This window comes from Aptenodytes patagonicus, chromosome 2 (genome assembly GCF_965638725.1).
Source record: "Aptenodytes patagonicus chromosome 2, bAptPat1.pri.cur, whole genome shotgun sequence".
In the NCBI taxonomy this organism is placed as follows: Eukaryota; Metazoa; Chordata; class Aves; order Sphenisciformes; family Spheniscidae; genus Aptenodytes; species Aptenodytes patagonicus.
In genome coordinates, this window is record NC_134950.1 from 29,710,347 (window position 1) to 29,782,435 (window position 72,089).

The window sequence follows — 72,089 nt, forward strand, 5'->3', positions numbered from 1 at the left end:
CTATGTCCAGATTAAAGGGAAAAAGACTCAGTCTACACAGTCATTTCCCAATAACAGCCCAGGCAATTCCATTGTGAGTTGGATACTTTCTAAACATACTAGTTTCTGAATGTATAATATACAGGAAAATGCAACTCCAGAATAGTTATGGTTGCTTTTGCTTCTTTGAAATGTTAGATGCGCATAGTATATCAGGTCTACCTGAAAAGCTTGGCTGATGTCCAAGGAGAGGCATCAGACTCATCTAGTCAACAGACTCAGAGTCAGGACCAGGATTTCATCAGTGGTTGTTTAAACTAATACATTTTTACTTCACACTGAAGTGGCCAAGGACCATGTACACATACTCCTTGTAAAACTTGTCCCTTTTTTAAAATCTTCACTGTACTGCTGGACATCTTACCAATCGCAGCTGTGTAAGTGTTGGCTAGACTCAGGGGTACCTTTCTGAAGTCATATGCCTTTCTCTCAGCAAGTTTCAAGTGCTAATAATGTGGGCAAAGCAAATATGAGTCTCAGGCCTGAGATGACATAGTAGCATATCCATTTTATAATGTGATATCCAAAAAAGACAGTGGTGGTATTTTAGACCTTTAGAAGACTACAGCAAAGTAATGAATGAGGTGTTGTATCTTCTACAGTACACAGCACTGAGTCCAATTTTGAAAAATACCATCCAATTAATATTATGTTATGTTATAAGCATGGACATCATTCAAAACCAAGCAACAGAGTGCTTCACAGTCTTGAGAGTCAGCATTACATTAAGCCTGTTTACAGGCTTAATTTATTTAGCTTTTCAAAGAGAAATTACAAGGTAGACTTGATCACATTTTGTAAGTAAACACAGGGGGAGAGGATTTCTGATGGTAGGTTTTTTGATCTGGAAGACAAAAGGATAATGAACTACAATAGCAAATGAAGCAAGAACCAGGCAAATTAAAACCAGTTAGCAAATGATAATTTTAAAAAGAAACCTAGCTAGGATGTGGCAGGTGGTTAGGAAACTAACCACTGAAACAGCCCACTAATGGGGGAGATGATAATCTATAACTTTAAATCTTTAAGATTAGGTATTTTTTAAGAGATATGTTCTCACTCAGTCACAAAGTTCCAAATTTGATGCACAAGTTTTCAAGTAAAGTACCATACCTTGTGTTACAAAGACCAGCTAGATGATCATAAGTCCTCTGCTGTCATAAAAAATATCTTTTCTAGTGCTGATAATAAACCTGTAAGTTTTGTTTTATTAAAAAAAAGAAATAACTTTGAGTTCAAGACACTGTGAGAATATAGATTCTATATGAAACTATGACAGAAGACTAGCTATAATTTATAGTTGAACAGTAATTTATCTTTTCTGCTCCCCACCCTCCCTTGAATGAAACATTTCACAGGTTCTACTGGAAAGAAGATTCCAGATGGAGCCAACAAGGAAAAAAAAACAAAACAGCTTTATGATAAGAAATCAGCTGGTTAAAGACATTTCTGCACAACTCTTTTATGCAGAGCCAAGAGGAAAAAATCCAGCTCCAAAATATTAAGCTTCTCCTGTCACTTACAATGTCCTATTTAGTTAACTTTTTGCTATTTGGCTATATTCAGTGTAAGGTACTAGTCCATCAGAGAGACTAGTCAAGATTTTGGACAGTTAAAGTTTTATAGTCAGTATGGTGAATCATGCCTTCTATATCATCAAATAACTCTGGCTGCTCAGTTGGCATTTTGAGAGAGGTAAAAAGCAGTTTTGAGACATAAGGACATTTCTGTCTTTGCACAGATGGCACGATCCGAGCATCCTTGTTATATCAGCCTTTCCTGCAATTACAGTACCCTGACCTCAGCACTGTGAACTAGAGAACCACTATTTTATGTTTAAGTCCCAGGATGAAAGCAGTGCCAAAATTTTACATCATTTTCATATTCTGCCCCAAACGATATGCAAAATCACAAGCTGTTTTGTCCCCAAGAAGTTTTAATTTCATAAGTCAGCTGATTTCTGGTCTCATATACCTATTTAACTTCATGTATTAAAAAAAAGATGTTACAAAATAATTTTTAACAACTGTGAGAATATGAGAGAATTACTCTCCTCCAGCACAGTCCAAAACACAGTATTAAATGCTGTGCTATATTTTACAGCTTTTTTAAAATAATTCCTCATTTCATTCCTCTTAATCAAATTCTAAAGGTCTTTTCCAAAAAGACCAGGGGAAACAAATATCCATTTCCAAATCAGAAGATAAATAGTCACAGGCAGTGATTCATCTTCAGTGAGCCTACATGTGAAAGTACTTATTAAGAAGGAAATGAGAATCAAGGCAAAGTATACCATTTGATACACTTTACTAGGATACTTCTATGGAATTACCTTTCTCTGACAATTTAATGTCAAAAAGAACATAATCATGTAAAGCATACTGTGATGGTAGCAGCATCTGTGCTACATGTGTTTCAACAGCATGATTAGAGGGAAAAAAAGACAGCTCAACTTTTAATGAGTAACATTTCAGGACTATTTTCTAAATTACTGTGACAATCTATGAAAAATATAGTGTGGATACAATTTATTTTTTTTCCTCAGATTACATGTCTATTACCTTTCCTTGGTCCAAAATATTGATATGCTAGACGGAAGGGATGCCATCCAGATGGACCTTGACAGGCTTGAGGAGTGGGCCCATATGAACCTCATGAAGTTCAACAAGGCCAAGTGCAAGGTCCTGAACGGAGGTTAGGGTAATCCCCAATATCAGTACAGACTGGGAGATGAATGGATTGAAATTAGCCCTGCAGAGAAGGACTTGGGGGTACTGGTGGATGAAAAATTGGATATGACCCAGCAATGGGTGCTTGTAGCCCAGAAAGCAAATCGTAACCTGGGCTGCATAAAAAGAAGCGTGGCCAGCAGGTCAAGGGAGGTGATTCTGCCCCTCTACTCCGCTCTGGTGAGACACCACCTGGAGTACTGCATCCATCTCTGGGGTCCCCAGAACAAGAAAGACATGGACCTGTTGGAGCGACTCCAGAGCAGGGACACAAAAATGATCAGGGGGATGGAACACCTCTCCTATGAAGAAAGTCTGAAAGAGTTGGGGTGTTCAGCCTGGAGAAGAGAGGGCTCTGGGAAGACCTTATTGTGGCCTTTCAATATATAAAGGGAGCTTATAAGAAACATGGAGAGAGACTTTTTGCCAGGGCCTGTAGTGACAGGACAAGGGGCAACAGGTTCAAGCTGAAAGAGGGTAGGTTTAGATTGGACATACGGAAGACATTTTTTACGGTGAGGGTAGTGAGACACTGGAACAGGTTGCCCAGTGAAGTTATGGACGCCACATCATTGGAAGTGTTCAAAGTCCGGTTGGATAGGGCTTTGAGCAACCTGATCTAGTGAAAGATGTCCCTGCTTATTGCAGGGGGGTTGGACTAGATGATCTTTAAAGGTCCCTTCCAACCCAAACCATTCTATGATTCTATGATTCTATGATTCTACGATTTTATTTTCGTAGTGTTAAAGCAAGTCAGTGAAGTCAATCTAATGCCTTTTGCCATACGTAAATGCTTAGATTTTGGGGAAAGTACTTTTTCTTTTTTTTTTATACAAGCTGTTTGTTGCTATTTTCTAAGTATGATGTTGCGAAAGAAATTCTGTTTTTGTACAAACAGTATTTAGCATCAAGACCCTACTAAGGTGGCAGGTTCAGTGTTATCAGCTCTTGCAGGGCAAAGCCTTAGGAAACACAGATATTGCACACATGAATGGATAACCATCTATCTAACAGCAGATCACTGAAAAAATACATTTCAGACTACTGCTATACGAGTTAGGCTATCCTCCCTCCTCTGTTCTGTGTACCAGAATTTGCATCGATTGACCTTCATTTATTGTTTTACTGTGGTTCCTAGAGGCAAAATACCCAGATCCTGCTGTGCTATTATACAGGCAAAGAAAACCTTTAATTTTCATTTTCTACTTCAACCTCCAAATTTTATGTCAAAAAAAGAAGGAATGGGAAAAGAGAAAGGCATGGGTTGTAGGGATGAGAAAAAGAAAGAAAGACCTTATTAAAATAGTGTTTATTAAAATATTGAGAGGGCGTACTGGTAAAAGTCATTTAATGCAGCAGAAGAAAGGAAGCTAACAGCTAAGTGGAAAGGGGTCGAGAAAAAATCAAGATGATTCTGACAGAAGCATTTTGAAGGGGAACCATTTGTATGATTTTAAGAGCAGAAAAAGTAAGCTGCAGTGTATGAGGTATGAAATGAGAGAGGACCTGAAGATCCTTAGATTCTGGAAGAAGCTGAAAGTTTATATAACTAGAAATAGTAAATGTAGACATAATCTGGATGTACAGGTCATGAAGGAAAGCAAAGATGAAGTCAAAGATGTCCAGACTCCATGCCCCTGGTGTTATAATCTAAGGTAACAAGACAAGGGGAAAGAGAGATTAGGAATTTAGCTTTAGTCCTGCTGATCTTAAACCAAACTGATAATTCCATCCATAACTTTTCAAAGTTACATACAAGCACTTTAGCAGAAATAAATAGCACTGGCTTAGAAAACCCAGGGTACTTAGCAACATACATTAGGTAGCACAGAATCCCACAAAGAAGGCATTTTTGGCTCTTCACTGACCCTTTCAATCAGAAATTATATGAGTAATGCCAGTGTTTTAACCATCACAGCACTGGTTTGTCTAGAAATATGAAAATAAGTTAGTTTTATCTTGTCTGGAATACAAAATACTATTCTTAAATGCAAAAGCAACAGGCAGCATGTGGCAGACATTATAGAAAACAATGGTGTAGCACATTTCCCAAAATAAAACCACATGTAATAGCCATGTGTGAATTAAATCAGAATTACAGTTTTACATAAAGGGAATTATTCTCCCCTCTTTTTTCCCATTGTTTTGTATTATAGTACTTTGCAAAACATTGCAATGAATTTTTACAGAGTAATTTTGGCATTACAATTATTCTAACCTTTATTAAACGTTGCAAAAGAAATGTCAAAAAAGATGTCATGATCAGTTCATATAAATATTAGTTTAGTAAGGAAATTGCACAGAATCAAAGGACAGGCAATGGGATACAGAAATAAAGAGACAAAAGGCCCTGAAAGATAGATGTGGGCATACCTAAACTAAAAAAAAAAAACAAAAAAAAAATCCCTGAAAAGACCTCCAACAGATTTATACATAATTCCACATAATCAGTTATAAAAAAAAAAGTATTTCAATTCTTTTTGATCTTTTGTCTAGGAAACTAGGTACTGTGTCAAGGCAAAATAGCCTTTGTTGTTCTACTAATAGTTCAATACATCCATCTCCCAGTGGAAATGAGGGTCTTTTTACAAAAGAGAAATATTGCAAAGATGGATGGGCTCCTCTTATCTAAATAGGTGCCACACATTGTTCCAGGAAATTATGAATGGTTGTATTTCTTCATACACGGAAAGACAGTATGTGTTTTATAGGTGACTTCTTTTAGAGTAAAAGGAGAAAAAACAGAAACCACTAAAGCAGAAAAACCTGTAATTCATTGAACCCTCTCTCTCTGTAATTGCCTCCATTTTCAGTAAGCTCACAGCAAGACCACTTCCCACTGCTAAGCAGGAAGATTCCTTGCACTTAAAAGGGTGGTGGTTTATTTCCAAAGTCAAGAAAAGCAAACAGGCACCAAACATCTCCATGTAGTTACATGCTCCACACAAGCACACACATCTAAGGGAAGCAGAAAATTAAGTCAGTCTTTTCCACTCCTGCTACTTACATGGAAAATAGCAGAGTGTTGGAAAAGTGTAAGCAGTAGGCACAGATACAGAGGAACAATAGGAGTAACAGAGTGGATTTCAGCCCAGAGCAGTTTAGCACAGTTACCAAAAGCTTGTCCAAAGAACACAATGGTTCATTTGGTGAGATCGCTGCCTACAGACCACAAGTATTTTGGTTCAAACTTCAGTTGTGGTCATGCACAGAGTGCTCTGACAGAGTTCAAGGAAGCATTTATAAACTGAAAGTTAAGCATATGTTCATCTGTCTTCCCGGAGTAGACCAGAGTGTTCGGTGCCTCGCACGCTTGAGCCCAGGATGAAATCAGGCACCAAACAGAAGCCTGCACCGAGTGTGCCCTCACTCCTGTGACAATTCCCACCTGCATAATGAATGAAATAAAGAACATTCCTCAAAGCAGACGCCAGAATGCCTCTACTATATAGCCAAAATATCATGGCAAAGTCCTTACTGAACACATTTTCTAAAACACCAGCACTATGTCATATGGTTACCTGTTCAGTTTACACAAGTTTTTCAGTCACTAAAGTCTAAAAATATTTAAATTAGAATACGCTTACTCAGTTTCACTAGCCCTGCTTAGAACAGCTCTGCACACCACACAATTAAGGCTGCAAAGGTAATGAAGAACATTTTGAAAAATGAACACTATGAAAACCAGCATATAGTACAGACAGCGATTATTTTGTCCACTTTTGCCTCTTCCAGTTTAACAGATAATTGTGCATTATTCAAATTTTCATCCCCAAACTCATCATCTCCCTCTTTATAAAGTCTTATGTTGGTGTCCCAATCTCATACATGTGACAGTTCTATTTAGGCTGATGATTCCTGTCTCATTACAAAATTTTCTCCATTCAAAACAAATGCTTAGCAGTCTGTTACAAAAGTGTTCCAAGTGACTTAGTATAGTTTTTTCAAAGCTAGGCAGCTGAAATATCAGGTAATGATTTGAAACCTACATAATACTTCCATAGTATGTCTTTGACTGACATTTTTAGCTTCACTGAAAGGAGCCAACATAGCCATGTTATACAAAGGCCTGATTCTTTAGCTAGTAAGGTATTGTATTCTCTATATTTATGGAGGGGACAAAGATACAATGGAGGAAACATACCAGAGAGACAGTAGGTCACTGTCAGTATCGGATTGATATTGGATAAATATATATGATTCAGCTGTTATGAATTTTTTCTTCCCTGTTACACTGTCCTTATGTCCTATAACTTGATCTATGGAAAGGCAGAGAAAATGTCTGTCCATAGCTTTGCTGTTAATGTGCTGTGTGACTTTGGGCTAATTTCTTTCTATTCCTTTTCTGTATTAAGACCCTCTTGATTTTGGTCTTTCTTGACCATCTACATCTAAACAGGACCTGCTACTCATAACGGATTTAGACTTTCTCATCACAGTAGGACCATCTTGCTGTTACTGTCTCCACAACTGAAAAAAATAATTATTTAAATAATTCTGCAATGCAATTCATTGGAGTGGTTTAAGAACCTATTACACAGTTTCGTGTACTTTCTATGACAATGGTAACAAAAAAAGCTCAACAGCTGCAAGTTTAGTCACCTATTATTGAAGTATATACTTGACTGAGCCATGGGTAAGCCAGAGAGGACAAGCCACCAGTAGCTTGCTTTCAGTAGGAGCCCTTAATAGTGAATATAGGTGAAAGAGTGTATGAGAGGAATTGCTTTTGGTCAGGCAAGTGGACAGCATAGCTACCTTCTCTGGCTGCACCATATATGGATGTTTCACTGAAACATGATTGGAGCAGGGCATTTTCCTGGACTTATTTTGTGAAAAAAGAAAAAGGTGTTGATACTGTTAGCTGAGAAGCTTCTGAAGACCCTCACATTAAAAAAGGTTTGGATTGAAGGTAGCCTATCTGGCAGAGAGGCCACATTTGCTTTATTTTTATGCTTGCAATTTGTTATATAGATATTTTATGCTCTCTTTGTAAGCCTGACTATGCTGGTTGCTGCTCTCTAGGGATCAGGGGAACTTCCTGGTTGCAACTGAATGTGCATGTACAGCTGAAAGATAGTTCTGAAATACAGTTTGGGAGACAAAGCAAAAAGTCTGCGGGGGCCAGCAGCCAAGCCTCTGAGATGATGGAAAGGCAGAACAACCTACAGAGTTTGAACAGATTGCCTGGTTTGCAGAAAGGTGCTGGACTTGACTGACAGAAAGACTTGACTTGAAAGAAGCCTATTTTGCAAAAACGCTCACGGAAGATTTAAGTCTAATGGTCAGAAGACCTAAACTTTCTCTTATTCAGGAGGGATTTTTTGCAGTAAAGCCTAGAATGGCTGACTGCAAAACCTTTTAATCTTCTCATGTTAAGGAAAAAGCTGTGGAAAGATTCACCTCAAGGTTCTGACTTTCACTGAAGTCAACATTAACTGCAGAAAATGTTGATGATTGTAGGTCCTTGGCTCTTGTGCTTGCCTCTAGGCAGGAATTAAAGGAGCATTTATCGAGAGGGAGGTTCATAATTGTTTTAAGGGTTTTTTTCCATTTAGATTGGTACATTGTTTCTTCACATCTCTTAAAGTTTCGTGAAGAAAGAGAATATGCATATAACCATTGACTAGCTCTTCAGGAGAATAGCTCAAGCTTTTAAATTTATATACAATAGGTGATTTAAAAAAATCTTGACCTGCATAATCTCATAGTTTTCTTTTCTGAATAAACAAAATCAATATTACTATTGTAAGCAAAAGGTTGTTACTGTTGCAGTGAAATTATTCTACAATGCATGATGACCATTGCCTACGTAGAAAAAGACCTGGCAAAACGGTTGTACAGTATATGCTGTACTATTAAAAAATATTTTTTTTTTTATTCACATGATGAAGACATGAAACTAGGTGCCTTTTCTTTACACTGACTTTTCAAAGGAGATAGTTTCTTTTAGTCTAAGTGAACCAGGATACCATGGTTCTGCAAAGCCTATATACCTGACAAAAATCTGTTCCCTTCCTTAGTAAGTAAATAACAAAGAAATATTTTTAAATAACAATTACTCATTGGCAAGTAGCTGAATACTTGCAGTGTAGCATGTTATTGTTAAGGAGTTTTACTGAATGTTTTTAGATATATACAATATTTACTTAAAGGAGGTTTAAACAATAAATTTTGTGGGGAAAATTTTTGATGTATTTTTCCTGGCCAGTCCAAAATGTCACATCATCCAACCTTTAAACATTGCCTGGGAACACTTCTGAGGTAGCATTAACAGCCACAGCTAAGTCTCAGGCCATTGTTACAGAGTTAGTATTCTCCTTTACAAAAAAGATATTCAAATCTAGGAACAAATTTCCGACCTAATATGAACCTCCTTCATTGATTCAAATACTGTGGTCAAATATCAAGATCAATGCAGGGTAAAGAGGACAGTCAATGAGAAATGCAAAGACTGAAGGTTCTTCATCTGTTAAAAAAGGTCAGTGCAGCAGGCTTGCAGCTAATGAGCCACAAGCAATTCAGCTGTGATGCCAGTGCCAGGCTGTACCGCATGGCTCTCAGAGGGGATCTGCTGTTTTGGTAGGCAGTCCAAATCCTCAGCTACAGCGGAAATGAGATAGCAAAAGGTGCTCTTTGGAGAGATCTCTTTGGAGACCAGCTGCATACCCACATCATTCCAGCACCCCTGAGAAACTTTTGTCATCACTTGCAGATGAAAGAATTACTAAGGATCCCTGTTTCTTAACTCTCCAAGGTATTTCATAGATGCTTCGTAAGTGTTTCCATGTGTGGCTTGTAGGGTCAGGAAAGTTGACTACTTCTGAGGTGGGAGAGAATATCTTTTGTACAGGAGAAAGTTGGAATTGTCCCTAAGAACTGAGATACCAGAAGCAGTAAGGAATTGTCATTACAACAGAAGAGCTTTTTGAAAAATATTTTTAAAAACCCAAAACTGATATGAGTAATTGCTAAGGTACCGAGGAAGAGATACTTGAAACTGATCTATGAAGAGATGAATTCCCTCAATGGCTGGGTGTGTGGGTGTGTGGAGTGTGTGGGTGTAGTCTCTCCTATTATTAGAAACTTTATAACTTCATTTTTTTGCAATAAAATATTTAGCAAAGAAAGGTTATAAGCAGCTTTACATTTTTTTAAAAAGTGTGTTTGTACACTAGAGAAGAACGATTTTGCAATAAAGAAATATATTACTTTTTCTTCAGGTGGGCCACAGTCATTATATATTAAGACATGCCACTTGGACTTAAAAAGCATATTTAAATACTTCAATTCAATTCTGCTAGAAAAAGAATTCCCAAGGTAAATGTTTTTCTTCTGATAAAGGCTACACACTTGTTGAGCTGATGTGTAACTAAATCTAGATCTGGCATACTCTAAAATGGTTTTTTATACTTTTGTTCAGAATATGTCATGGAATTTTGAGCTGAGCACCTCTATTATTCTGGATTTAATATGTGTCCTGTTAATCTGATAAAGTATCTGTGAAAAAAAAGTCTGGTGTCATAAACCCAGGTGACTCTAAGTGATCCACTCAGCATTCAAGTTTCTGCCCGACAAAAAACATGATGTTTAAAATCAGTGAATGGAAGAGTAGATTATAGGATGCAATGAATTATATGAGAAGATTTTTTCAGAATTACTGTTATGTCATATAACAGAGGGAACTGTGTGAACCTGACCTCAAGCTGTCCCAATTTTTCTGTGAAAGTGCTGGCAACCCGCAATGCACTGTTCATCTACCCCATAGGCTTTGCACCAGATGGTTATGCAAAGGGTACTAGTTTTACTAATCAACATTGCAGCAAGCATTTTGTCAGTACAGCTTGTCACTAGATGGCTGCAAGGACCCCATGAAGCTATCTGAGCATACATGTGCTTTAAGAAAACAGAAATGTGGCAGCTGAGTGCTAATACAAATGGTAGCAGTAGTGATTTCAGTATAAATGTGGACTTTGTGCTACAGGGAAAATGTATTTTCCATTGCCAAATGGAGAACCAAAAACTGATTGTAAATACTTACACATTTTTTGCAACAGCTAAGCAGAAATGAAGATGAGAACATTTTCATGCAACTGAGACAAGATATCCTTACAAAACAGTCAATATAAAAAATAGTAAATCAGAATTAAAGCACAGTCACACCTGGATGCACTTGGGTTAGCAGAACAGAATTTTGCCAAGCTCTCTCTTTGAAGTTAGGGAAGATTTTATTGTGTTGTGTTAATACTGACTCAGCTTTCCCCACCTGATGTAACTGTCTCATGTGTGCAGCAAAACATTTGTCCCCATTATAATGTCAAAAAGAGAGTAAGCTTAAAGGAGATTCAAGTACAGGCAGACGAGGGAAAAAGAGGTGTTTGCATGGTCTGGTTTTGGGCCTCAGAGGATTCAGGTAAGAATTTTGTCTGTCTTCCACTGTTCAACTCTTTCCTCTCCTCTGGTAGAGCTGCAGCTTGCCCTCTCTCTTTCCATCCAGTGTGAAAAGTGCTGTGGTAGAAGAACCACCCTTCCACCACATGACGATGGCAACAGTGGGTGTTATGCTTGTGCAGTTCTTAAAATTTTTCTTCACTAAAGCAATATATATATATATACACATACATACATATATACAGATAATTTTGCAATTTTTGCTTTCAAAATAATGTTTAATTAGCGAAGCAGAGGAAATAAGGTCCATAAATCTCTGTCAACCTAGAGTCCTCACCATCCTCTTCCTTGAATTGAACAACAATACTGTTGTTCAGTATTCAGCAGTTCAAGTCAGTGGAGACATCAGCTTCACAGTGAGAATACTATTAATGACTTGTTTAACAATCATAAAGGGAAGCAATCTCCCTACAGCCAGTCTAGTAGATGTTGGTTTGAAAAGGACATTATATCTATCTGTATTCTATATTAATTTACATATATTAAGTGTACACCCAATACTAGTAGAAATAGTGAGCAAATTTCATCCAAAATTTAGTATGTAATTCATGCTCACCTATCTTCAAGAAATGGAAATTAAACATCTACATTAAATGTCCCTTGTGTATAACAGGAGGACAATAGGGACAATTTAGAAAGATTAACTTTTGTTTAGGGGGGCCTTACGCTACAGGCCTTGCGCTCCCTAACAAGGGGAGAGGGAGAAAGGAGTCTTGCAGGAGGTGGTTCAGAACACCTTAAAGCACTCTCGCTGACTTGTCTTTGATTGGAGGCATAGTAACCTCACAAGGCAAAGGTTACTCTTTGGAGGATACTTTTAAAAGCTTCTTTGGTGGCAAAAACAAACAAACAAACAAACAGCAATAAAAAGGCAAAGGTCTTCGAATTGATACAGATTCCTCTCTTAAAAAGGTACTAATAGTCAGCTACGTGCTTAGGAAAGAAATGTATATAGATGATGTATGTATTCCCTCTATAGCTTTACAGATTTTTGGACTTAGTTGAAAAACCCAATAGTCTAAATGATGGTGAGCTGGAAAGTCTGTATTACTTTTTTAATGACACCAATTAATAATTCATCTGAATGAGTTTCTTCCTAAAACTACAGCTGCCCTAAATTACAACTCATAATCACTAATGTCTCCTGGTGACAAAACTTAGCATTTGCTGTCAAGTTAAAGAAATGAAAACTGCCAACAAACAAACCCTGAACTATCAGAGATATTGTGCCCACACCTGTGGAGGATGTTATATCCAGGTTGGAGCTATTCCTATTTTCCAAGCAACTCATCAATCTCTTTCTCCCTGACAAAACATCTAACCTGTGTTTTTTTAACAATAGGTTCTAAAATAAGCAATTAGACGATACAATGTTATCCTCAGGTTGATGCATTATGTACTAAGACACAATTGACCTTCAAGGCATGAGAAATACCAGAAAACAGCAACTGCTCTTAAGCTGTTAAAATGCTGGAATGAACTCAGATGCCAGAAAGGATGCTTTCAACCAGCTATCTTGTCTCCATAAGTAGATGACTGTGTTCCTTCCCTCCTACACTCTGTGAACTGAAAGTAGGTATTTTACATTATAACTAAAGCTAAACTGGACTTCAGGGCCACCGTAAGATTCATTTTTGCTGCTGGCAGTCTTTGAGGTGAGAACTGGACTTCTGACTTTCAATTGAAAGGTTTTTAGATTGTATGCATAATGAAAGATACGAGGTAGAATGAATGGTTTGTTTTTTTACCATTGCTGTTACCTATTTTTAACTGTTACGTGGACACTTGCTAGACAGAGATACTGGTCTCTGTGAGGAATAACAACTGGTGGAAGGAGTCTGGTTAGACACACGCGTTACAGTAGTCCTCTTAACAACAGAATATCAGTTTTGGGGAATATAATTTTAGGTTATGTTCCAGGCAATATGTGTTACCTACCATTAAATGGTATACAGAGCTGCTGGCTTTAGTATCCAGCCACTCCCTTCCTCTTCCCTTCTCTGAGAGTGGAGTGCAGACGGCAGTTCGTTTCACACCTCCAACTGCTCAAGTGATGCACGGGTAGAAGTTAAGTTTGTCACTCCAAGCCTGCATCTGTCTGTAGGGTGTTTCTCACCAGTGTTGTAGCTTAGGACATCTTCTCTCTCTTCTTCCTCTGATGATGTATTATATGTTGAAAAGAAAGCATTAAAATGTGTGTCTGCTGAGTAATGGCAGATGCTTTTTTCCCCCCTTCCTCTTAGATTATTCAATCTCCCTTCATATTTTAGTGTGTGGAGAGAGGAATGTAGGCTTGTCATGAACGTAACGCCTATATCAAAGGATTGTTTTCCTCTTCAAATTACTTTCTTTTCCTTGTATTTCATATAGACAAATATGTGATTTATTGAACTCATTAGGAAAACAGCTTCCTTCTAGGTCCTCTAGAATACTACCTAGATTTCAATGTATTTGAGAACTTGGATTTTCTGGTATTTATATAAATGACCTATTGTACATTCATACCTCTGTGCATATGTAATTTACAGAAATCTCTGGGGACCCCTTTGTAGAAATTAGGCATTAGGTCTAAGTATTGACATAGTCATTATAAAATGGCACTCCTACTGCATCTTATTACTGTGGACATACCTTGGATGTTATACTGTGCTCATCCAAAGGAAATAAAATATAATCTGTCTCAGAGAATCTATTCCATATAATTTCAGTTATTTATAATGAAGTTTAAACCAGATAATTGTATTGTATCAGGAAGGAATTAAGTTATCTTATGTGGAGTTATCATCAGGCAAACTTTCTGATCTGACATCATAAATCAGACTGTATTTCATTTGTGTGGATTGCCATATCCCTTAGAAAATACATATTATCCTCAAAGAGGTTAAACAAAAAGCTGAAAACTTCTGTGATCCTAATTAATCATTCTCAACATGCCTCGTGTATCTATATATTGGACAAGCAGAGATATTTTGCAAAACAGGGAATGACCTACAAAGAATAGCTAAGAGCAAGCTTCTTCACAAGTTTGTTTCTATAGCCTGTTGTTCTGGTCAGATGACACTATTCAAAACTATACTGCAAGCCAAGAATCACACTGAGATCCTACACTTGTTTTACGTGCTTGTTTTTATTATCTGACAAAGAAACATCCTGTTTGCTATTCATATACCCAGAGATACAGCAAAGAAGTGACAGCATCAAAATTAAGTGCACAGACACTTAGTCAGACTGAGTAAACTGCTTAAACAGATAAATTCCTGGATTTGGGTTTTGATTTCAGTATAAACAATTTTCAATTATGAAATTAAGGGGACAGTAAGTATTATGAGTTTAGAAAGATGTATTTTGAATGGCTAATTTCCTTCAAAATGAGACCTGCCAGAGAAAAAAATTGTGAATCTTTTTGCAAAGAAAACTATGTAATATCAGTGATTTTACATATGATTAGAATCTTTGTCAAATTTACTTACAAAATTACCTACCTTTTTTTTTTCAGAATAGAAAAACAAGGGAGTTTCCATCTGCATAGATTCTAGACATGTTATTTATGTTCATATCACTGTTTATTAACATAGAGCTACTCTTAGATTCGATGACTTCTTCCTTTCACTGCATTGACAGTCTAGCACCATCAGTTCAGGTATTATATCCTGTTACATTTTGCAAGGAATAAGAGTGTTAAAATGTATCGCATAATATTTTAATGAATATTTTACTTTTTTGGGTGTAATAAAATAGCTCTGTTGTGTTCTTGTGTATGTTATTTCTTATGAGTTCTCCGTTTGAAGGCATAGTAAAGAAAAGTGCTTTTATTTTCACATCAGGAGCTGCAGAGTTAAAACTTCAGATGGCTATAACATACCTTTTGACGGGCTGGGGGCAGGGGCAGGGCAGGATGCGAATAAGATGTTATGAATTGGTGTTTGTAGTTGAAAAAAAGTAAGGTTCAACAACATACAAAATGTGGTGATGTTATCTAGTAAGTGGCCTGAGGAAAGACTGGATGTGCACAGAACCATCTGTTTTGAGCCAAAAAGGAATAATTGTGTACCAAATGGAGTCTTTATTTAGGCAGAAGATCCATCAGCTGTAAAGGAATTAATTTGGACATAAGGCGTGATTTTGAAGTAGTTATTTCCAGTTGTACCTATTGCTTTGCAGCTGCATTTAATTACAAACTCAGTTTGGAGAATTCCAAAGTCTAATTATCAGATTTCCAGAAGAAACCTGATAGATATCTGCATGATACAAAACGAAAGTGCAACTTGTGGGCTGGATTTTCAGTCATAAAAGAGGTGGAGAGGCTTTTCATAAGTACATTAAGTAAAAGCTTCTCCTAGGAACAAGTACCAATTGTCCTATCCCTACACTGAAAATCTATGATGACCCCAAGTTGATGTTAAGATCATGTTGAATTTAATGTGAATTAGACAGAGTATTGTACAAAATACAAAGAAAGGAACTGTATATCCAGGAGGAATTTGTTTGTTTTGGTTTGTGGGTTGTTTTGTTGGTTTGTTTTTTTTTTTCCCTCAATAAAAGCCTGTTTTAAAGCTGGCACAAGCACTTTTATTGTAATAATTTTCATGTTGAACAATTAATCTGTGGAAAACCCATTCAAATATTAGTTTAGTTTCTTTTAGGCCAACTGTTGGCACAGCTGCAAAAGGTAGTGGTGGTACTCACTCAAGAATATACTCTTCCATTAAGCAGGCACCATACTATTGTGATAATATTGCCTTTTGAAATGCCTCCTTACAGAAAATGTTAGATTCATGACACTGGGAGGAATCCTGGAGCTGGTCCAAATGCATTGCCCTTCTTGACACTCCCCTCCTTTACTTCTCTTGAAGCTGTGGCACTACCCTATCATGTACGTCCTTACTTCAAAGCTGGTTGATTTAGAGGCCAGCAGAGCAGGCACCGTGCTAGTTAGTAACCCAGTACTTTCAACATATAGGTCTGTTCCTGAGGTGGGAGTGCCAACTTCAAACTGCTCATATAGAGATAGCAGGAGGTCATAGACAAATACAAGTCCATTTGCTGATAACAAGAACAATGCAACAGCCAAGAAACTCTTGCTCATACTGTGAGACCAATCATACTCCTGATCCTCTGAAAAGTGACTACTTTTTTTTTTTTTTTTTGCTTAAGAGTCATAAGATCATTACACAAATCTGCATTCTTTGTGCAGTCATGAAAAGATAATGTGGAACAACTTTGTGACGTTTCTTATACTATTGTAGAGAACAAAATTAGGTCTCTTCCTTCTCTCCTCCACTGAAGTTTTCTGTAATTTCCCAACTCAGGAACACTTTGGAAGGAAGGTGTCATCTCCCTTTGGAAAAGTCAGCAGTAGGCAGGTTATCTGTCTTCTGCACCATCAGACATACACATAGGCTAATTCAGTACATTAAGGATGGTGGAGTATTGACCTTGGCCAGCAGCCAAGCACTCACATAGCCACTTGCTCACGCCCCCCACCCAGGGGGATGAGGGGAGAAAAGAAGAAAAAAAGCAAGAAAACTCATGGGCCAAGATAAAGACAGTTTAATAGGTGAAGGAAAGAGGAAAAGGAAGTGAAACAAAGGAAATCACTCACCATCTCCCATAGGCAGACAGATGCCCAGCCATTCTCTGAACAGTGCCCACCTTGGAAGCCAACCCACCACCCCACCCACCTTTTTTCTCTACCTGATTTATTGCTAATCATGACATTATACGGCATGGCACATCCCTTTGGCCAGTTTGGGTCAACTCACTCAGCTGTGTTCCCTCCCACTGTCTTGCCCACTCCCAGCCTACTTACTGGGAGGACAGAGTGGGAAAAAGAGAAAGCCCTGATGCTGTCGAAGCACGGTTCAGCAATAGCCAAAACATTGGTGTGTTATCAATAGTGTTTTAGCCACAAATACAAAGCACAGTACCATATGGGCTGCTATGAAGAAAGTTAACACCATCCCAGCCATACTCGGGAAAAGGATGCAGTTTTACATTATGTTCACATCATCTGATCTATCTGACTACACTAGAGGACCACACCTTATGCTCCCCTTTTTGCCTTCCCAGGCCTAATGACTGTTAGCCCCAACCTCTTCTTCACATCTGTGGCGGTGTGCTCCCCCCACCCTGCGTAAGCAGTGACCACCAGTGGGGGTCGTCGTGGCTGCATCCAGCTTATGCTGGACTTTGGGGATGGATGGCAACATAGTAGCCAAGGGCTGTCTGGAGCAGTGACCCAAATGTCTTGCTGGTATGCAAATATGACTGTAAGTCAATCATCTTACTCTATAAATAGTGGACAGCCCAGGGCCCCTTGAGCTCTCCTGCATGGCAGCAGGCTGCACGCCAGGATCTCCCCTTGAGTAGGGACACCTCTCAAGGTTACTCCTTGAGGTTGAGAGATTCTTTGCCACAACAGATACTCAGTAAGTGAGTAGTAGCATGCTAAACTTTGAAATCTTAGCTAAGTGCTATAAAGGTTTAATTGTGCATATATAATCCTTTAGACATAAACCGTTGACCAAGTCTGGGACTAGGCTTGCATTCAGCCACACCTAAACCCCTCTGTGAGGAGTTTAGAAAGCAAGGGGGTCCTTTCTGAACCTCATGACTCAATGGGAGGGTCTCCCTGATAGTTTTGTCTGAACCTGTCCTCTCTGCAGTAACTAATCAAGTGTACCTTGCCATTGAATCTTGTTAAATCACTGTCGCATTTACCATTGAACTTTGTTAACTCACAGTTTAACTCACTGTTTTCTATCAATAAAGTGTATTGTTGCTTCTCTCTCTTACGAGTGAAGTGCAGTCTCACTCCATCCACGACATATCGGATCTTCTGGCTGCATAAAGCTGATCAGAGTGTGAGTGTGTGAGTGAGAGAGTGTGTGTGTGAATACATATTTGGGTTCTTTACCTTTAGATTGGTTAGGTGGCCTGCATGTGTGACACAGGAAAAAGTAAGATCACCCTTTTCATTAACAATTGACAGCTGTATTGGATAGAGTGTAATGTGAAACCTTTTCACCAAACCAGGGGTAATTTCTCCACAAAACAATACCTTTTGCACTATCCTGTCCTTTAAGAAGTGTCAAAGAAAATGAGAAGGTAATTATACGAAATTTAACATTTAGCTTTGTCTAAACACAGAGCAAAACCTGTGCTGTGTTACACCCTTTTTAATTTTATAAGCTCCAATAAGCGGTATGGAAACTTGATTCTGCTAACACTCAAGTATATGGGGATTAAGTCCATTGCAAATGGTGATACACTGGTTTGTAACTTGCATACTTGAGTGGAGAAGCAGACCTCAGAATTCATTATTTCATTAAGTATGTGTAGTGTAAGGAGCTCCTGATTTTTCAAAAAATGTTTGGACCAAAGTTACTTTTGTTCTGAAATTATTAATGTTTCAGATCCTGTACATTGAGAGACTCACTGGTTGATTCCTTTTCACAGGAAACTTTAGAACAAGCTCTTTCTATTTACCATATTGGCTTGAATACATGACAGAGTCTGGTGGGTTTCTTTTTTCCCTTTTTTCAGAATTGAATGTCTGAGAAATCCAATTCACCTTTTCTGACAGATTCTGGCCCATTTAACTGCCTTAATAATATGTTTTGGTGATTTAAATGGGCTGATGAAACTGCTGTCATTTAGGTTAGCACTGAGGTTAAATGAAAGACTTTCTCCCCAGTCCTTTTCAGTATCGTCAGTTTTGCTGTAGAAGGGGTTGCTTTGGGCTGAGGACTGACTACATGTCAGCATGCCCAGCTGAGAGAGCCTTCAGACTTCACCATTTGTGCTGAATATACCAGTACGGACCAGGAGCTACCTCAGCTTTTAGTATAACGCAGTGGGGCTTTTAAACGGATGATGATTCCCAAGTGCAGCAAACCCTCCACCATTTTGGTTTCTGAACTTGCAAATCGGGAATACCTTTGTATTCATGACAGTTTTTGTTTCACCACCAAACATGTCATATGACAGAAGCAATAATGAATTCTGTTAAGCAAGCTGAAATTCATTGTCTGTTGTAGCTACTTGCATACAAGCAAACTAGTTATTTTTTTTTGTGTGTTAGGCACCACAAGCTAATTCTTGCCAGAACTGGAACTTTGATGTTTGGCTCTTGTAGCTTTTATTCTTGAATCCTGCAGAAGGCCGGTCTGGGTGTTGGGTTTTTGAATTATTTAAGTTAAATTGAATTTTCCTTCTGCAATGCCTTTGATCCTCACATTATGCACAGAGAAGGCTTTGTAGGATTGATTGATAACATGAGGGTAAGAGCTAATAGGGGTTTGTTTTGAGGTAGTACTTTTCTTGCTCCTGTGTTTGTTATTGGTTTGGGCTCCTTTTTAAGAACATTAATAAATAAGAAATCTAATAATAGTCCTTTCGATACTAGCAGGACATTTGGTAAAGTCTAACAATCTTCATTGCAGAAGGGCATCTGGTCACTTTTAAACTGAGCACTGACAACACTTGCCATCAGATTAAATACCACATGTGGTGAGTTTTTGCTAGAATTTTGTGCTTTATATCATACAGCTACAAGTTTTATAAATAAAACAAAAGTTTGAGGATAGTTCCGGGGAAAGGCAAAAGCATCCTGGTGATGTAAACACTAAGGAGATTTGAGTTTTACATTCAAGAGGGAGATGACAGTAGGATACTACTGACATTATGTCTGTAGGACTGTAATGTGGCAACCACACTTCATAGGATAATATAAGTATCTATGCAAATGCCAATGACTGAGTAAATTACTGCGAAAACAAAATGAAGTTTTCTTTACTTCTGTTATCAAAGCTGCCTAAGCCACATCCACATATTGATTTTTAATTACATGAATGTTAATATTCTCGGTGTTGACCACTGTGGATTGTCCTGATTGCTGAGTCTATTCATTGATATAATTAACATTATCACTCATAAACAAACTGATAGCTTATTAGGATTTTTTCCTTTAGAAACAAAGGATATTTCTTACCAAATTATAATCATTATAAAATAACTTGTTTTGATTTAAGCTAGATAATACTGATAAGTTTCACAGAGTTCCTAAAAAGATGTGCTTGAAATACTGATAAAACTTAGCCTCAGAAAAAAATTTACTTGATATATAATTAAAAATCTATATTTACAAAACTTCACAATGTTCCTTTTTAAGATATTCCTGAACAGTGGTAAGATGCTATAAAACAATTCCCTAATAATAAAACATTTTGTAGTACCTTGATACTCTGCTGTTCTCTTTGCCTTTCTCCTTTTATGTATTCATGGTTGACCTCTTGCTGAATGAATACAAAATAGTTCTGATTACTCAATCTTTTCTTCAGTTATTTAATCTTTTATGGTCTAATTTCAGTTACTATGTTATTTCATAACCCCTTCAAGACTGCGTGATTTAATTTATATACTCCTACACAAAATATTTCACCACAAGCCATGGGCAATAAAATTTTATCAAATAATGAAACCATGTTAAATAACTATTCTCTATGAATAATTCAGTTGATTACCTGGAGAGGCCACAATCAAACCCAGAAATATTTTCCTCCGAGAGCTTGAGACTTTATTTTTCTGTTTTGTTCTATGTATTTTTTAACTGCTAGTAATGGTAAAGAATCACTTTAAAATGCCTCAGCTGTATTTCTAAAACAAGTTGAGTGCAGACAGAATTTAAAAGTCCCAGTACACATATTAAATGAGCCCATTAATTCAGTATTAGCCCAAACATTCATCTTGCTAAGTCTCCTTTCATTTTGGCATTCTGGCAATGTAATTGTTTCAGGCTTTGGGTAAATTTCAATATAAAAAGGATGAAATCTATGTCCAGAAGAACGTAAAAGAAAAAAATAGAAATAATCAATCAGATATCATTGCAAGAAAATCAAAAAAGGAGCTTCCATTGGGACCATTGCAGCACCTAAATCTTCAGTCCAAGTAATTCTTGCTTCTTGCACAGGGAGGACAAGGACAGCCAGGATGGTAATGTGGCGAACCTGAACCCCATGAAGTTCACATCAACTGACGGTAATTTCATTGGATCTAATAGCTGGTGGTGTTTTCAGGCAGCCCTGTGGGGGGAGAGGGGAGGGAGAGGCAAGACTGGAGCTCAAAAACTGTCCTTTTTATCATATTGATAACCACAGTGGCCAATAGCCAGAGCTGAGAGAAGCAGAAAATATGTGGGTGGGAAGTAGAAGAGTAAGGAGAGCGTCTGCCAAGAGTCCTCGGAATTACCTTTTTAGCGCCGCTGCAGGGAAAATTAGAGCTTATGTTTGAAAATTTGGCTTTGTGAACTTATCAAAGGCAACGGGGAAGTCAGTAAAATAAGAATCAAGAATCTGGAAGCCGCAGGCTTTGGGTCCAACCTACTGTCCCCATTCTCTTGCTCTAAATGTCAGCTTCTTGCAGTGTATGTCTACGTGTGGAAGTAATTTCTATTGGCAATTCTGCTGAGATTTTACCCTTGAGAGGAAGAGCTGAACAGTTCAGAAAAGACAACAGAACCTTAGCACACAGCTCAGTAATTGTGTCCTGTCTGAGTCACCGAAGGTTTGATAAGAACACACTGAACACACAGGGTGGCTTTGTGCCAGGCTATAAATATACTTTAGAGTAATTTAAAAACATTCAGAATCCACCACTAAGTTTTACAAGGATGGATAGCAGAACAATGCTTATTATAACATTATTTTCTCCTTGTCATAAAGCGTGTAAGACAGAATAGTCATATTCTTGCCACTCAAAAGCATTAGAATGGTACACTCCAGAAGTGGGTAAAATTACATTTCCCACATATGTTGCTACCTAAACTAAAATGCTTATGATTAATCACTACTACTTTTCTCCAGGCATTAATTAAAAAAAATGATGAGAGGAAAGTGCAGAGAAAGGAGTATTAATTTCCAGTAAAAAAATATTAACTTCAGGTAGAGATGCTGTTAGGGAGAAAAGTGGAAGAGTTCTTGGATCCATTAAGTATCTGACACGTTAATCACCAAAATTCTAAAGGTAATTGCCAGATAAAATTAAAGTGCTACCAGCAGTCACTTTGAACAATTTCTACAGAAAAAAGAGGTGAAGTGTCAGCAGCTAGGGAGAATATAAGTTACTGTGTCAATCACTGGAAAGGATGAAATGCTTCAAAAAGATGAGGAATGTAATTTAGTTGGATTATATCCAAGATAGAATACTGAAATAAGTAACGGCATTGATGTATAATTGTTAAAACAAAAATGAAATTTCCATACACAAATGGATGAAAGTACTAAGGATACCCTCAAAAATGCTCCAGAGAAGGTCACATTGATTTGAAAACAGTGACAGAAAGATCTAATATATTCTTGCTTTTGTGACAAAGTATTAAGACTTTTTTTTTTAGCTTATACTGATCTCACACACTATCTCCTTTTTGTTTGTTTGTTTACTTTTTTTAACTGCTGCATCCCATTCCTATCCTGCCTGAACCCTTTTATTCCTTGCCTCCTTAGCCTACTCCCACCATATTGTAACTGCCAGTCACTTCCAAAACCTCCTTGTCAACATTCAAAGTCCTTTCTTCTTGAGATGTCTTTGCCAGAGGACACTCTTGGGCTGTCATAATACTTATTAATAAGCCACTGCTATCTCTTTCTTTCCTTTAAAAGACAGGGAGTATGTCAAGGTCTTCCAAGAAGATTCTAGGTTTCATTCTGACATGCCCAAGTGAAATGGGAAAGGTTGCCTGTAACTCTAATCTCCAGTGAGACTTATTTATTTTTTCTTAAAGAATACTTTTTTTTTAAAAATAGTTTAGCCAAATAAAAGGAAGAGACCCACTTGTAGAGATTCAGAGCTATAAAACAAAGATAAATGGCTTGGAATTTAAAATTTAGATTAGACATCAGGAAAAGGTTTTTAACAGTGAACACCACTGAATAATAGAATAAATTACTTAGAGAGGTGCTGCAGTCTAATGACTTCACTGAGCAGGTGAGACTAAGCATCCTTTTGGGAATAGAGAACAGAAAAACTCTGTGTAAATTATTTATTGGATGAAATGTCCAGATTGTTTTCAGCCCAAAAGTTGAAGGCTGTGATTCAGTTAAGCTCACTAAAGATAACACAGATAAGTTTTGCAGAAAATTTAAAATGTGAGATGAATCTCGTATTTTCTTCTTGGATTTTTTACCTTCCTATTATTCCTCTTGCATCTCTTACTAGCAGATGAAATAACGTTTTGTTGGAATGCCATGTATGAAAGAAAAACAAAATGATATTAACTTAACAGAAATGGCAGAAAAAGATTTCCATACTCTGAATGTTATAAAAACTACTTGTCTAACTATTGTGGAAGACATTTTGCCAAGTCTATCCATGGCTTAGGGTTCACTACTAAGTTGAAACAAGATACAAAATTTTAGATTTTAAATTCTCTATATCAGAACATCACTTTACTTTCTTTTTAAAATTTATTCTAACAACAGTTGCAAAGTAGTACATGGAACTCCAACCAACTATATGAGAGTATTCTTATAATGTATATATTCATAGGTACTAAAATGATATACTGTAGAGGAAAAGTTATCCACTTGTTCAACAATCTTCAACTAAAATGACTTCATATTTCAGTAGTCATTGACAGTTAATGACACTTCTATTATTTGTTAGTTTATTTATGTTTTAATGGCTAACTAAACAAATCTGAGTCCTATCAATTTCCTCCACACCTTATCACTGCACTCTGTTTTTCTGTGTATTATCCCTTTTCTTAGATTAGATTAAAAGCAGTAAATTTATGCTTTTCTGCATACTTAGCAGCACACAATACAATCTGGCTGTAATCCTGATGTACTTTTACTTGCTACTGCATTAACATAAGGAGGGTGTTCAGAAGGTTTAATAGGTAATTCTCAGGTTGAAAGATCAGTTTCTGTCCCTGCTACTTTAAGTGAAAACTGCATCTTTGCTTCTGAGGTCAGAATCAGGCAGGTTCTTTTTAGATATATCCAGGCTTTAAAAATAAGATGATCTACATTTTCCTAGAAAACTTCTCAGCTCAACACATGTCTTTCCAGGAAATATCTGAACTGCTAGAGAACTTGTTCTATTTTTCTTAGCCTAATTGTATCAGTTTGGAGCCCAAAATAAACATAACCCAGTCATAAACCATCCTGTGACATCCACTCACACGGCACTCCTGATAATCAACTTGCAAATCTCTAGAGTGAAATGCAGAAAAAATTTCAAATCATTTTACAGATCCATAGCCAGAGAGATCCCTGTTGGCTCCACATCTGAAAAAAATCAAACAGGCATGTTGTTTCTTCCAAAGTCAATGTTAATATATGCGTGCAGAAGAGGAGCCAAGTTTTGTTTTTTTTAAAAAATGAGAACAGTATACAAAGAAGTCATTGTTTCTGGTGAATCCCTTCACCTCTACAGAGAGATCCACAATCATAACTGTGGAATACAAATCAATAAATCCTTAGATACTATAGGAAGACTGAATTTCAAAGGACGTAAGAGATATGGGGAGGCTGCTGCCAGCATTTTAATCTCTTCGCATGAAATTTGGAAATACAGTGTTGATCTCTGGGCAATTTAGTTATACAAACGTTTATAGTTGATATTTTTCTTCTCCATTTATGTGATATCAAGGAAAGGGTATCTCTGCTCTCAACAGTGTTGATAAAATATTCCTTCTGAAGAATATATAAATAGGTAAGTATCATTAGCAGCTAAATTTGGTACTCCAGTGCAAGTGTAGTCATTGCACTCCAGAGGGGGCAAATGTGAAAGGTTATCCTTGTTTTCTTCTCTTATCAGAACATACTGCACATTTTCAGAGAGTGTTATCTACTCTCATCAGGGTAGGGCAACATCAGCTGACCCTTGTCCTCTTTCCAAATTGAGCCTAATCAGTCCAGTCCAGTTGATATCATATAAGACTAAAAAATGACAGCAACAATACTGAAATATGATTTTGCTCTCTCTAGTTAACTCTCAGTGGAACTAACCTCTCCATATTTAGTAGTTTGCCCTTGAGAAACACTTCAGTACTTATAGCAGAAAACAGTAAGACTCTATTAACCCCTTATAGTGTTTACAAGTGGAAAAATAATAAGTCTAACAATGAATCATGTAAAAGATCAATATCTGATATCCTCGTAAATGCAAGAGAAATACAATAAAGAAATTACAAGCCTATGTCACATAAAGGAACTTTCAGTGTATAAAGATGGTCCTCCTTTCTCACAGTACCTTCGAAGAGAACAGTTACCCGAGGGATACTTTATTATGACAAACAAACTTTATTTTCTGTACTTAGCTAAGACAAATATTCTTCTTTCCTTCTTTCCTTCTTTCCTTCTTTCTGTTAGTTCTTAAACTGTATCTTCAAAGGTCATTGTTGTGGTTTAATCTCAGTCGGCAACGAAGCACCACGCAGCTGCTCGCTCACTCCCCCCCACCCGGTGGGATGGGGGAGAGAATTGGAAGAGCACAAGTGAGAAAAAACTCGTGGGTTGAGATAAAAAACAGTTTAATAATTGAAATAAAATAATAATAATAATAATATGATGATAATAATAATAATACACAAAGCAAGTGATGCACAATGCAATTGCTCACCACCCGCCGACCGATGCCCAGCCAGTCCCCGAGCAGCGGCCCCCCTGGCCAGCTTTCCCCAGTTTATGTACTGAGCATGACGTCACATGGTATGGAATGTTCCTTTGGCCAGTTTGGCTGTGCCCCCCTCCCAGCTTCTTGTGCACCTGCAAGCCTTCTCAGTCGGTAGAGCATGGGAAACTAAAAAGTCCCTGGCTAGTGTAAGCATTACCTAGCAACAACTAAAACATTGGTGCATTATCAACTTTGTTCTCCTCCTAAATCCAAAACACAGCACTGTACCAGCTACTAGGAAGGAAATTAACTCTATCCCTACCAAAACCAGGACAGTCATTCTTTTCTACCTTGTTTTAGCAGGAATTGACTGGAATGCTGGATACTTAGCATTATATCAGATTACGGTGTACTTTTTTTTTCTGCTGGTGCTCAGCTATGTCCTGTATTTTCTCTTGTACCTTTCAAGAGAATACAAATGTTAGATCTGCATACCTTTCCTGTATTTTTTGTTTGTAACTGAAACAACATGACCGTTTACTCAGTGGATCAGTAAGAAACTGTCTAACAAACGATTTTCAGGGTTTTTCTTCTAGGTCAGCAGTTTGCAACCAGTCTTTCAAATTCGATTAAAATGTTTTATTTCCCCAGGGGTCTGTGGATAATAAAAGGAAGAACATCTGTACTTAATATTTTTTTCCCTTCAGAAAATCCTTCAGAGTACATGTGAAAAACCAAGAACCTCAGCTAGTAACCAGGTACTCCAAATTCCCCTTACTACTGAATGTTCTGAATAGAAATCTGATTATTGTGTTGAAAATAACCTGAGAAGTTAGGGTTATTTGGGGCATTTATAGGGTACTTAATAAATATGAAATTAGAGCAGGTTATCCTGCTGTTGTTTTAAATTGTTCTCCTAAAACACTACAATTCTATGCTATTAAAAATCAAAACTAAATTATACATATAATTTTCAATTTTGATGAGCATATATTGCATGGGATAAAGCTGTACTGAATATACTGATCTTTTTCTCAAATACAAACGAAGTAACATTTCAGAATACTTGATCTTTGGGTGAATTCTCAACAGAGATCCTTAAGTCTCGATCTGTCCCAGCTAAATCAATGATCAGGTTCCTGAACAATCTCAACAAACCTGAGCTTAAATTGCTTAAATAAAGAATTGGGAAATTAGCCTATATATGACAACAGTTAGACCAGACTTTCACCAGTGCAACTGTGTTCATTTCAGAAGATTTCTTTTCTATTAACACATGTAAATCGACCCCCCCCCACTACAGTGCAATCTTGAAGAAGCAAGCAACGTTTCTGAGAATCACGGCAAGGGTGTTCCCCCGTAAGGTGCCAGGAGGATCAATGCTAGCCAGTTTCTGTAGGTGCTGGAGGCAAAGCTGAGGGCTGCCTGAGTACTGTAACAGCTCCTACAACGTGAGTGGCAGATACCACAAAGTCTATTGAGATCACCATGCCTGGATAAAATATGGTATTGAGATACAAGTTCCAAAACATCTACTAAAGACAAAAGCAAAGGAACCTAAATTGATGTTTATTGAGGACAGGTGTCCAGAAAAAGAAACTAGTCATAGCCAAAAAAAAATCTAAATTGATATGAAATTAGTATCATCGCTTGTTAGTATACATCGCAATTTTCTTTACAACTTGTGGTCTCATTCAGTGTATTTCAACAACCTCCTGCATCAAGCTTCGCTCTCCGAAACATGAATATAGAAGCATGAAAACAAAGTATAGAAGCATGAATACAGAAGATATGCCTGAACATCAAAGACACCTCTGCCCTACGCACCCCCGATAGTGCATCTTGGAGGATTATGGCAACCTTTGTTTAATGCTGTCCGCAAACCAAAACCATAACTTACTTCTTCACTTCCAAAGCAAGGAAAGCTCTGGGCAAGGAAAAAACATGGGTTTAAATGTGGGTTGTTTTGGTTTGGGGTTTTGAGGGGGTTTTTAGTATTTTAAAGCAGTAATGGAAGGCAGCTTCACTATGGGACTAAACAGGGTCAACAGAAGATGTTGGGAGCATTCCATGTTCCAAAGAAAGTCCATGGTGCAATTCACAATCCATGGACTTTAGAAAAAGACCCATCATATCCCCAAATATAATGATCCTGAACATGAATAATTCCTTAGGGAATAGTATGGAAACTGAGGCAGGAAAATATAGCTAAGCTTTGTTTTTATTTTTGTTATCTATATCTATATTTTCAGATAAGCAGATAAAAAAAGGTGTTATCAAAACCTCCACAAAGTCTGGGTATTAAATAAGTATAAAATATATTGGATGTTCTTGAAAAAAAATTAAGTGGTAAACCAGAAGAGGGAGGTCCTTGAGGACATGGGAGAGGTTAAGTATATGTGGCTGCCGAGGTTAATGAGGATCTAGTTCAGACAGTATTAGTTTGGATTGGTAGTCCCATAGATAGAAGAAGTATAAGACACAAGATTTGTACTTCTAGTGTGTTCCTACAGGTCCAGAGCTAGAAACAGTACCCAGTTTTTTTTCATCTTAGAAAGCTGAGGGCACACAAGGGTTGAACAGCTGGATCTCATCACAGCAATCTGATTAGTGTCTAACAGGCAGCTCACCAACATCTCCAATGTGGAGAAACATCCCCTCTCACCTTACTTGGTATTTCAATGCAGCCGGTCACAATGGAAAAAAAAATCCTATTGTCCTGCTGTGAATGCGTACAAGAAATGTAATGATTTACATACTTTAACAAGAGAACAAGAAAAAAAAGAACTGCTCCAAAACCGGGGTGGAACTTCTGTGATTTAGATGCTTACACACATACTACCAAATATCTCCTGTTTTCAGTGTAATCAAGCAGTCGAGCACAAGAACTGCTTTTCATCTTCAGTGTAAAATATATGAGCTGTTCACTGAGAAACCTGGAAGTAAGTATGTTTGGTCAAAACTGACATAGGGAAATTAATTTGTTTCCTTGGTGTAGTGTACTGGGGCTTTTCTCCATGAGTACAAATAACCAAATGTCAAAACAGCTTATATTAACAAGCTGAGGTGAACAGCAGTGACCTACGTTCAAGATAGTATTTCTGATTTCTGCAGAATATATTAATTCAAACTTTATCTGTTCAATCATAATAGGCCTGCCTGAATGAGACCTGCACTATTGAATACAGTAAGAACAGGACTGGACATACAGTGTGGGGTTTCCGAAATAGTTAATTGTACAGTCATAGATCTAAATTAGAATAAATTGGAACGTAGTCTTCCCTCTCCCCTTGCCATATTATGATCAGTTCTGAAACATGGATTTTAATAGAGGTAAGAACTGAATTCCATTTACTCCTGCCTTTGCTGACATTCTTGTCTGGTAATTGCACCACTAATGAATTAAAGCATTTGAGCATGTTCTGTACTCCCCAGAGCAATTATCTTAGCCTTTCACATACAGTACAGTACACAACAAGCACAGCTTTCTGTCAGGTTACTTCTGATGTGGGATGCAATCATTTATGGATGCATAACACACTTCCTTTCTTGACAAACTGAGCCTGAATAATTATACTGTTTGTATCCCTACCCTCACATAATGTAGCAACATACTGGTTAGCAGATATCTGAGCACACTGGTAATGTAATACCATACGTACTTTGACGAAAAGCTTTTTTTAAAACAGCTGAAATCACAGTGGAATAGGTAGTTATTAAGGAGGAGATATAACTAAATGATGTCTTTAAATGGCATTAACAAAGTATAGTTTCTGTACATCAGTGGCATTGTTGAAAGTGTAGTCTTTAAGCCTAGCAAACCATGTCTGGAAGATTCATCAGGTTCACCAGGTTATCACAGAAAACAGGAAGGATCAGTAAATGACATTGCATAAGCAACATAACATCCAAGGCCAGTAGTTTGAAGATATACAGATACTGAATGCTGATTTCTGCAATACCTAATCTGCGTGGGTCTTCCCACTTGTGCTAATATTCAGCCTTGTGCATAGATAGACTTTGGCACTGGAGTTGTTTTCAGGAACAAGCTGATGGACAGTCACCTATCCAAGAGGTAAATAAGAAGATAATGAAAAAATACATAGGTAGCTAAGTACAAAACCTGGCTTGGCATCTGGCCAGTCATTTTACAGATTCAGATACCCACCGTTAAAATCCCCAGCTGCTTGTCGTTACTTGCTTCCTACAGGTCTGTGGGCTTTCAGATTTGTTTCTGTGGTCATGTAATAAAGGAGGCTGAGCTCTCTACAGCTAGTTACTGTCAAAATCAGGTTTATTAACCTAAATTGTTTGAAATATTAGTTCTTTGTGAGCATGGCTAATTCTGATTAGCTAGACTCAAAGGTAGAAACACACAGATGGGAAGCCCTGTGTGTCCAATCTAGCCAACTGGTTGTGTGGAGCAGCTGGGGAAAGCAAGCTAGTAACGATCTACTTCTTGAGAGCAGTTTTTTGCAGATGATGCACTTAAGAATATATAGCTGTGCCTCGCCAACAGCAGTATTGTCGAATCTGAGCTGATGTTATAGCAGCTAATCTCCCTTCTAAGGTAGGTATAGCATTCAGATGACCAGGAAAAGATCCTTACGTCCAAGCTTGTTGTTCAAAGTCCCTGTGTTAGTGGAGGAAAAGAGGTACTTCTGCAACACAGTTCTCCCTCATCTTACTGTAGATATCTAACATGGGTCAGATTAATCTCATTCTAAAAGTTTATTTCTATTCTTACAGAGAATCCCTGGAGTCATCAGGACAGATGCAGATATCTGCACTGGAGAAATCTAAAGATAGGGAGAGTGATCCTAACCTATGTGACATTATGTGTAAGTCCCATGAAAAGCTGGATTTGCAGTACTTTTGTAAGACTGGACATATCTAACACATTAATTCAGCCCCTTGGATTTTTTCCTTTTTTTAATCCAGTTCTTATATAGTGTAAAAGTCATAAGGAGTTCTGGGAATGGAGATCTGGACCTCAAAGGTACATCTATATTAATAATGAAATCTATTTGAGATCACACTCGGGCACCGTTCAATTTACTAGTATATATGTAGCCTAGGAGTCTTCTCCTTGCAATCTGAACATCCTAAACCGCTAGCTATGGTTTTAGGATTTCTCACTTGCCTCTGAATGAAACCTTGTATTCCTGTATGCCATGCAAACTGTCTTCAGGAAGAGAGAAAGCAAACACTCTGATAAAGAATACCTTTTTGCTTGATGACTAAGAGTATTTGCACAGAACTGAGCTACTATGCAGTTACAGTTATGTTGTATAAAGAAACATGAAAACAGTTTCTCTGAAGCTCTGAACGTCATTTTGACAGTGGCACCTAGCTGAAATAGCTGCTGAGGTCCAGAACAAAGCTAGAATTTAACTTTTTTTCATTCCCAGTTCTATCAGTTGATTTACATTTCCCGTTGCCCAGCATGCTAACACTCAATTCATTCCCTCCACATGAGATCAAGGCACCAAGCTCCCCATAGTGAAGGCCACTCAGCATAATTTGAGGACTTTGCAGTCTTGAACATCACAATAACCACATTTCTTTTTGAATCTGGTTTCAAGGCCTAAAATGAAGTTTATAGATTACTTTCTGAAGGGTAAGAGACCAAGAAGCAAGACAAATGTCACATACTGTGTCGAAGTGTATATTTTTATTGGTTTCTCATGGAGGGTGAGGATGAATCTATCCTTTGAATCCTAGGTTCATATTGATTTTTCAGACAGGCTTCGAAGGACCCCGTTTCAGGCATATTAGATGCTTAAGACTTTATCAGGCATCTAGCTATTTTCAAAACCAGCTGCCAAATTCTAAAAGAGAAAGGACATAAAAAGATGCTCTTGAATATCCTGCTGGATGTGTATTGAGATACCTTCATTTATCTACAGATCAGTTATTATCTCCTCTAAATCACTCTTGAAAGTGGGATTCAGATGTTTTCATAATTTTATCCGTGACATTCCTATACCCTGTGCTACATGGTTTGATCATTATACAATTTTAAAAAGGCATTAGAAAATGCCATAGATCACTCATATATCGGAATAGGTTAGAATGATAGAATCACAGATCAGAATTTTTCTAATTCCATAGTTACCATATTCTGACACTATCAGTTACTTGAAAATACCTTAAATTTCAAATAGCCACAGTGAGTTAACTGTGCTATTCCAAGAGTTCATTCCTATTCAGTATAACAATGATGACATTTAGACTTCTAAATCTAAAAACAGAGATGAAGAAACTGTGCCTCATTTACACCTGCAAAGCAGTACTTTAATGTTACTTCAAAAATAGTGTAATGGTATCAGTGAGGCCACTAATACAGGAATCTCTCCCAAAATAAAATAACATACAAGTCCACCAAGCTGAAAAAAACACAGATGCTCATTTGCTGCTGTGAGATTTTGAACATGAAAAGGCACTGTGGATAGTTACTATTGTAACACAAATCTGTACTCTAAATTTTAAACAGATTTTTAATTGATACCTGATATTAAAACCATGCAAAATCATGAAAATAAAAATGACTGGAAAACAAGTTCAAAAATCAGTCTTTGCTTTGGATTTGTGAATGCCAAGTGCAGTATGAATGACTTGGCTGGTTTTTCAGTTTCTTCCCAGCTGTGCAACACTCTTAGACTTCTAAATTAGACCCTTTTTGGCAAATCAATAACCATTTACATTTGGAAAACAGTAGTCCTCATCAAAAGAGGCCAGGTTGTGGGAAAGTAATTACTCTTAATGTGGAAGAGAACAAGAAACCAAATCATTGAAAGAAAGACGCATTAATGAATCCATTTTCCACAGCTTCGCAGATGAGAGGAAAAATAACTTGGCTCAATATAACATTATAATAACCATTTGTATCATGAAACAGACAGGAACTTAGTTCTTCTAAGTTGAACATAGCACAGGGTTTGACATTATTCTTTAAAAATAAGGATAAACAGTTCAGGCCTCTAGTCCCTGGAAACACTGAAAACATTTGGCTTCATTGCTGTTTCTAGAGTCTGGAAAGATCCCTTTTGAATCACTGTCAAATGGGAACAGTAAATGTTTACTGATTTCCAGCTATAGTATAATATTTTGCTTCCAAGTTTTTTCCACCCAAAATGTTGAATTCTCTAGCACTAAGTCTTTCAAAAAACTTTTTTTTTTTTTTTTACTAACGTTTCAAGGCTATAAAATATGGCATCAACACCTAGGAAAGTCACCAAAATAACACTTAACCATTATAGAGGATTCTTTTTATTTTAATATACAGCTATTCACATTTCCATGTCAAACAATAAATCAATGGAAGCATATTCTAACAGGCTGCATTTTGTTGATTAACTACAGAAACGAAGTTTTGAATCAGTAGCAGAAGTGATTTTAATCTCTAAAGTCCAATTCTAGATATAATGACAGCTGTATATTTGCATCTTGAAACTTCAGGAGAGTTTACATGGACAAAACTGTCACAGTTACACTGATGACTGGTACTTAATAGAGGGTTTTCTATCCCTTTTTCCATGAAAATGAATGAAAAATGAAAATGGCTTTTTGGGGGGTGGAGTTTCATTTTCTTAGCTTCCGACTTTCTGCAGACATCCTCTGGCAGACAACAAACAGCAATATTTAGTTCCAGAATAACTAGTGTATAACAAAAGAAAAACAGGTTGACCTAACCTAATTATTCTCATAAAATGTTCTTCAGCTATATTTTGAGTATGAAAAATCATGTTAAAAATGATACAATAAGTATCTTCAAAAGAGACACTGATTGGGAAATAAATTGAATAAAGCTTCCCAACAGATTTATGTGTCTTCTCTTGGATTATTTACAAAACAAAATCCCCAAGGAAACAGCATTTACGTAAAGTAATTACAGAACAGTGTATGGGACTTTCATATTCCCTTCTCCATGAGATCTGCATGGTAAACTTCCATATGCCATTTTACTAAAGTCTGGTAGGAAACAAAAACATCTCATGAGGTGGTCAAATTCCATGGCCAGGACATTTTAGTTTATCCGTGTTTAATGATCACAATATGCGAAGTAGTATGATTTTATTAATTCGTTATTTAAAACAAAACTCCTTAGCTTTATAACAATTTTTGGAGTGAAGCATCAGATCCAAAAATACAAGCCCTATGATTTCATAAGACATTCAGGGGAATTATAAAGAGCACGGAAGATGTTTTCATATCCCTATGAGCCAACATATGTTGTCATTTCCAGCTGTAATTGTTTAATGTGAAAAACAATAGCTTTCAGTTAACACAGATTTATACAAGATGGCAAAACTATTTCCACTCATCACCTCCATAATACATGTGTAGGAGTGGGAATGGTTATGAGCAGCTTATCTTCTCTTTTTAAATTTATTTAATATAGAAGGTAACTACTGATTGAGTTTTCAGTTCTTAGAGGAACTGGAGGCTCTTTGAATAAAAAAAAACCAAAAAACTATAGCATCCCATCCCACTACTCTGAACTGTGCAAAGAAAACACAAAAGTCAATTTGAGTGACAAAAAAAATTTGTAAATCAAGCTTTTCAAATGAGAAAAATGCAAGACAATGTAAAACTCTTAAAAACCACCTTACAAAGTTCTTTCCCTTTCAAATCCCCAGAAGAGCCCTCTCAAAAGTGCTTCTCTGGTAGACTGAAATGTAATTCTCTAAAATTGAATTTATCTCTTACAATAGCTTCCTGTTCTCCTGCTGATCTACATATAGATACTGCGTTGCCATGACTTACCCAATTTCTACATTGATATATTTAGATCAATAGTGACATCTATAACCACTATACTGGTCTGAGACTATCAAATATAATGTCATTTGCTTTGTTTTACAGTTAAACTATATCTACTTAATTTATCATTATCCCTGAGCTATTGAAGTTGCACCAGATTGCAGTCTGTCGTCAGGCATTTCCGTGCAGTGTATTCCAGCCATAGCTTTTCCTGTCCACTTTTCCTATCTGCTTTTCCCATATAAAATTATTGTAGTGAGCAGAAACTGGCACTGGTGAAGAACCACCATGCTTAGACCACCATTTAAGACCTTGCTCCCACCTAGCTTCAGTGGCCTCATGACTTATTTTTACCTCCAGTGTAGTGTAGTGAAAAAGCAAGGTTTGTTTTTCCCCTAAATGTACAGGTTAAGTTTCACCAGAAACATCTGCATATTTCTTCTTTGAAATATTCTCTTTTGGGTTTTTAACAGCATCATATAAATGGAGTACAAAAACAGTAATGGTCAAGAGAATTCTCCCAACTGTAGACTTTAGTCTCTAAGGATGTCAATCAAGAATCTTTCATGAGCTCTGAATTCCCATGCATACAAAATTTTCTGCTGACAAAAAGCCTATGTCAACAATCTTTAGCAACTGCATAGCTATAGCTGTTAGTAACTTTCCTGTGTTGTACTACTTTTAGCGTTAAATAATTTCCATTTCAAAATGAAATTAAATCTCTATGCTGTACTCTTCCTTGTAGCAGGTGTAGTATTTTACAAGTAGCATTGTGCATCACAAAAAACCTTGAGATATATTATTTATAGCTTAAAACAATACTGCTGCCAAGTGGTGCTTTCTAACTCTAAGAGAGGATTTTCAGATGTCAAACAGGTACAGTTAATAACTGTTTGTCCTCAGTAAATGCTATTGCTCTTAAAAGCTATTGCTTGTATTAATATGCACCACTGAAAAACTTATGTGGTTGCCAATCCTTTTAACTTTAGTACCTTTCACTGGTTTGGAATTTCGGAGAAGTGAGTTTCTATTAACAACAGTTGAATGGAAAAGTTCTGAAATCTCTTGTCATAAGACCTGTTATTTGAAGGACTGTAATAGTCACCTATTTTGTACTACACTCTGTATGAACACTAGCATATGCTACAAAAAGTATTCTGTTTTGGGGCCTATTCTTGGACCATACTTCTTGTCTCCGTTGAGACAAATACTTTTAAAAATACCTTTTAAACACCAGAGTATCTTCAAAAAGTTGGGTTGAATTTGCTTAATTTGGGCACATTTGCTAAAACATCTCAATTACGTGACCAAAACAACGAAAACATTTCTCTCTTCTTAACACTAATTAAACCTTTTTGCTGACATTTGTTATTTGCACATTAGTGCAATTTCAAATTCAATAACCTCCTTTGGACATAAAATCCAGCAAATTCATGCATAGAAAAGAAAAGAATTAAAAGCTAAGTGGGATGGAACAAGAAAAAATATAGTTGTTTTCAGATTTTCAAGATTCTGTTTTGATGGGTACCTCAGACTGCCTCACCGAAAGCTGTCTCATTAACTAGAATCATGTCACTCATGACACTCAGTAAAACACTGTAAAAGCAGTTCTCACATATTTTAAAGGAGTTGCAGATTGGTCATGACTCGGCATATCTAAGTATGCTGTCACCTCAGCCGTAATAATTAACTTAATTTACCTAACCAAAACAATTCACAAGACACAGAATTAGGATTTTAAGTCAAGATCAAGTATCATTGTGAAACATCCCATTTAACTGGATATTCAAATTAAGTCTCTCACTCTATTTGAATCCATTGTATGATAGTTCCTGTTTCGTTTCATCAGCATGCTTTGTGCTGAAAATGGATTGGATATTTAAACTGCATCATGGTGGCATAAATATAGTCACAACATTCATTTTGTTGATGAATCTAGTTAGTTCCTAGTGTAGGACCAGTACTGAAAAACAGCGATGCCATCTTTTCTGCTGGGCAAAAAAAATTGAGACCATTCTTTGCTTTGGCAAAACCATGTTCAAACTATGTGTATCCAAATATATTTTCCGATTTTGTTTTTTCTCTATATAACCCATAATAACTATCATGACTAAATATGAAAGCTAATATTACAAAGCTGCAAAGAAAAATGAAACAAAAAAGGAAATGTTATCCATAACTGTAATCTAATGTAATTGATTGTAAGAATGAATTTGGTATACATTTCTCTTTCATCAGCTTGGAAAATGGGGGGGGGGGAAGTTGGGTGATGTTTAGTGCTTTGGTAGAATTGCTTTGATTGTGCTCTTATTTCTTCCAGATCTATCAAATGGGAGAATTTGCTTATATAAAACCTCATGAGCTGGTTCACCACCTGCAAAATTCTTTAACACATAAGCAGGCACATGATATCAATCTTTATTTTAAAAAGTACACTTTTATAAAGTTTTTTTTTTTATTCTAAGTGTTTTTAAACCGTACTTAGTAGTTCATCACAATTGAAAGGAGTAAACATTATCACCCTCTTTTTATAGATAGGAAAACTGAGGCAGCAGAGCACTGACCTTTATTAAAAGAGGACAGTGACCTTGTGTACTGTTTTTGGCTGGGATAGAGTTAATTTTCTTTATAGTATCTTGTATGGGGCTATGTTTTGGATTTGTGACTAAAGCAGTGTTGATAACACACTGATGTTTTAGCTACAGCAGAGCGGTGCTTACACAGCATCAAGGCCTTTTCTGTTTCTCACACTGCCCCACCAGTGAGCATGCTGGGGGCGCACAAGAAGCTGGAGGGGACACAGCTGGAACAGCTGACCCCAACTGACCAAAGGGATATTCCATACCATCATCCATGGTCAGCAATAAAAGTTGGGGGAAAGAAGGTGGCAGGGGGGACATTCAGGGTTATAGCATTTGTCTTCCCAAGTAACCATTATGCGTGACGAAGCCCTGCTTTCCTGGAGATGGTGGAACACCTGCCTGCCGATGGGAAGTAGTGAAGGAATTCCTGATTTTGCTTTGCTTGCGCACACAGTGGGAGTGTGAGTAAGCGGCTGTGTGGGGTTTAGCTGCCTACTGGAGTTAAACCACAAACCCTTGTCACTCCACTTTTGATGACTGAATCTGCTAGACAATACATTTATTGTCTTTCTAAATGCCCTTATTACTTTCCTACTTTCAATATATTTTGTAAAGTAATTTGAAAAAATTAGTTCTTTAAGTTTCAGACCGAGAAAGAACTAAAGTATATGGCTTAAGAACAGCTACATAGTCCAGCTTTGGCAGTGTAGCGTTGTCATCAAAATATTATCAGATAGATTGCTGTAATTATTCCAAGGTCTTGAATGGAAAACAAAGATGTGTTATTCTTTTCCCAAAGTGATTTTGCATCATTGATAACCATAGAATCACACAAAATAATATGAAACATCAGGGTAAGTTTAAGCCAAATGGCAGAATCACACACAGAATATGGATTCTTAGTATTTTGATAGTCTGTATTCAACACAAATACTCTGGTGTTGCAGACAGGAGTTATACAGAAAGAGAGACTACATGAGGGGAAAAATCCTGCATTATGCACATGAACTGCAGTAACTGTCTTTTATCAAGGAGGTCTTGATATTAGTCCCCTGAGCACTCATCAGTCCAGCTGCATGTGTCATCTGAGTGTCATTTCTTCTTCATTGGCCTCATTAGCACCTTTGGCCCTGCCTTGGGGAATGAAAGAATGGAAAATACTCCCTTTTTTGGAGAGCTGACTTCCTTACAGCTTACAGATGTCCATGGTCCACCACTTGTATTTCCTGTTGTACCACATTGGTACTGTATTGTATGAGTCACCTCAGTGAAGTCAGCAAATGCCTCCCTGTCTCTGAGAATGGTTCCAGAAGCTCTCCTAGCCTGAATACAGAGAAAGGATTGAATATCCTATTCTAGGTAGTAAAACTTTTATTTTTGTTGCTAACACTTTATTCAAATTTAGATGCTGCAAAAGATAGGCCTTTCCTTGCATAGCTAACTTTTATATGACAACTTGAATGAATTTTCCTTCAGATTCGTCTGATCTGAAGTTCTTAACTGAAATATCTAACTGCAAAGCCTTCTTGCTCTAGATTGCCTCTGTACTGACTACATGCAGCACTGATCTGGAGAGAGGAAATACTGAATCACTACTCAAATCTTAACAGGCTGAACTGACATCTAAAAGTGCAGCTACCTGTCCATTGTCTCTATAGGGGGGCTAGGGCAACCTGGCTACCAAAACCACTGTTTGCATTGCATGTAGCACCCTGGGCTATGACACTGTGAACTGGGAAAATCTGCACACATCTGGTGCACCGTCAGCTGTAGCTGAGGAAAGGTGAAGATTGGGAAGGCTGCTCAAAAACATTTTAGTCAGCTGAGGTCTTCAACTCTTGTGGATTTTGGAAACCAACAGGTATGCATTTTCCTGCTAATTTTCAGCTATCTTCTAACCCTTAAATTAAGCCTCTACATAAACTTTTCTTCAGGGTTTACAGGGTGAGGTAACATCTATAATTTGATAGAATGAGAACCTTTGAGCTCTGAAAAAGAAGTTGCATGGTTAAAGCTAAGGCTGTAGTTTATGATATGGGAACAACAGTACTGATTCAAGGTGTCCCCTTCTCCCTGGAAGATTTTTGGCTCCACATCATAGCACAAATTTTTGTGGGAAAGTTTCATGAACTAGATCAGTAGCTGAAACAGAGGGGCAGGAGCAATCAAGTCTATGTTCACCTGACTATCCTTCCTTAGCTTCATTCCACAGAATGCCCTAAGCCACCCTCCAGGCAGCAAAAGGTAACAGTGGAAAACCTTACTTGTTCTTGAGCTTAGGGCCATTGCTTACAACTAGTAATAGTCTGGCCAGAATTTTAAAGTAAAGTAAGGTTTATGACACCTCAATTAACTGCCATTATCATCTCTACTAAATGATAGAAAAAATGGATTTAACTGATTCATCAAAGGCATGCTGCTGGTCTTATTACCGCAATAGACAATACAAATCCTCTGTTCTGTTGCCACTCTGATTCCACTAAGTACCAGTGCTAATGAATGAACCAAAAAGGGAAGTCACTTCCTTATGCCAGGAGGTGAGAACACTGATTTCATGGAGGTCATGGCTGCATCTCCTAGCCAAGGAAAACATAAAGTTAAAGAAAGAAGAAAAAGCTGTAGCAGAATTAGTTTATAATCATATCAGTGAGAAAGAAATTGATTTTTAGTCAAATAATACTTTATTAAATAGTAACCAGATTTAAATTTAATAATTTAATATAAATTGAAAATAAATTTCATCACTATTTAAGTGAATGTCTGGTGACATAGTATTTAGTCAGCATGCAAATAATTATGAACATTGACGGTTGGACTCGATGATCTTAGAGGTCCTTTCCAACCTTAATGATTCTATGATTCTATGATCTTTACGTGCTCCTTTGCCACTTTATTTTTACCATTTTTTTTTCTGAAATACTCTTTCTTCCAATCCCTAAGGTGCTGCTTGTTGTATTTATGAAAAATAGGAATGTGATGGAGGGAGGAGGAGGGATGTTTCAAAGATTTAAGTTTATTTTTTTATGACTCCTGATACAGTGAGACAGGTAAACATTTGTTATAGTTTTGGAGTTACCCAATTTTTTAATGCTAAACACATGCTTGAATTGTTTGCTGAATCCCAACCCTACAACAGAACTGTCGTCACATCTTGTTTGGTAACAAGACAAACGCAGCAATCGTTTTGAAGAATTAATTCTTGAACCTTCATATACTTAGATACTACTTACAAATATTTTACTTTATAGGTTTACTGAATATTTATTGTCTTACAATGTAGTGGACTAATGGTACTTGAGAGTTAAAATTTCTTTTCTTCTTCTTTTAGATAACTTTGGTCAGGACTGAAACTTCCTTTTTTCCCACTAATATTTTTTCCAAACTTTTAGCCAGAAGTTTCCTCACCCTCAGTGCTTTATTTGCCTTATGGCTTTGGTTCAAGTCATCTGATTACTAAAAGGTCCATTCACACAACAATGGGTATTCTCAACCACACAAAACAGCTATTTCTGAATCACTGCTCAGTGAGTTATTCACATATTCTTCACCTGGGCGAACTAGTCCTGTTTATCAGTGTGCTAACACTACTGTCTTCCAGAACTCCAGTAATAACTTCATACAGCAGTACGACTTATTCAAAGCTAGCTGAGTATCTCCTAAACCATTGGTCTCTGATTTTCCTTTAATTAACTTTCTTCACTCCAGCCATCGCTCAGTTTCTTTCAGCATTGTCCAACAAATACTTATATCTTTCCACTCATGCTTTCACTGATTTATAAACCATCACTGCTGATTTTCTGTGTGTACTCTTTGCTTTCTTCTCCTTGCCCTGCCTCCTATTTTTTCCATCAGTATGATTAATGAATCTATCCATATTTCCCACTCCTTCACATTCAGTTTCTCTCTCAGAAGATACTTCTTCTATTCCGTGGCCTTGGCAAAATCTGAATATCTAGTACTTCTGCCCCTAGTCTTGGATAGCATCCTGCAACAGTAATACCTCCCTTCCTCTGTCATTTCTTCCCTGCTCTGAGCTAGCACCTCATACATTCACAACTCTAAGCACCTTTCATGTGCCAGACTAGCTTTCAAGGGCCCCTTTTCCTGCCTCTGTTTCAGTCCCTGCACAAAAGCTTACTGATTCTTTTCAAGAGAGTTAAAAAATGTAATCTGACTTTACTGCTTCTCTGGGTTTCTTTTACAATCTCTATTCTGACGTCTTTTTTTCCCTATCAGTCAGAGCTACAGAATTTTCTTCTCTGCTATTCTGTAATACCTGTAATTGTTTAATTTACGCCATCACTTTTCCCAAAACTTCCCTTCCACTTGCACCTATCCTCTTGTTAGTCTTTCTAGAACTTTTCTTTGTCCTCTGGCTCATTTCCATCAAAATATAAGCATCTCATGATCTTTTCAATTTTAAGAACACAGCCTTAACTCTATCTGAATGTCCATGTATTAATGTCCTCTTTCATTAAATGCACTATTTTTAGTCCATCTTTACAACTAGCTTGTCATTTGAAAAAAGCAAAAAAAACCCCACCAAACAACAAAAAAACCCAGAAAAAAACAGCTAAACACTAAACCAAATTATTGGCAGAATCTATTAATAGTTTTTCCTGGAAAAAAGATGGGAATATAATAAATGTTTGCTTTTAAAGTTTCTAATATTATTTTAAATTTAAACTTGGGTAAATATAAATTAAACTAAATGAAAATTCATTCTAGACTAAAAATATTTTATTTCTCCATTTTTGTAAGCACAAATTAACACATGGTTTTGGTTTTGCTTCATATAAAACTTTTTTTCTATTTCTTTGTTTGTTCTAGATGCCAACGCAATAGTTTCCCCATCTCTAATTTATACTTTTTCTAAACAGGCTTTAATAAAATTCTACTCCCCATTATCTCTAATTATTTATTCCTAAACAGAAATCAGAATTACTGTTCCTGATTTCTCCACTGCTTTTGACACAGTCTATTAGGCCTTTCTTCCTAAAATGTATCCTTGTTCTTCTTCTGAAATTCAGTCCTTTTCCATTTCTTCTTATTCTCTAATAATTCGTCATTTAGAGGGTTTCTTTGTCCATCCTCATCCAGGTGTTTGGTTCTCGGTCATCCTCTTTTTTTCCCCCTAGAAGTGTGTCACATGGGCAGGTTTACTGGCAAATTTCAATTCAGATATGCTGAAAATCTACAAATCTACTTCCCTACTTCAAATCTATCTCTTCTGTCCAAACTAAATAAATCTTAAGCTGTATTTTCAACACTTCTTGTAACACAACACAACAACAACTTGTACTTTTGGCCATCAGTACAAGGCCAACATGAGGACAACTAGCTCAATCTTTTTCTCTAAGCCACTTGTACTGCCTCTTAGCTTGATCTCTGTGAGTACCTCCTCTCCCACCTCACCTCTCTTCAGCTTTCTTCTCATTTAGGACTCATCTTCTGGAGTTGTCTCTCTATGCTCAAACTCATGTTGCTACTAAATAGTGTAGTTTTCCTCTCCATAACAACCCTAAGATTTTATTTTCTTAGCCATGCCTTTGACTAAACTTTTTGTCCACATCGTTGTTGGCTTTTGATTTGCTAACTACATACAATAACTTGATTTTCTAACCTCAACCCATACAAGCATATCTGTTCTCATACATTAGCAGAATATTCTATATTATTTCCTAGCCATTTCTTCAATCTTATCACTTCAATCACATTGTATCAGTTAGAAACAATTTGTTTTCCAGGATTAGCCAACACCTATGCACATTCTTATATTTACTCTTATTAGTGGAAGGTGATCCTCAGAAATGTTTGGGAAGATAGTGTACTCTCTTTCTTTAAAGCCAGTTTAAAATTATTTTCTGTGATGCCTATGAGAAACTTCAGCTAGGAAAAAACCTCACAGAAGTCACTACCAATCCCACTGACCAACACTGTCCTATGTTTCCCATTTTCTCTCCCATCTAAATTTTTCTGCTCTTTGTTCTGTATTTATTTTGTAGTCCTCTTGGGTCAGTGACCATATTTTAGCACTACCTTTCTATAACACCTAGTGTAATAGAGTCCTGGAAAGTTCAAAGAAAATACAAAGAAACATTTTGTCTTGATCTGCCTGGTCAGTACCTTTGCTACAGTGATTTCTGAGAGCTATGAGCTAGAATTGGGTCCATTAGATTCAATTTACAGATGAACTTAAAGACAGTATTGGGAAAATAGCCCATACTTACATGCAGTGATTCAAAGGAATGTATTTTTTAGGAATTTAGTGTGGCTTTTTAAGCAGGCCTCTTCTGGTAATGTTTACATGCTATAAAAAAATGAAATTGAGTATTTTTGTTGTAACTAGTTTGTGACAGCTCCGAGAACCTATTGTAAATTCTTGTTCTCTCACAAAGCGTAGCTGCAAGCAATCCCCATATACGTACATTAGTAGGTGGATGAATTGACACAATAGCTCTCACTCACTTTCTGCTTCACTTTGCATTATTTTTTTTCCCAGACAAATGTAAAAATATTGATTGCTATAGTCATTTTTAGAATATTATACTACTTTGTATTCTTAGTTAATGTGTTAGTGTGCAATGAGCCATGCAGGAAAATGAATGCTCTCATCATAACCTTGTTCAAGTCTAATTTCCTTTTGAATAGTTTGAGGAAAATCCTTAGCTGGTGTAACTTTTGTAATTGCACTGAGCTCAGCATATGTCCTTTCATTTATAAATATATTGAATCTCCAGACTCACTTACCTGTGTGATATTACTGAGTATTGTCTTAGCTGTTGGAGGAAGCAGCATTTGAGTCACCTGATCCAAACCTAAGAAGAAAATAAAAAAGGTTAAAAATAAACACAATCTAATAGTTTCAGAGACTGGTGTTTCTTAATGCCTATTTTAACCATTCTGAAGTCCAAATGCTGAAATTTACTGTGTCTCATTGAAATGCTTTCCTGTAACAATGTTTTTGGTTTGTTTTATTTTTGCATGAAGGTAACATTTACTTTTAAAATAATTTTAAGTATAATAAGGGCTAAACTGTGCCCACGAGACACAGTTTATTGTAATGATGGCATAATAAGGTTATATCTTAAGGTGCAGCCTAAAAGACTGTTTCTTAATTTGGGAAATAGCAGTTGTGTGCTGTTAGCCTATTACAGCTACAAATTACAGTCCTACATTGTTAACTTGCTGACACAAACTCTTTGTCACGCCCCACCTCAGGGGCCAGGGAAAAGCAGTACTCGAATGTGTTCAGAGCCAACTTAATCTGCTCCTCCAAAGCTGAAGAGGGGTTTGGTTCTCCCTTGTACAGTGGATATATCTACCCTAAATCTGTTTGGAAATTACATAAACCCCGCTTATTTTTCAACTCTCTGAAATACTTCCCATAAAACTCTTAACATAACTTCTGACATACACGAACAGGCAGGCAACTATAGGACAAAAAGTTAGATAAAGTGAAAAAGCTGAGAAAAGCCTCTGTTACAGTAGAGTTTCTACCATTTTAAAGGAGTGTGACTGAAAACAGAATCTTGCCCAAGATCTGTTCCTTACAACACTTCATGCTAAATCAAACTTACAGCTCTAGGTGCATTAAGTAGACAGCTAACGGTGAAGCAACTGTAGAAAACTGTCGGGTTGCTCAGGGCCTGATCCTGCAAACATGAACAGGCACATAGAGCTTTATGAGAGCTAGTTTTCCCACAGAGGTAAATGAAATGACGTGGAAAATGAATTTACTCCTGTGCATGTCTGCAAGACTGGATCTTTCATTTTATAACTTCTAAAGCCATGAAGCAATAAAACCAAAACCACTGAAATAGACTAATTTGCCCTATAATGCAGGAGAGAATACCTAAGAACAGAGATAGCCACAGAGGAAGTGAAATATAGCATAAAGGTCTGTTGAGCAGAGCAATCTGTTTCTGGCTTTCAATCATACTGGCAGAGGTCATCTCCTTGGTGACAGAGAGATTAGTTGCTCCTGGCAAGGAGATTTACAAATGTTTATGTACAGGATGTTCTATGACTCTATTGCAGTAACTGTAGGTTACCAGTAGTCATGCTTTTTGACAAATCTATGTGGGTTATTGGATAATCATTACTTTCCTCTAGCGACAGGAATGCAGTGTCCAGTTTGAACTGCTGACAGGTAGGCATGCGATGGATGGAGCAGCGGTCGAGCAGGCTATGCAATATGAATGGTGAGATAAAGCCAGCATCTTCTCAATCTCTTTCTTTATGATGTTGACCTGGAGACCCCAGTGTGGGTGGACTGTCATCCAGGACGCACATCATGAACCACTTCATTTCTCAGAGGGAAAGACTTCAAGAGCATGTTCATCTCAAGCCAGACGAGGCCAAAGGGCTTTCACCCTTTCTTTTGCAAGTACCAGCTTTTCTCTGTAACTCGCTGCCTCGTCCTACATGTGCCAGCCTAAGATCAAAAGGGCTGATTGTCTCTTCTGAGGCTGTAATGCTGCTCTAACCCCATCATTAAGAAGCGCTTGAGAGTGCACAGCACTGGCAATTTTATGACAAATTCTGTACCTGGAGAAGCAGACTAAATGCTGAGCTCTGGTTAACCTCAGTCTTCCTTTTTGCACCTACTGTATCATTTTCTTACCTGTTTGTAATGATGCCTGAGTGTACTCTTCCTTTAACTATAACTTACAGGATTAACTATTACTTACAGGATGGTTTGTTTCTCAATAAATGATGACTGCCAAGTAAGAAATCCACTTTCCATTTCCTATCACTTATACAGTGAACAGCATTTAATGAATCAAAATTCTACCTCACTGGCTAAAATAACATGCCATGAAAAAAAAAAAATTAAAGGCTTTAGTAAACTGTGGCAAATAAATCTTATTTCAGGTAACAATAACAGCCATAGTAATGTTTACTAATTTCAGAAGTAAAGCTATCTTGTACAAATGACAAATATTTAGCAGCATGGAGAAAAACCCTCAGCAAAATCTAGAAACTACTGCAGAGTTCAACAACATTTCTTCAATCAGCAGAAAAAACTCCATTTAACTAGTTTTCAGTAATTAAATAGCACAACACAAAGAAGAAAACTGAATTCAGAAAATCTAAGTATAGTTTCCCTTCTACAAAAAGGCAGAAAAGAGAAGGGTCACAAAGCATGCAACACAAAATTATTAAATTCATAGATTAATTGTTAAGACTAGAAAAGAACCTAACCTAAATGAAGAATAGTAAGTAACATACTTATAAAATACCCACCAGCGGTCCATTGAAAAATAGTAAATGATTTTTAGGAATCCATCCAGATGTGAAAGTAAAAAAAAGTCCTTAAAAAAGCAGTATCCCTGTTTTTCAAATGGCAAGAGTTACTAGCTATAATTAGTATGAACACTGCAAAAACAAAACAAATCCTGATGTCATTGCAAAGACCTTTTTCACTGAGTAAATATTTAGCTGTTAAAAGACAAAAGCACTCTACCAGATCCTATTCATCAATGCTAATTTTAATGAAGCTGCAGAAAGACAAAAGAATCTGCTTCTAGTTTTTAGAAGTCAACAAATTCCAACTGTTTAAATTGTGCAAGACCAAGAGATTCAGATAATCAGGTAGCGTGAACCAGAAAAATATCGTAACCAGAGAAAGGAAAGAATACCACTTGAGAACTAAAGATTCTTCTATAAAGGTGATGTCAGCTGCTTTTCTTTAACCTGAAATTACGGTAGAAATCATCCCAATACAAAAAATACGGCATCAGTAGTTTACAGGACTCAGGATATAATCAACTTAGTTACAAGGGGAAAAAGATAATAATCCAGTCCACCAAAAAATATTTGCAAAATAAATATTACTTATGTTGCAGCATCTTATATTGGAGAAAATAAAAAGTAGTAGCAATAATGGAGCAATTTAGTATAGACAAGCAAAGGGGAAAAAAAAGTAAAAATCCATCATGGTTTTATAACCTCCCATGTTGTTTTGAATAGTTCTTAAATGAAACACATTTTTGCATATGAAAACACCATTTGGTTTCAAAGATACAAGTGCTGCTACAGTGAGGTTTTGAAAGTATGCCCTTACATGCTCACTTTTATGTTATCTGCAAGTTCCTTGATAGTCTTACCCTACAGTCTTACTCATAGAATCATAGAATCATAGAATCATTGAGGTTGGAAAAGACCTCTAAGATCATCGAGTCCAACCGTCAACCCAACACCACCGTGCCCACTAAACCATGTCCCTAAGCGCCTCATGTACTTGTCTTTTAAATACCTCCAGGGATGGGGACTCAACCACTTCCCTGGGCAGCCTGTTCCAATGTTTCACCACTCTTTCAGTAAAGACATTTTTCCTCATGTCCAATCTAAACCTCCCCTGGCACAACTTGAGGCCATTTCCTCTTGTCCCATCACTAGTTACTTGGGAGAAGAGACCAACACCCACCTCGCTACAACCTCCTTTCAGGTAGTTGTAGAGAGCGATGAGGTCTCCCCTGAGCCTCCTTTTCTCCAGGCTAAACAACCCCAGTTCCCTCAGCCGCTCCTCAGAAGACTTGTTCTCCAGACCCCTCACCAGCCTCGTTGCCCTTCTCTGGACATGCTCCAGCACCTCAACGTCCTTCTTGTAGTGAGGGGCCCAAAACTGAACACAGTATTCGAGGTGCGGCCTCACCAGGGCCGAGTACAGGGGCACGATCACTTCCCTACTCCTGCTGGCCACCCTATTTCTGATACAGGCCAGGATGCCATTGGCCTTCTTGGCCACCTGGGCACACTGCTGGCTCATGTTCAGCCGGCTGTCGACCAACACCCCCAGGTCCTTTTCCGACAGGCAGCTTTCCAGCCACTCTTCCCCAAGCCTGTAGCGCTGCATGGGGTTGTTGTGGCCCAAGTGCAGGACCCGGCACTTGGCCTTGTTGAACCTCATACAATTGGCCTCGGCCCATCGATCCAGCCTGTCCAGGTCCCTCTGCAGAGCCTTCCTACCCTCGAACAGATCAACACTCCCGCCCAGCTTGGTGTCGTCTGCAAACTTACTGAGGGTGCACTCAATCCCCTCATCCAGATCATCGATAAAGATATTGAACAAGACCGGCCCCAGTACTGAGCCCTGGGGAACACCGCTCGTGACCGGCCGCCAACTGGATTTAACTCCATTCACCACAACTCTCTGGGCCCGGCCATCCATCCAGTTTTTTACCCAGCGCAGAGTCCACCTGTCTAAGCTGTGAGCCGCCAGCTTCTGGAGGAGAATGGTGTGGGAGACGGTGTCAAAGGCCTTACTGAAGTCCAGGTAGACCACATCCACAGCCTTTCCCTCATCCACTAGGCGGGGATGAAAAGCCACTCAGTGGCTTTCATACTGCCTTTCAAAATGTTATTCATTTGTACTTTCTGTCTGTGTATCACCACTGCATGTGCAGGATGGACATGCAGTGATAAAATACTGTGAGCAAAAGAATGCATCCTACACTCTTAGACCCTTCTTGCTCACTAATGTGTCATGAGGGATTTATTAAAATAATCCAAACTCTGGTTACTTCTAATCACCCTTAAAAAACCCCAACTGGCAACAAGGACATTTCCTTTTTCCACACTGAAGTATGTAACTTCTTCTTCAGAAAGCATCTACTAATGTCCACTGATGGAAGGATGCCGTCCTGAGTTACAAACAACCACTGTGCACATTTCAAAACCAGTTGCATTGCAGCCCTGAAAAGCCATGGAGGGAGGTAGTTGCTTGCATTTGTCAGCAGTCTTACACCTTAAGATCCAGAGGTCTGGCAAATGAAAGCTGTTACAAGTAATTGAACTGAAATGAAAGGGTCTCTTTGCAGAAGGATTACCTACAAAACACTCCCTAAGATTAGGGTCTGACACTTTGTAGATATTTTCAGTAGAAAACGTGCAAAAGAAGAAAAAAAAATATCTTTAGTGCTTACCTCAATGTTAGAAAAGCTGAGAAACTTTGACCTGATATATATTACATTCACTGACAAATCAGTCGTCCTCGTATAAAAAGTCCCAAGGTGAAGTATTGTCTTCCAAAATCAATGACAGTACTCTCAATGAGTTCAGAAGACCTGTGACTTCATCAGCCTCATAGGCATGTGTAAGTAGAGGGGCTAAAGGGTGGCTGTGACTTTTACTTCTGAATTTTCCCCCCTTTTGGAAACTGTATACTAATCTTTGCCCGATTAACATATCACCGTTAATACACCTGTAAAAAAATCCTGTCTGTTTTGGAGACTAAAATTCATTTTTGGGATTGGTTACTGGGTTGTTTTTTTTTTTTTTTTAATGGTCTATTTATAATTCCCGTTCTTTTAAGCAATACGAATATTTGAACATATAGAAGAAAGCTTTTTATCCTTTGTAACAGACATTCCAACTTGTTATCCAAGTTCTCTTGAAATTCTGTTGTCATAGGTTGCAAATTTGAAAAAGATTCACTGAATACAAGCATTCCCAATGCCATTTTATTGGATTTTTATTTAATAGATGTCATGTATTACGGTATATTGCACAAAGTTAAAAAAGACTTGCAAAATGCTTTTGAAATACGTAGAAGTTACAAACCAGTAAGATTTCTTGATTTTTAACCCAGCACTCATCTTTGCATTGGTTTTTACACTGTGAGACCAGTAACTGGACAATATGTGAAAACATAGGGCAACATATGCAATGAAATGAGAAAAACAATAGAATTTTCATATAAAGTTACACATTATCAAATATCTTTAGCCGACATACTGATAACCTTGTCTCTAAATGCTTTTAGGCCACTTCCTATTAACTCTTGGTAAGCATTTATCAGACACAGTCTATTGCAGCTAATTCCTGTTATTGATCTCCCCTGCTGTGTTTTTAACCTTTTGCAATGCATTAAATTCCTTTTATCTGTACGTGTACAAGGCCCCTTTCAATTAGTTTAGTTACTACTATTGCAATAGCATGTCTGATATCCATGTAAAATGAGCAGTAGTCAAAGAAGGCATTGTCAATATACAGGATACTTTAGTATGACTGAGCCTACTCCCATTTCCAATGATTTCAGTAGAAGAATCCTTACTGCTTTATTTCTCACTATTGTCTATATAACATTTTGATGTTTTAAATTCAAATCAATTCTCAAAACACATACCTTGTTATCTGCTGCCTACAGAGTCTGGACTTTTCCTCCTTCTTTTCTGTTTTTAGGAAGAAAATACGGATTTTGCAATACCAGCTTAGACATGTAAGGGGCTCAACAGAATAAATAATGCAGTTCTCAAGCTAAGCACTCCATTTAGTGTTTTTCAGCTTTAAAGATGACATAGGTAATAGTTGCAAAATCAGCTGGGCTCTTCGTATTCACCTATTATCACTAGATCAAAACAATACTATTTAAACTGAGACTGCAGACAAATACCCTCTCTTTGCTTTTCTTGTCCTAGTTTCTAACAAGTCCCAGCAGAAGTAAGGTCCTTTATGTTAGCAAGAAAGAAGTCTCTTCCATTCAGGAAGGGTCCTGAATAGCCAGGAGTGTGACCAGGGGGAAGTGATAGGCTTCAGTACAACACACATGCTTATCAGAATCTTGCAAAATAAGCTTTCTGAATCTAGTTCAGTATTTTAAGTACCCCAATAAAGCACCAGTGCACTTTGGTATGCAAAGCAGTTCAACTCCATTGTTTATAGAAGTATGTCATCACTCAAAGAAAAGGAATTTTTATATTTATAGGAGAAAATATACCTAGGAGTACTTTCTATGTGCTGTATTTTCATATAGAATGCATTTTTCATTCTTACAGAAGACAATTAAGTTTAGTTTTCATAAGCAGGTAACTATAACAAATATGTCAGTTTTTCAATGGTTTCTTTTATTGTGCCTTAATAATCTCTTTGGAATTATATGTGTCCATTCAGAATGGACCTTGCATAGCTATGTCTGTTTTTAAAGTATATCTCGCACTTTCAGAAACCCCTATTCAAACATTGGCTTATCAAGCTCTAAATTTCTTTCCTTTTTATTGTCGTTGTTTAACCCCATCCAGCAACTAAGCACCACACAGCTGCTCACTCACTCCCCCCCCGGTGGGATGGGGGAGAGAATCAGAAGAGTAAAAATGAGAACACTTGTGGGTTGAGATAAGAACAATTTAATAATTGAAATATTGTAATAATAATAATAATAATAATAATAATAATAATAATAATAATAATAATGATGTAATGAAAAGGAAAATAACAAAAAAGAGAAATAAAACCCAAGGAAGACAAGTGATGCAAATGAAAAACAATTGCTCACCACCAACCGACCGATGCCCAGCCTGTCCCTGAGCAGCGGCCGCGCCCCAGCCAACTCCCCCCAGTTTATATGCTGAGTATGACGTCATATGATATGGAATATCCCTTTGGCCAGTTTGGGTCAGCTGTCCTGGCTGTGTCCCCTCCCAGCTTCTTGTGCACCTGCAGCCTCCCCATTGGCAGACCAGTATGAGAAGTTGAAAAGTCCTTGACTGCTTAGCAACAACTAAAACATCAGTATGTTATCATCAACATTATTCTCATCCTAAATCCAAAACACAGCACTGTACCAGCTACTAGAAAGAAAGTTAACTCTATCCCAGCTGAAACCAGGACATTTATCAAGAAAGTTCAGCCCTATTTCCTACCTAGGACAGCCTAAAGATTGAATCTCAATCTGTTCAATATTTTCTAGGATATTCTATGGAATCAGAAAATTCATACTGCATCTAGTTCTTACCTTGGATTTTCCTTTTTTTTTTTTTCCATAAAGTTAATTTACCAGAGTCAGGTAACTCCTGAAATATATGGCTGTTTTCTTTACACTATAATAGCTGTTAATGATCTACTTGGTTTTCCCCAGTGTTATTTCATGTACTTCAGCACCCCCTCAGGTGGTCTATTATTCTGATCTTCTCTAGTGCCTAAGGAAAGAAAAGAGCAAAGAAAAATACTTGCTGGATCACCAGGACGGTCTGGCTGCACTTTTCAATTTGCTAACACAAGCACTCTCAGCTGCATCCTGCCGAAGACTATCAGCCAAGGAATCTGCCATCATTTTAGGATATGATGAGTGAGACTGCAAGAAAGGAGGAAAGATAATCTCATAAAGACATCATGTCTTGGAAGAATGTGCCTTGCTGTGCTGGTGGGTGTAGTGGGCCACTGCAGACGTAAGGAGGAGATAGTGATTTCAGGCAGAAGCTGGGCAGAGTATAACCATAGACCTTGATTGTAGAGACATGTAAATTAGCATGAAGAACCACTGTACTGTGACTGTCTTTGACTCGTTCCTATGGCAATGTGTAGGATTGTACCATTCTCAGTGAGCCTCAGTGACTGCTGGATGAACTTGGCTGATTAACTCTAACAGGGAAGCCTGTACATGGTTCCCAGACAGTACATGTGGATGACACCATCTACAAACCTTGTCTTATCCTGAGATTAAGCAGCATACCTGCACGTTACAGTCCTTTACCTAAAAGCAGAAATGATGAATAGATTTGTTTACCTCTAAGAAAATCCTATAAACCTGTAAGGACCACAATGCTGATGCACCTCACCATGGACAGGATCTGTGCAGTGTGCCATGATCAACATGGAGGGGCTTGTCTGATGCTGCAGCAGCCAGCGTTCCCAGCACCAGCAGGGACGTTGGATTGCTATTACCTTTTCTATTGCTTCTATAAACATCAGAAGGGACATAAGATTGTTGTTACCTTTTCTACCACTTTATCGCTATCACCTTTTCTACTATTTCTATGCTTTGGTCAATAAACTAGTTATTTAGCCTTGGGTGTCCATGCCTTTCCTCTTGAGATCCAAAAAGAACCAGTACCTCCTCAGTGCAAAACAGGGGGGCTTATAAATGGACCGTATAAATGAAACTCAACATTGCTAGGACCTCCCTGTCTGAAAGGTCAGTATTAAATCACCCATTTTTCCTGAGCGAAACTAAAATTTTCTTCCCTTTAGATCTGATGCTAATTATTCTTTTCTGTGTAGACAAACTGTCATATACTAATTCTGTGAGTTTGCTATACAGCACAAATGAGCATTACTAAGTAAGTGAATTAAAAAAAAATCACATTAAGGGAAAAACTCTGTATTTTCACTTTCTAGTAAGACTTTTGGCAATGTTCTCTGTGACGTTAGTAGAATAGATCGGATTGATCATTAGCCAATTGCCAAGAAGGCCTTGGGCAAGAACAGTATCAAAAAAGCACTTTAATCATGATAACCTTCTATATGTAAATTAATGGGAAATAGGAATACATATGAACAAGCTATAGATTATCCATGGATTTTTACCTTTTTTTTTCCCCTTCATCTGTAGACAGTTCTGTGGAAAAGTTTCTAGCTTTTACTCATGATGGGGTTTTTGTAGTTTGTTTTTTGTTACATAGGAATTGATTACAATGCTAGCATATAGAGCAAGAACATTTTCACCACAACATAAATTTTAATACCAGTGTACTTGATCTAAAATCTTCACTTCTGTTCAGACTACAACATTTCAGGGTTTGGAAACTTGTGGTAACTAAAAATGTAGGTTTGCTTCATAAATCACTCTGCCCATTTCAGGAATCATTATAAATTATCTCAAGTAAAATGGAGAGAGAAAGTGGAGATTTGGGTAACTGATCTGGAAAACACTTTAGCTGAGTATGTCTTCTCTCTTTTTTCTTGGATCAATGATATTAATGTGCTGTGGTTGCACACAATGGATGACATGGAAAATGAGAATGAAATCCAAAGCCTTACCTAAAAAAATCAAATCAGATCATTTACAGTTTTGTTCTACTTTGGGGGGTTAGATGTATGGGTACCATCTGATCTGCAGCGTAGTTGCTGGCCACAGGTCTAAAAAGATCAGATGTGCTAACTTAAGTTATAACCTCAGTTATCACTGGGCGATGATCTAGTTTGTGTTACTTTTTCTTTTCCCCTGTCTGGTGTATGTACAATACAGCTACCACAGAGCAGGATGCATATGGAATAAGTTGCCCTGGGGCAACAGGTTCATCCACTGGAGCCCTAAGAAGTGCTTACTTAAAAAGAGTAGATCTGTTCTTATTGCATACACAGAGCGAAACCTACCATTTTATGTCATAAAAATAGGTGTTAGTGCTTTGTTCCTTAGCTAGACCTGCAGACCCATGTATCTTGGAAGGAATGAGCTGGATTTCAGTGTTTAATAAATTTGAATCCATTACCACCAGCTTAATTCCATTACCTTCAAGTGTTGTGTTAAGGCCTCTCTATGTGAGAGGTTACTCTGGAACAGCTGTTCTTCAGCTGCTTTTCCTGATTAACTCCATGTGTGAAACCCTCAGTTTCTGGAATAAGAGAGATAATTGGAATAAGACATTTTCTGGAATCAGAGAAATTGCAGACGGACTTAATCAAGATGAGTTAAGCCAGTTTAAATTGACATCTTACCTTATACCAAATTGGGCGGGAGTGCTGATCTGCTATGAGGGTAAGAAGGCTTTACAGAGCGATCTGGACAGGTTGGATTGATGGGCCCAGGCCAACTGTATGAGGTTCAACAAGGCCAAGTGCCGGGTCCTGCACTTCGGCCACAACAACCCCATGCAGCGCTACAGGCTTGGGGAAGAGTGGCTGGAAAGCTGCCTGTCGGAAAAGGACCTGGGGGTGTTGGTCGACAGCCGGCTGAATGTGAACCAGCAGTGTGCCCAGGTGGCCAAGAAGGCCAATGGCATCCTGGCCTGTATCAGAACTAGTGTGGCCAGCAGGAGTAGGGAAGTGATCGTGCCCCTGTACTCGGCCCTGGTGAGGCCACACCTCGACTACTGTGTTCAGTTTTGGGCCCCTCACTACAAGAAGGACGTCGAGGTGCTGGAGCGTGTCCAGAGAAGGGCAACGAGGCTGGTGAGGGGTCTGGAGAAGAAGTCTTATGAGGAGCAGCTGAGGGAACTGGGGTTGTTTAGCCTGGAGGAAAGGAGGCTGAGGGGAGACCTCATCGCTCTCTACAACTCCCTGAAAGGAGGTTGTAGTGAGGTGGGTGTCAGTCTCTTCTCCCAAGTAACAAGTGATAGGATGAGAGGAAATGGCCTCAAGTTGCACCAGGGGATGTTTAGATTGGATATTAGGAAAAATGTCTTCACCGAAAGGGTTGTCAAGCATTGGAACAGGCTCTCCAGGGACGTGGTTGAGTCACCATCCCTGGAGGTATTTAAAAGACGAGTAGATGTGGCGCTTAGGGACATGGTTTAGTGGTGGACTTGGCAGTGCTCGGTTAGCGGTTGGACTTGATGATCTTAAAGGTCTTTTCCAACCTAAACTTTTCTATGATTCTATTCTAGGCAGAATGGAATAATTCATATCAAACCAAGTAATAGCTTAGGCAGCTAGCAATTCATAGATGAAGGTAAGATTGTTTGGGACAAGAGCAAAGGAGAGAGAGCAAAAGAAAGAAAGAAGGAAAGAAGGAAAGACAGAGAGCAAGAGAGAAAGAAAGAAGGAAAAGGGAAGGGGAAGGAGAGGGGGAAAAGGGAGGGGAAGGGAGAAAAGATGACTAGTCAATGAGTGTCTGCTGGTTTTGGCTGGGATAGAGTTAATTTTCTTCATAGTAGCTAGTATGGGGCTATGTTTTGGATTTGTGCTGGAAACAGTGTTGATAACACAGGGATGTTTTTGTTACTGCTGAGCAGTGCTTACACAGAGTCAAGGCCTTTTCTGCTTCTCACCCCACCCCACCAGCGAGTAGGCTGGGGGTGCACAAGAAGTTGGGAGGGAACACAGCTGGGACAGCTGACCCCAACTGACCAAAGGGATACTCCATACCATATGTCATCATGCTCAGCAATAAAAGCCAAGGGAAGAAGGAGAAGGGGTGACATTTGGAGTGATGGCGTTTGTCTTCCCAAGTGACTGTTATGCGTGACAGCGCCCTGCTTTCCTGGAGATGGCTGAACACCTGCCTGCCGGTGGGAAGTAGTGAAGGAATTCCTTGTTTTGCTTTGCTTGCGTGCGTGGCTTTTGTTTTACCTATTAAACTGTCTTTATCTCAACCCATGAGTTTTCTCACTTTTACTCTTCTGATTCTCTTCCCCATCCCACTGCAGGGGAGTGAGTGAGCAGCTGTGTGGTGCTTAGCTGCCGGCTGAGGTTAAACCATGACTGTGTCTTAAGAGAAGCAGCCACAAAACATACAGTGCTTTTGACATATTACGGAAAAGCTGAGTTAGAATGAGAAAAGGAAAGAATGTAATGTCCATAGTCTTATCTACTCTTGATCTGTTTTTACAGTCAATTCAGCTGAGCTAGAGCTGAAGCTAGACCACAGTTTAGCTGTAAGAACTGGCAATAACAAACCAAGGTCTGCAGGCATTCATTTGTCTGGGGCTAATTCCAGACCAGTTCACCTAAACTGATTTCTTAGGACTGTTTGTTGAAATAGTGCTGTTTCAAGTGTGCATATAAAGCTTGTGTGATATTTAACAGCAGATTTTCAGAGGAGCTCAGCTATCATATGGGAGCCTCAAAGGAATTTTGGAGAAATGCTGAATGCTATGAAGCTTTGATATCTAAACAATAAGCAGCAAAGGAGAAGACTTCTTTATAAGAAAGATATCCTTACTTTTAAGAAAAAGGAATTGTGATATTACCATTAATTCATTATTCATATTTGACTCCATCTTTGAAATAGGTAGCTAGAAGGATGCAAGTGAAAAGTCATTTGTTTCTTTTCTGTCTGGTAATTTACATAGTCATTTACTTTGTTCAAAGTGAACAAAACCCTGCTGACTCAGAGTACTAGCATTCTTAATGGTTTTACTGAATTAGAAATATATATGCTAGGTAGAAATCACTAGAGGATTAGGACCTAAATCTCTGATATTGATAGAACAGGGGAATTACAGGAAAACATCAGTAAAAGTCATTGAACAACTGTAGGGAGGAGCCTGACAAATAAAGTGGAATAAATGTTGAGCTGAAAATAGAAATTTCTAGTAATTATATAGTAAATGTAACTTCATCCCTCCTGAAATAATGAGTGAAAACTCTAGACACCTGCAAATGCTTAGAAGCTGAAACACAACTTAAAAGAGCACAACACTGATTTCCTTTTTCTTATACAAAATCAGGGCCATTTGTATAATTGTCGGTTATATACTGAACAAAACTTTGGAATATATTTTCAGGCATTATTTGCATGCTCAATTCCATGTACAAGTGTAGGACAAATTCTGACTTTTTGCCACACAGAAAGTTAAGAAAAATCTACTAAATGCAATTGCAAAATACTTTCTTCAAAAACACATTGACTCCTGGCTGTCTGCTCCTTGAAATTCTGAGGGACCTGTGGGATTTGCTGTGGCAAAAGGTTTTCCAGGAACCTTAGGAAAGATGCAAACATTTCTTCATTTTCCAGGCACTGCCTACAGGCACATAATTTTCTATCACAGGTAAAGCTCCTCTATCTGTCATTGGATAAGGTGGCTATATTAAATCAGAATCTGTTTTCCCAAAGAGCTCCTGAGAATCTGAGAAAGGAAAGCCTCTTCTTCATAGAAATGTACACAATAATGTCTTCTTTTAAGTATCTCTTTTGAAAATGGCATTCAAATGGCCTGAAATTACAAAAAAATGTTTTTTCCCCCATCTTTGTATTTCATATAGTTACACAGAGAGTACCTGCACAGCTAGGGAACAATAGAACCACATAATGTTACAACAGCATTATAGAGTCAATATCATTATCCAGCTTAATAATGCTGGCACCTGTGATGGCAACAGAAAAAAAGAAAGCTCTATCTCTGTGCAACAGAGCCATTACAGCACCCATTGATTTCAGTGGGTAACTATTCGGGACTTACATTGTGAAGGAACATTGCTTTGTTTTCATTATAAAACAGATCATTTCAGTTTGAAAGACTAAAACTCCCATTGGGTTTTATGTAGGTTTACTTGGTGGCAACATTTCATACTCATCTTGAGGTGGGGCTCCAGCTGTTGCAGTTCCTAGGTTGGAGTTGTTTCCATAGGAAGCTACAGTGCTTTGCTCCTCATTGACCCAACTACCATATTTCCAAATTCTCCACCAAAAAAGAATGTAACTCATCAACCTTTTTGCAGATGCAGAAGTAGCAGTCTTACATAAAACTTTGCCTGTTGTACACTGTCTCCCTTGTGCAATTTTAAATGTTGCATAAATATATACCCAATGCTATTAACTCTACAGTATAAACTTTGAAATAAATGAACAGGAAAGTAGTGGAATTAAAAAAAATCTGAAAGTATGCTGCATATCTTTTCAAACAATTAAACTGCCATCTTAAAATGCAGCACACTAATTAAAGGTTTTGTGAAAGTCTAATTTGTCTCTTCCAAGGTTATGCAAGGAAACGGTAAAAAACAATGTTAATTCAGGGCTTTCAATGAAATAATAAAAATAAGGCCAGTTATTAGTAAGAAGTCCAAGGGCATAAGCAACATTTTGGTGATCTGCAAGTGCTCAGGCCTAATTGCAGCATCCATTAGTGGCTGGTACCTAAAGGTCAATATTGTGTGATAACACACTCAAAAAAGATTTAATTTTGTCAGATGCATGCAATCAGAGCTTCCTGGTTATTCTTTTAAGAACAGAGGCTGAAAAGAGATTATTTTTTTTTCCATGCTGAGAAAAGGTTGGTTTATTACGTCCTAGAAAAAAAAAACAGATTACCTTATATGTAATAATTGCTCATTCAGTTTATTATAAAGGAAATAACAGTTTCATATGTGGGTCCCACCATCTTACATGAAAAGCCAATACAAAAATACAATAAGTCATTACTCTCTGAAGGGTAAATACAGATTCTTTTTGACAAGTTGGTAATTGTGTTCATTATAAGGCAACATCAAGTTGTTGATTTAATTTTCCGCAATTGGGAAAAGGTGAGACATCTTTTAAAAGAATGTATCACTATTATAATGTAATGATTTCCTTATAACCTCCTATTATTTTCTTAATTTGTTTATATTTAATTTTTTCCCCAACTAGTAGTAACTAAATATTGAAATAAAACTGTACAGTTTGGGAGCATTCTCAGCATGAAAATTAACATGAGGTAAAGGTTTTTTACGTCACAAGGATTATTGTTTAGAAATAGACAAACTGACCTTGTAATATACCTGTAATATACATATAAGAGCAGACTGTTCCCTAGCTATTTTTGAAAACATCTCTTTCTTTTTTAATTCAGGAATATAAAGTAATATATAAAACTTAGTCCATTAAAATATATTCATGGATACAACTAGATTTTTCCCTTAAAAGGTTGTTGGTCATCCTAGCCTTTAAAAAGAGCATCATGATGACTAAAATATAACACTTGCAAGTGCAATTATTGTAAGTAATGTATATAAATCCATAGGTGCATACAGCTCCTGACAGATGTGACTGCATCAATGAGAATCCTGAACCACTCTTTATGTATTTTCCTAGATATTTAGTTTAAGAAGTATTTAATCCAATTCAACATGTTAGGTATTTCTATGAAAACCAAGAAGCTGGACGAAGAAAGAGAAATCAGTTGTTTATAGCCATGTATGAACTGTTTTTTCATTTCAGCAGGCGAACAAGCCAAAATAAAAACATCCCCCTTTACTCTCAATTGTGGGAAATGAACCACTTTTATTTATAAATCTTTTTCCAAAAGAAACAAACCTTCACGTCACTGTCACTTCCCCTCACGCTTAAACATACAGTCAACTGTTTTAGATCTGCAACAGTATGTTTCTTTTCAGATTTTCTGAGAAATTTAGAGAAAAATATAAGACCATATTCACAAAGCTGCCAGAAGAGGATGAAAAGTTATTTTACACTTTTTTTTATCAATTGCTTACTAGTAAGAACACTCCAATTCTTTTCTCTTCGAACTCCAGCTCTTAATTCCCAAGAGGCTCAACAGGTTAAAAAAACATTGGGAAACCAGGAAAGGAAGTCTCCTTAATATCTCCTGTCTAGTCTGTTCTATCTTGTATAAATAATTCAATATTCATTATGGTTAGGAATGGAGGCTAGGTGCCTCCTCTTTCCAAAGAGCATCAGACTGGATTCATTCTCACTTTCTCATTCCGTATTCCAGTGACTGTTTAAGTACTTTATCTGAGAGGCAGAAGATTCAGAAGGAGGGAAATGGGAGATTCACTGGTTAGCATATCCTATGTAAGAAACTGACAGATTTAAGAGTTAAGAAAACATGGTTCAGGTCTTTATCCTGACAGAAAAAGAATTCCAGCATATGTCTCCCACAGGCCCCATAGAATTGCCTACTCTACATAAATCCATTCTTCATCTGAAGGTAATGATTTCATAAATTGCAAGTTAAAATCAAGTTATTTTAAAGTAAAGAATGCATTTAGTTAGGGAAGTAATACAGGACCTATGGTAAGTGGAAATGGGATAAAATCCAAAATAAGTTATCCAAGAATCATTGGATCAAATTAGCCTCATATCTTTAGCCTATAATGTAACATAAGTGGGGAAATAACGATATAGTTAATCTATCAGACATATGGTAAAACATCTGATCGATTACCTATGGGAATTAACAAGTGGGAGAACATGAGAGCTGGTGCAAGAATTGTGCGGTGGATAGTGAACTGACTGAAAAACAGCTGGCAACTGACAGATCTGAGAAGGGAATAATCAAGCTGGGATCAATTACTAATAGAGTTAGTCAAGGATTAGTCATGGTACAGATCTTGTTTAATATTTTCATTACATTACATTTCATGCAGGCACAAAAAGTAAAGGCTAGCTGATAAAGTTTGTTAGTAACACAATATGAAGCAGACCACAGCACGATACAGAAGTAACTGGAGGAATATGGCAGTGGACAACACTAAAGCAAGGTGACACACTTAAGGAGGAACAAAACTAAGTTCTGCTCTAAACATTTGGAAGAGAAGAAAAATAGTGTGAGGTGGCTGGGTTATTGTTGACAATAACATGACATGTCCATCAAATAGCTAATGCAATTCTAAGATGTATGCAATGAGGTTCCCAGAGTACCGCAAGCCATATGAAATAAGTCAAAAAGGTCTTGTCTTGTTTAATGTAGTAAAATGAACTAAGATGCGATAAGATTGCTGTACATAAATAGATGGAGTGGTTAGAGATAAACACAAGAGAAGAAGAAAAGCTATTTAAAATAAACAACGATGTTGACCTAATAAAAATATTTCTAGATGGGCCATAAATACATTTGGGTTGGAAATTAGAAGTTGTCATCATCAGAGCCAGAATATTCTGTAACAGCTTTCTAATAGGAGTAGTAAGGGCAATAAACCAAACTAGTTTCAAGATGAAGCATGTTTCAGAAATAAAAATGTTGTATATAAACATCTGTTTCAACTAATGCTTGCCAAAACACAGACAAGTATCCAATAAAACCTTGCCTAGTATTCTTGCCAAATTGCCCAGTGAATTACAGGAGAGCAGAGATTTTTAGGGTCTATGACTCTGAGATGACTCCTCTATGACAACTGCTTTGGAAGTAGGGACTTCAAAAGCATTGAGAGCCTCAGTTTGAGAGGATTATCTGCTTTTCAAAATTCAAAAGCAACCTGGTAGTTCAGGAAGTTCAATGCTGCATTTGCAGATTCCCCTTTGTGGTGATGTTTACACGGAGCTCTGGAAAATTTCTGGGTCACAGAAAAAAAAAAAAAAATTCTAATTATCAGTCAGTTACGAGAATGAAGAGGATGAAGATTTGTTTTAAGCACTGAAACTCCTTGGGGGAGACAGAGATGACCCTAAAAGTTTTCCTGTTCTAGCTTACTTAACAGATACTGATTTCAGGGGAGATAAGATTCCTCCACCCGACTGCCACTCAAAATATAATAGAAAGGGCTGCAGCAGTTTAGATTTGGCAACTAAGGATAATCCGTACACAGAGCAAGCAGAACATTTGGCCAAATTTTCTGTGGAAGACAGAAATTACATCAGTTGATAGGCCTACAAGAACTTGCAGGTAGTAAAAAATACAGACACCTTTATACTCTTTTCAGCAAAACCCATTACAAAACTGGCTATGCTCCCAAGGGACAGCAGGAACAAAATACCTATAGAATCAGGTCCAAATGCTTTGACAGTCTAGAGCTCCTCTCAAAGAAAACCAGCAGAATGGTTTTAGGTCTTCACTGACAGAAGACCCTGATCAGATTTAGAATTGTTATTATCTGAGAAAACCTAGTTTTCCAGAGAACTGCACCAGGTGGCTTTTTCAATTATAAAGCCAACATCCATACCAGCATAAATCTGCAACTGATACTATACCATTTAGGCACGGTCCTAAGATGTGTTAGTGCAGAGTTGCCTCAAGAACAGCTTTGAGAGAGAGAGAAGGGATTGCCAAGAAGCACATCCAGCTTAATGGTATGCACTCAAAACTGCGCACCTTGTCCTCTGAAGTGTTGTAAGTGTTAGGTGCAGAGGCAGGAACTGGACCATGTTTCTAGTATGTTTCCAAACCCTATGGGATATGTACATCATCATGAAAAGAGTGCCCAGATTAATCTTTTCTGCTCCAACCATGAGGAAATTTTCCTTGTTTAGACTGGAAGTGGCACTGTCTTGTCTAGATATATCTTTGGCTCCTCAAATTGTTATTTTAGACAGTAGTTTTCTAACCATTTTAATTTGGCTTTATTACTATAGGTGCAGCACTATGTTCTCATGGTATTGAAGAGCATGGCACCAAAGTATGCTGTCTGAAATTAAAAGCTAATGAAATATTCAAATGTAGTCTCTACAACCATAGCATACTATAGTCTTTATTTCCATACCATGGAAAGACATTGTTATGCTTGTTCATACTGAGGGAGTTTATGACTTTCCAATAACAGGTATTTACTCATTTACATTCATTGGGTTAACAAAAAATTATGACCAATTTTATATGACTAATTCAATGAAGGCAAAGCACTTGCACGATTCATATGCAAATCATCAATATACTATTTCATTAAAGGGTGGTTTCTAAATGATGCTTATAATAAAACATATTAAATATGAAAGTGAATATACAAAAACAGGTTGAAAGCAAGGGGATCATAGTAATCAAAATTTATTGCCGAACGTTTTGTCCCTTAAATCTAAAGGTGAACTATAAAGGTACCGTCTGATGTTTTTTATGATTAGTGAATTTCAGTACCTCAAGTAAACCTGTTTTAGCTGTCATTATATACAAGTAGGAGTGCTCATGTAGTCAGCTGCCACATTTCAGCTGTGTGGTAGCTTTTTATTAAGCTGTTTCAAAAAAATCATGGGCAATTTTTTGTCCTCTGCTTATAGTAGAAACATACATTTTCAGAGAGAAAATGGAGATGACAAGAAATGAGTACACTTCTTTCTGCTATCATACTGTTTCCACCACTCTCAAGCTGCAGCTAAGAAGACAATAAAATAAAAAAAAAAAAGGCTCTGAAGAGGATTGGCTATTGTTTATATTGTATCTGAAAAATCACAACCCCAACTGACCTGCTAAGAAAAAAATGGAGTAATAATCAACAACCCATTGCACATGTCATATCAAAAGAAGATTGCCAGTGTACTTTGCTATGAATTCTGATTTTTAATTCAAACCAGAGAAAGGAACAGTGATTGAAAAAAGTCAGGTGAAAAATAAGATTTCTTATAGTAAAATTTTATGACTATGCTATATACAGAGTTTCTAATAAAATCTAAGGCATGAAGTCTAGGCATGTTCAAAAGCAAGATTTGATCCTAACACCTAAATTCTGAGTGAAGCAGTATATAAAGATCCAACTCTAGAAAGCATGTAAAGTATCACACTTTACAGAAAGATATAGGTAGCAAATAGGAAACACAATTTAGAAGTTAGATGATAAGACAATGTAAGATCAGCAGTCATAATACACTAACTACCCACCTATCAAAAACCCAACACATTTCAGGGAAAAAAATATCTTTATACAAGAGAGTCTGATCAGGATTTTATTGTGCGGTGGGTTAACCTTGGCCAGCAGGCAGATGCCCACCCAGCCTCTCTCTCACTCCCCCTCCTGAACAGGACCGGGGAGAAAATAAGATGGAAAAGCTTGTGGACAGAGATGAAGACACGGAAATCGCTTATCAGTTACCATCATGGTCAAAACAGGCTCAACTTCATTCCTTCATTCCCGATTCCTCTACCCACTGCCCTCATCCCGAGTGGCACAGGGGAATGGGGAATGGGGTTTGCAGCCAGTCCATAACAGCTCCTCTCTGCCACTCCTTCCTTCTCACACTTTTCCCCTGCTCCAGCGTGGGTCCTCTCCAAGGGCTGCAGTCCTTCAGGATAAATCGGCTCCAGTGTGCGTTCTCCACAGGCCATAGTTCCTTCAGGTAATATCCACCTGCTCCAGCATGGTCCCCTCCACAGGCTGCAGGGAAATACCTGCTCCCCCATGGTCTCTTCCATGGGCTGCAGGGGATTCTCTTCTCCAGTACTTGGAACACCTCCTCCCCCTCCTTCTTCTCTGACCCTGGTGCTTGCAGGGCATAATTAAGTTGAAAGAAACTGTATTTAGATCATGTTGTGATCACAAAATCAAGTCCAAGAATTATTCCCTTTTCAGGATCTATTTTATTAAGTGTGCAATCTATGACAGCATACTTATAGAAAAGAGTGAGCCTAATAGAACTTGAAATTTGAAATCTGAACAGGTCTAAAATCCTTATTGAGCTTATTAGGTGGATGAATCTGCCAGATGGTGTAGAAGACATTAATATACATTTAGAAAAAGCACCTTCATGTGTGAAATGTTAATTTTATATAAAACAGCCCAATGTGTATTTGTCTTGCTTCAGTTAACCTAATTAGTATGGAGAAACAACTGTATGATAGAAAGAGTTATCAACGCAATGGTAAATAAAAGACAATAATCTAGAAATTGCAGTGGCATTCAAATATTCTTCTCTTTCTGTGAATCAAGAGCAACAAAATTTTATTAGATGATTTATCATCTTTCATAACGAAGCTTCATCGTTGTTGTCTGATGATGAGAATATGATGTCAGGGGTATGAATAATGTCATGAATCATAAAATAAATTAAGGTTGTTATTTACAGTGAACAGAAACACAGTATTAAAAAAGGCTAATCTTATATATTTTCTGTGGCTGCAATTAACTATGTGCCAAGGGCTGTTACACACTATTTATATTCTTTTAAATTCAGGGGTAGATGAAAGCCTCAATGGAGTGAGGAATATCAGGGGACTGTACAGCTTAATCCATATCACATGAGATGGTGCATGTACAATGTGAGCCAGTAATGAGGGGGAGAGGAAAGAAAGTTCTCTTTCCACCCTGAGCTCTTCTCTCCAGTAAATCTTCATCTGAAAACGTTCAAAGTAAAGCCTCAGTGTTGCACAGGCTTTGGGCTAACCTGTAGCACAGTGACGGGTGAATGTCATGTAACATGGAGACAGTCCACATAAATCTATTTGACATGGGAAAAGCTTGCAAGGTGAAGTCCTAACTATCTTTGGAAATGCTGGCCTATTTCTCATCCACTGCTGCTCTGAGATCTCATTCCAGGACTCCAAACAAATCTGAAATTTCCTACATTGCAGAAAAAACACTGTTGCAGTCTAAAACTCAGAAAAATACAAAACCAGGACTGTGTATATTAAAGACAGGAAGCATGAAAAGAAAGACTTGTCTTGGTTTTTGGGGTTTTTTTAACACACACACACACACACACACACACACCCTCCCGAGAACACTGGCTTCACCAAAGGATACGATCCTATGAAGCTGACCTACAGCAGCCTTCCTCATTCTTCAAACCTGGCTGAGAAACAAAGATTTCTATGTTTAGCATAACACTATAGCTGTGCAAAATTAATCCACTGTAAAAGAAAAGGTTAATATATGCATTCATGTGCACGCACACACATACACACACAAAATGTATATTCTGGGGACTTAAGACATTTTACTTGAGATGATTGCACTTATCCAAATGTTGCTGTTCTACAAGAAAATGGGTCACGAGTTTCTGTTTTACTGCCTGAGAAAATTCACATGCTAATTTACTTCCAAATTTTGAGTATAAGTACAAGTAATCCATTTTCTTATTATTTTTCTTGGAAATTTAATTTGATGTGTTCAAAAAAGGGCACCAGCCATGCATTAAATCATGATAGTTTTGCTTTTAATTCAGATTTTTATATATTTTCCCATTTGACTTTAAGCATTACTTTTCTTGATGATAAGTCCTATAAAAATTATTAAAGGAACAGAACTAATGACTTTGAGATTAGTCAAATTGCATTAATTGCAAGATTGTGCAATTTGGCCTTCTGAAAACTGTGGGATATTGCTACAGTGCTTTCAGGGGGGGTGGGGGGTGGTGATGAACAAATCTAACTTCTTTTATGGTGGCTAGCAATACTTGGATGCACTTCTGAGGCATTGAACTCAGAGGACAGAAATCAATTTATTAAAAACATATCTCCTCCCTCAGTTCATACAAGTGCAATTTTTAGAAATGTTACATTTTTTTTAAACAAAGTGGCATATTGCAGTCCTGTGTCCCCTCTCCATTCATTGAGAATTTCCTCCATGTGCTGATCCACACCTTATTTGTAGGAATAGAACAGAAAGGCAGGAAAAGTTTAAAAGAAAAAAGGTACCTGCAACTGCACAGAAGGGAGCGTGGCAGCTGAGAAAGATTTTGTGGCATTACCTCCAAGCAGAGTACCACTCCTACTCTGCAATTAGTGTTATTGAATCTGACCTGGGTGCTGCATAAAGCATCATAAAACTTAAATTCCACATCTAAATTATAGAGCAGAAGTAGCCTATAGGCTTAGCTTGAAACTAAATTTACCAACTGTCAACTTTGCTTAGCAAGTAGTGCATCCTAAAAGCTGGCCCTGGTTAATCTATACTGATTGACCCAGTAAGAAGACGGGAAAGAGGGAATGTATGGCCTATACTTCAGAATTCCCTCAGTTATATATATATTCAGAATATGTAGGAACCCCAGAATTCCATCTGACTGTGTTGCCTCAAGGGCCGTATACCTTGTACCATTTGTTTGTAACAAGGTCACATGGCTGACAATAAAGAGGCAAGAAACCCTGGGGATACTTTCCTATAAAGTGAAAGACAGCAAGGACAGTAAGATATTTAGGCTTTCCAAAATTAACTATTCTTTTTATATATTTTTTTTTTAAATGTGTTTTATTTCCCTACAATAGTCTTTTTTTTTTTTTTTAATCCCTATTGTTTTGTTCCAAAATAGAACCATTTTTCACAGAAATTATGACATTTGGTTAGCTGCAATAATGGCCCCTAAAAACATATCATCACTCTTCAGAAGCAACCTGTTCCTCCTACCCACCCTTATCACTCATGCTTGGGTGTTTCCAGATGAGCTGACACATTGGAGGAATTCAGCAGTCACAGACTGCCTCCAGCTCAGCTGAGCCCTTAAATTACTCTCTGTGTTTGTGTGGCATTTCTGATATCCACAGGGAGACCCTCCAAGCTGGCCCAGCCACTGTGAAGTAAACAACATTCAGCTTCTCCACCCGGCTCTCCCTCCCACCTCCACGCTGTGTCCAGTTACAGAACTGTGCCCCTCTTTTCGGAGATATCTGTGTTTTTTTTTTTTTTTTTCTGTTATGTAGGTGGAATTCCTTCTGTTGCCATTTTCGCTGCTGTCTTTTCAGGCCTTATTTGTTTTATGAGAAGTGCTGTGGGTGCCAAAACTGCACTCTGGCTATTCATATGGGCCATATTTCTCTTGCAAATAGCACACTCCTAATAAATACCAGGGTTAGAATTTCAAATACTGGAAACAGAAACCAGCAAATCCTGCATGCAAAAGGATAATGAACCTTACTACATCAAGCCCTCAACTTCTGTTTGGTCTATAGCACATCTTTCATAAAACTATACAGTCCTGATATGAAGTTCTTACATAGCATGAAATTCACCAGATCTCTGAACAAATTGCTCCAATTTAATTACCTTTGTCATTAAAAACCTGTCTTTCATTTTGTCCCCATTTTTTAGTTTCAACTTTCAATCTTTGAATCTAGTCTTCTCTGAAAGATGTTTTTTCTGACAGGTTAAGGAATTATCTTCAGTCAGAAATCTGTTCCCCAGGCAAGTATTTAATTAGTCAGATGGCTTGATATTCAGATAAACTCAGTAGTTGAAAATTCCTTACTCCCAATTTAAGGCACACAGGTCAGAATGTATGAATGTTTGCACATGCTGACTATGCAAACAGGTCATTTCCAGGTTACACTGGGGTTTGGGGTTTTTTGGGGGGGAGAAGGAGGAGGGGGAAGAATCCTTATAATCTATTGACAACCTTTTGAAACTACTGATTCCCCAAATGAACACAATGGGACTCAATTATTTTTATAATTGTAATGTATTTTAGCTATTTCTATGACTATTCTTTTGTTCATACATTCAAAGACCAGATCAGGACACCTGTTAATCATGCTGGGACCTGATACTTAACTGATTGTCTGTGGTTCTCAAACCCTTTCCACAGTTGTTACTTACCAGAATATACTCTTCCATTTCATGTCCACAAAGCTATGCTCTTCACAGCAGACACATCGTCTTCCATTTGGGGCTTATAAAACATATAAACTTACCTCAATGCACAATCCAGACTGGTTTATACTATTGATTTATCCCCTGCATTGTTAATTATTCCTTCAATATATGTCATCTCAAAATTTTAGCAAGAATATATATTATTTTCTTTTTGGATAGACAATAAATCCCTGGGTAAACTCACCAGGAAATATCTGACAAGAGTAGTAAAAAAAAAAAAAAAAAAGTGCTGATTTTTCAAAATGTTATTGAACGTACCCTTTTCCCCAGTGGTAGCTCCACAAGCACTTTCTCTTCTCTGTAAATATTACAGAATCCAGAACTAATAAATCCTACAAATGTACTTATTTCACCTAGTTTACTTACTCTGCAACACGAAAAGCAACACACACAAAAAAACCCCCATATTGTAAGAAGTTCTTTTAAATAAAAAAATATAGAAGGCTTATAATGCATTGTGAAAATATGTTTCATATATACCCTTAAGTTAAATCATTAATTCACTATTAAGCCCCTTTCAGTATACTGACAACTACTGGGAAGCTCCAGAATATCTATGGGGATCCATTCAGATATCATTAATTTTGGGTTGGGATCATAACTTTATCATAATTATACTTAGGGTTGCTACTGTAATAAAGCTATAACAATACATATAAATATCAATCAACTTCTGTGAAATTATAATGTGTTTAAGTATAAGCCTTTTCTAAGCAAAGCAAACTGATGTTCCTAAAGAACCTGTAATGTTTTCCAACAGTACTGAGTATTTTTCTCTTGAAGGCAAGACCATTTTATTAAGAATATACAAATCTTGAATTCTAAAATTTTCCAAATTCTTTCCTTGTTTCCCACCACAACTGTTAATGTCCACAATGACAAAGAAAAGTACTAAAGCTGTTGTAATCCCACAGAGAAGTCAGATCTTTAAATTGGCATAAACTTGCTTAATTCATTTGAAGTTAATTTAAACCTGTGACAGAAAAAAGACCTAGTCCAATACTTTAAGACATTTTAAACCCTCTTTTTATATACATTGTTTATAAATGTTGGCTTATTGATATTGTTCTGTTTTATTCCATCCCATCTTTATGTCATTGGAAAAAGAACTATTTCATAAATCTGCTGGAAATCCTTGCAATTTTTTATTTGTTTACTTACTTATTTCACTGTTCAAACAAAGCTACCACTACTACAATGTTTATTAGGCCAGTAGTAATAAAACTGGTTGAAGAGCCACATAAATAGCTGGGAATACATTATGTCATTCCAGTCTCTAATTCAGACCCTGAAGTCATGAAACTAGGCAATGCTCCAGTGAAGCTATGCTAACCAACACTAGCTGTATCCTAAATTTCATGAAAAAATCATATTTCCCCATAGATAGAAGAAATAAAATTAGACACAGATCAAAATGAATCACTGATATAGTGTTGCTATTCAGTGGGATAAAACAGCTGTTAACCGAGTTCAAATAGCCAGCTAACCCAGGTTTAGTATGCTTTTTCTGCAGCCAAAATGGCTTTGCCTCTTTGCCTCTCGCAAAATAAGAAAATAAGAATAAATAAGAAACTGTTATCTAAGTCCACAAGTTTCAGAGGATCAGAGATATTTTGCATGGCACCTTTTGTAAGACATCTTGGAAGAGTGAAAAAAAAAAAAAGAAAAAAAAGGAATTGCTTTTCACAAAATGAAAGCCTTTAGCTTCCTCCTAATTCTGTTCCTCTGAAATTAGGGAGAGTTTATCATTGTCATTAATGGGAGAAGAGACAAGACAAGGCTTAGCAAGTCTGAAAAACCTACCTGTAGTCTCCATTGAGGATCTAAATTATATTCTTGCAATTGGTACAGGGAGAAACAACTCATGCTGAAGTAAAAGTGATGATACCAATAAAGAGGAATCATTCTGAGAATCATGTAATCAGTAGAGAAAACCCTCCTAAGCATCAGGGGAACGATCAAGAGACTATAAGCAGTTGGGAAAGATATAAAACTTATGAAAAGAGACAGTCAAGAAAATATAAACTGTCAGGAAAAAAACATGTAAAAGAATGAGGCATGACACATTTGTGAAATGATGCAATGCACAAATTAAAGCAAAAGTTTGATAAGATGGAGACCTAAAGAAAGCACATTAAGCTTACATTTCGTAAGTCTTGAATGAAAAAGCTAACAAACACACTGAAATAAGGTAGAAAACAATGTTTGATACAGTAGTCATAGAATTCATTAGTTCAGAGGAAGACAATGATTATGTTTTGATCTCTTGCTGAGGAAGTGTCTCAAACAAAACATAGGAATTTCTAAACAAGTAAAGTAAGATTCATCTCACCTAATGTAAGATTCTAATCACGTAGCTAGTTTACATTCATTGTTTAAGCCCCATTTACAGCCAATGTATAGAGATGAGCACTGCAAGGAAGTGATTAATTCATCCCATCCATAGCTAGGTAACTAAGAGGGTTTTCATTGCTTGTTCTTGGAAGAAGCCTTCCACTTTGCTCCCTCATAGCCATAAAGATGGTCTAGACAACTATGCTAGTATTGAAAATGTATTTTTACTTGGCTAAGGGTAGGTGAGATGAGCCTAACTCAGTTCCAAATTTGTTACTTTCAGGAAATACAGATCACCTCTCCCATGCATGGCATTTTAGAAATCAGACAATTAGGCAATCGGAAAGAGGGACTGGAACTTCATGGCCAGAGCTACAATTCAAAAACATGTTTTAATTTAATCTGGGTGTTAAGCAGATACTGCTATTGGTAAGTCATCATGCTCCTAGCTCTATTATTTTTAATTTACAGAGATGCTTTATACAAGAATTCCCAGTTTCACCTGTCTTAGATTTTGTCCAATTCAGAATGGAACAGAGTTGAATCTCAAGTGAAGATTTCTAAAACAAAAAGTAACTAGTTATCCTAAACATAAAGTCTTGGGGGGGGGGAACCAAAGAGAAAAAAAGAACATTTTATTTTTATTACATGCTTGTAGAAATTGTGCCGATATCTCCATGCAAATCCATTTCATCTACAAATAAGCATTTTTTTATTGTATTTACATATGTTTTATTTTCTAGGTGACCAAAGAGGAAAATATTATCATTTGTAGCTCTTTATGGTTAATTATACATGTAACCATTTGCCTGGGTGTTTATTCAGTTATAATCAAAGAGTTTTCATTTACTTTTAAAGGTTATTTTAAAAAAAAAGTCATAGGCCACACATATTTAACATTATATTTGACATTAAATGTGTAGTCTATAGCTATTTTTATTTCGTCTGTTGTGTAGCTGTCCTC